The following is a 72,089-nucleotide window of genomic DNA, read 5'->3' as shown; positions in this document are numbered from 1 at the left end:
ACAGAAGGTGGGTTGGCACACAAGTGCGTTGTTTATGGCACGTTTGACGCGCTACTACGGCAAAGTGGGCTTGCACGTTCGGCATGTGCGTCTGGCATGCGCGTTTGGCACATTTGGCATGCCTTTGGCATGTTGGCGCGGTCTTTGGAAATCCAATTTTCCATTGTGACCACCTAACGTAATTTTGCTTCTTTTAATACTGTGACGGGTTTAGATCAACCCGATTGGTCAAGAAAAGAGGGGCCCGACCAAGCATGGGCGTGGCCACACTTCTGGTATGCGTAGCGGGTTTAAAGCGAACTGATTGGTCGACAGGGAATAAGGGCCGGTCGTGCAGCATGGGGTGTGGCCACTTGCAAGTGGCGCCTGGCTTACCTATGTCATGGACACACCTTCTTTTATTGCTGCTCTTACTCCGCGGCTCCTTTTATTCCTTGTGTTTCTGGTTTTGGGTAGGGATTTGCACCTACTAATCCACGACGGATCAATTGATTAGTTGCCTAGGATTAATTTCGACCAACAGTGTTTAATATACTGCGCAGGGCGCAAAACCCTAATTCTTACAAATTAGTCAGGTTTATGAATTTTGTGATCTATCACAAAATTGATTGAATTCTATGTGTACACACAAAATTATTTATTTCCAGAGAACCATATGATTTCTGATTGAGTACTTTATGCAAGGACCTTAACCTTGATACTTGGAAATTCGTGCTGTGAGTGAACACAAATTCGTCATGCCGTACCAATATTAAGGGTTCTGTCGGGTAATATATCACAAGAAAAGTACTCGGTGGGTCTTATATCACAAGAAAAGTACTCACAAGAAAAGTACTCGGGTAATATAGGCATTTTAGGAACTTTTTATTGAATCAACCCCTCCATGAAATTTTTAATTTCGTCCCCTTAATCCTTCCCTCATATTAACATGACATAAAAAGAATGGATTTCAGGAGGGAGAATTTTTTTAAAAGTTCCAGTCAATGTTCCGCTAAAATTTCTTTTCTTTCGAAGTACCAGATCCCTAATCATGTTTACCTTCTAACATCGTCAAAAGAAAATACCAAAATTAATTAATTTAAACATAATTCGAATTTTTCTTTCATTTTGTTAGTACATATTAGTTACTAATTTTGAGAACAAGAGGAACCCTTGCATGATGATAAGATTTCCATTCGTAAGTTCTCAGCATGTCAATAATATCAACAAATGCAATAATCTTCAGTCAAGAATTTTTTTGACTCCCTCCTATTTCTTTAATTCATATTTACGTTTCGCTCAGTGATTTCATAATATTAGTTGGTCCAAGCACGTGATTTAATTCATGAGGAAGTGCAAGAGAATATCATGATTTTTTATTTTGTTTTTGCTACAAAGAAATTTTTTGTTGAATCAAGATATGTCGTACATAATAGAGTTTAACAGAAAAGATGGTGATTCCGCTTCCCAACTATTAAAAATACCCTCTTTACGAGCATATTTAGATAGATCATCCGCACATTTATTAGCTAATCTATTAATGTGCTCACAAGAAAAATTATCAAAGTGTTTTAACAGACAACGAGTGCCTTCAATAATGCCACACAATTCCCAAGGGATATCAGACTCTTCCCCTCTAATAGCTTGTATGAGACTCTTGTAATCAAACTCTATTATGATCTTCTTAACGCCTAACTGCAGTCCCCATTGCACTCCTTCCAGAATTCCTAAGATTTCTAGATAATGAGCATCCAATTCCCCTATAAAACTGTTGCATTTCGAAGCTACATGTGTACCTACACAATTACGAAATATTAGAACATATCCACCTGTGTTAGTACGATCACAATAATATGCATCGGTGTTTAGTTTAATAAAATCATTATTAGGTGGTTGCCATTTAGGAACCGCTACACTCTTAGCAAGATCATTATTCTTTTTTGAAACTGAACCTGCACTGTAAAGGAATCATTCTATGGAATGAGTTAATTGTTGTGGAGTTTGAATTTTATTTTCAAACACCAGGCTGCATCTCTCTTTCCATATGAACCAACATATAGTAGCCATCTTGCTGATGATTGACGAATCATAACTAGAAAACCATGAGCTATCCAATCCTTTGGATTATTCCACTGATTTTCATCTTTCCTGTACCCAACACTAAACCAAACACTCTTGCATAAACACATTCAGATAAAATATGCATTGTAGATTCTGTTGCTGATTTACATATACTGAAGATCACATTCTCTTAAAAGATCCTTCTGCTCAATCTCTCCTTAGATGGAATATCTTTGATATATTTTCAGATAAAGAGTTTCATTCTTGGAATTACATCAATGTTCCATACTTTCCTCCAGATATTAGTTGGTGAAGGTTTATAAGTAGCCAGACAATTATGGTTCTTCAAATTATAGAGTGCATAATATGCTGACTTGACTGTAAAATTCTCATTTTTGGTCAAGGACCAACGAAGTTTGTCTTCAGTTAATTGTGGGATTCTCATGTGCAGGATCTGTTGAGCAATGTTTGGTTCAAAAATATTGTTAATTAAGTGGATCCTCCAACTTTTAGTGTCCTCATCAATTAATTACGAAACATATGTATATGAGAAAAGATTGCTTGCAGTGCAGGAAGGAATTGGTAGTGTATATTGATGCATAATCCGTTTATCCTGCCAAATGAGTATCTTCTTATCATTGCCAATTGAACATCAGTTGAATCTCTTAATAAATTCAAACTCAAAGCTAACAATCTTCCAAAACCAAGGGGCATGAGGAGGATGAAAGTTTTTGAAATATTTTTCTTTTAGAGAACGTACCATAAGTGTGTCATCTGTAGTACAAATTATCCAAGCTGCTTTTGCTAAGAGTGCATAACTGAAGCAACGCAGGTCCATGAAATCCAGACCACCGTCATCAATTGTCTTACACATGTTTGAGATAAAGTAAGAAATAAACCCTTTTTTCTGCTCTATTTCACCAGAATCTTAACTGAACCGAATCCATATTTTTTATAGTTTCCTCAGGTAACTTAAAAAAACTCATTTGATGTAACGGGATGGTACTTAGCACATTACGTACCATTATACCTCTACCTGCTTGTGACTGAGTTGTGCCTCTCCATTTTGACAATATTCTTTCCATGTTTACTACCAGATTATTAAAAGATACTATTTTCTTTTTGTTAAGGAATAACGGAATACCGAGGTACTTCTCTTCAGGGTCCATTTTCTTAACATTTAGTAGCCTTGTAATAGTAGTAACTGCCTCTTTACTGATATTCTTACTGAAACAAATACTTGATTTTTGATAGTTTATCACTTGACCTGAGCATGAACTAAAAGATTGCAGAATTTCTTGTAGACAGATGATATTATCAAGATTGGCCTTATCGAAGATAAGGCAATCATCATCGAATAACAAATGACTTATAAGAGGTGTCCTTCTATAAATTTTAATTCCACTTATGTTTTTTGAGAACTCAGCTTCCACCATTATTCTCGAGAAAGCCTCCATAGCTACTATAAAAAAATAAGGAGAGATAGGATATCCTCGAGTAGGTTTAAAAGAGATACAAGGAGAACCATTTATAAGTATTGAAATTTCAGTTGTTGAGATACACTGATAAATAAGAGAACACCATTCCGCACAAAAACCCATTCGCTTCATAACTTCTATGATAAAGTCCCACTCTAATTTGTCGAAGGCCTTCAACATATCCAGCTTAAGTGCAAGATAATTGTTACCCTTCTTCTTTCTTTTCAGTGTATGAATAATCTCATGTGCTAGAGATACATTATCTGAGATAAGCCTTCTAGGGACGTAAGTCGGTTGTAGAGGAGAAATTACTTTAGTGACAACTGCCTTCATTCTTCTCGCCATCAGCTTGGATATTAATTTGTATGAAGTATTACATAAAGCTATGGGACGATAATCGGCCGGAGAACTAGGTATCTTAACTTTTGGGACTAGCATGAGTCTTGTATGGTTTAATCTTTTGCAGATAATACCACTTCTGAAGAAATTTTGAATCATTTTAACCAAATCATCTTTAACTATATCCCACTGAGATAAGTAAAAACATGGAGGAAAACCGTCTCGTCCCGGTGCTTTCCATGGATCCATGCTTTTCATCCTCTGAAGGAATAACAATGAGTTTAGTATTATCTTGTACCGTAATAACTCTATATACATGCCGAAGAAAATTGTCATCTTGAACTGGTGATGAGGTCGAACTTATGTCTTGGAAGTGCTTTGTAAGAAGTATATATAGATACTCCTTGTCATTGCACCAATTCCCAGAAGTATCCCGAAGAGCATCAATCATATTTCTTGATCTACGTTTATTTGCATTAGCATGATGAAAACTTGAGTTATAATCCACTTCTTTGAAGAAAGTATCTTTGTTTTTCTGCATCAAGAATTCTTTTTTGATCTCTTCCCATTTGTCTGTCTCTTTTTCTATATTGAAGTTTCATCTGGCAAATAGAATGAGAACTAGAAAGAGTAATGTTATCCAGTATTGAATAAAGCTCTTTAATATTAGTGTCGATGTTGCCAAAAGCAGTTCTATTTCAAACAGTCTATAATCTTCTTGTGAGTTTCAACCGGTGGTTGATGTTTTAAGAAGCACTCCCATCTATACTTGAACTACAATCTTTTTTAATTTGATCTGTACATGAACTGTCTTTCAACCAAACACCAAAAAATTTCCAGTTTCTGCTAGTATGACTGTCAGGTTTATATAAATTTAGAAAAATAGGTGTATGATCAGAGGAAAGTTGTCTAAATGGATTAAATTCGAACCAGGAAAAGAAATAAGCCAATCATCATTGGTCAGGGATCTAATTAACCTACTATTAATTCTACAAGTACCATACTTATTATTCAACCAAGTGTAAGGAGTACCATTGTAACTTAAGTCTGTAAGACCATCTTCATCAATACTTTGAAGAACTGTTGGAGAGGTTGAACTAGACGAGTTTTTGCTTCTTACTCTGTCACTAGGATCAAGAATAACATTTAAATCCCCAATCATCACTCACGGATGATTAATTTCTAATCCTATTTCCTTAATGAAGTTCCATTGGTATTTTTTCATTAGGTTTACAAGATCCATAAACACATGAAAGAAGCCACTCTGGTTTGGATGGGTCATGAGTCACAAGGCAATAAATCATATTTTTTTAAGAATACACAATATCTAGAGTAAAACCTTCCTTCCAGAGAAGGAGAAGTCCACCTGAGAGACCAATTGAAGGTTCAAAGACCTTATTAGGGAAATCTAGACATTTAACAAGCTTAAGAATTTTGCCAGTGCTTATTTTTGTTTCTTGCAGGAAAATAATGTCTGGATTGTGGGTTTTTGAGGAATTTTTAATATGATTCCTAGTTTTAACATCATTAAAACCTTGGAAATAATTTTCATGGTGACTAATACGTAATGAGAAGAAGCAGAATTTAATGCTACGTAGAAAAAACAACAATGGACGAAATAAATGCAAGAACTGAATTTTGCGTATACCTGAGTCGTATCTCCGACACAGTCATTCATGGGATCAAGAATGGTTGCAGGTGAGTTTTCCATAACCAGCATTGATGATGTTTGTTGGACCATATTAGTAGCATCATTATTCAGATTGTTTGGTGGTTGGATATGAATGTTATGTGGGTTCATCGAAGGCTCTTGGTTGAAAGAAGAGTTTCTCATTCTTTTGACATTCCTGGGTTCCTCCATAGCAGTTACTACCACCATTTCTTCTTCCATAGCCGTGTTATCATCATTTTGGGGATGCACAACCTGATCTTCAGCAGCTGATTCTTTGATCCAAGTTTCATATTTCGAAGCAGATAGACTGTCTAAATAAAGGAGACCAGCAGTGTGTTCACATATATCATCATAATGATCAATAAAAAACATTTGGGACAAATATTTTTTGGTTGAAGTTCCCAGTAATATCGAATCCAAACATCATCACCCGAGATGGTCTTCCACCATCCTCCTCTATGAAGATACTTTTGAAGATCAATTTATATTCTTGCCTTGACTGTATTTCCTGCTCGAGGTCTGGAATTCCTTGTAGTAGTTGAGATCTTAGTCCCCATAAATCCTATGGCTTTATCAATAACGGCTACATTCATATGCTCCAACTTGAGATATTTAATATGCAGTGTGAAAATTTTGTTCTTGAAAGTGTAGTATGTAAGGGGAATATTTGAAAAATATTTTTGGACATGAAAGAGTACTCCATCGACTAACCAAGGGCCATCATCACGTTCTTCTTCACTGTTTAGTCCGACCAGCATAAGTTTATGGCCCATAACTCTTATTTGTTTGTTACGATATCTGCCTCATAGGGTATTAATCTCAGATCTAATGACTCTCATATTCATCTTTTCTTTCTTCATAACTTTCCCTAGAATACCGAACATCCACTGATCCACAGCTTGAATAATATTTTTTGAGGAACCGATAGTTCTTCTTGGGGTTGCAGATAGATCAATATTAGCTTGTATAATATGTCGAGACAGCATATTGATGCGATCACCCTGAGGAAAAGACATGTCTGTTTTGAACTTTGTAAAGATAGCACAGCTTGTTGAGAAAACACAAAGTTTTGGATGAATGAGGCTTCACAGTTCTTCTTGAAGTATATATACTGCTCAAGATTTTTTATAATAACCCTAGGTATAATATCTTTATAGGGTTTACCGCCGCGACTCTTTTTTTGTTTTAAGTACCGTCACGACTCTTTAGTGCTTTAAATCCACACCATTTCTTCATCCTCTACGTACACACTCTTCCAGATGCAATAGGGTCACGGGCAGGGATGGAGGCACCACTGGCACCCACCAAGATTTGAAATATGACGAAGACAAGCGAGTCATGCTAATAGGAGGGGAAAAACGGATTTGAGGAGAGAAGAATTAATGGAAGGAAGTTAATATCTTCAGGGAGTGATTGATTCAACTAAAAGTTCCTAAAATGTCTATAATATCCTTCTTCTTTTATTCCTAACGACCAGATTAACCAAGAATCAATTATTAAGCCTCCCGTTTTCTTATGAACCCTAGCAATTTAATCACCGTCGTCCTAAAAATATGAAGAGAAACTATTATTCAGAAGGTCGTAAAATCAACATCGGAACCGCAAACACACATGAGTACTTTTTATTTTTGTAGAAAATCTATTTGTGATCAATTTAAAATCATGACATCTGAACGAAGACTGATGGACATTCTCGCTCATGCGATTTTTTTGATTTATTATTGATCTTGATTTTGATTCATGTTATGATTTATGCTTTCAATTGTTTTAATCATTCGTATGCATTATTATGTTTAGCATCTTAAGAAGGTTGTGGTCTTCCTAGAATCTTTAAATTAAGCTTCATTTCTCTCTGAGTATTTTTTCCCATGGATTTTATCTGTCGTATAGCAAAATTTTTCTCATGAGTTTGTAATTCCTTGCAGATTTATGATTCATCATTCCGTGGATATCCAGTGGTGGTATTCAGATTTTTGGAAGAAAATATGAACGAATCGAACAAAGAAACAGGAAAAAAATAAAAATAAAATAAAAATATACTTACAGGAAATGCCCCAAAACGGTAGAATCTATCTCGTCCAAAAACACTGAGGGAGACGGTGGGAGAACATTGAGAGAGAAACGGTGGGTTTAAGAATTTATATAGGTGAGAGTGTGAGACCTAAATCTAACAGCTGAGAAATTACTCTTGACGTGGATATAGTCCCAAAGTTAGTGGTTTTGGATGCTTAGTCCACTCATCTAAAGCCCACTAATCCGTTAATTTCTCAGCCGTTAATTTAGGTTTCGCACTCTCACCTATATATATTCTTAAACCCATCGCCTCCGTATCACTGTTCTCCCACCTTCTCCGTCGGTGTTCTTGACGAGACTGTAAGTATCTTTTTTTTTCCCCAGTTTCTTTGTTCGATTCGTTCATATTTTGATATCCTATATGCTTGCGTTTAGTTTCGAAGGGTGGGATAAGAATTTTGGGGGCTTGAATCTGATCAACTGTAGCCATGTCAACAAGGTAAAATTCATCAGCATCATTATTTTTGAGTTTGTGATTGAAACCCTTTAGTAGTTATGTGATTTACTTTAAGGTAGTCTTGTTTGATGCCATGATACCTTGCCATCTAGCTGGTGCTAAAAATCACAGCTAATCAGGCTTCAATTTTGATTTCTGAAACATGGAATTTGCTTTAGAAAAAAGAAAAAAAAAAGGAATTTGCTTTAAATTCTCTAAATCAAAATGGGTAATAGTGTTTAGGTTTGACTCATCTGTTTGAGTGTGTCTTCATCGTCCCTCAAAGAACATATTAGACTTAAATTGATTTACATTTAAGGGTCAGACTGTTTTGATGGTGATGGGGTCGGACTCATTATCTCACACATCTCATATTAGAGTTAGATTGATTTACCTTTCAGCATGTCTTTTGGGTCAGATTGTTTTGATGTTGCTGGATCTAACTCATTTGAGTCTGTCCTTCCACTTGATCTTAGTCATCATCATCCCTCACATTAGAGTTAGATTGAAGAGTTTGGTTCAGATTCTTTGATTGAGACACTGGTTTAATTTGGTCGTCGTTGATTCTATTTTTAACCATGGGTTGTTATGGACTGCAGTTATTTAACCACAGCAAACGAGGATTTGAAAATCAATGATTTGCATACCTATGGCCCTGCTGCAACTGCCAATATCTCCATATGCCCGCCCAAATCTAAACAACAAATTCAAGAAGAAGAAGAAGTAGATGATGATTATGATAGCATCTCTGATAGCTCTCTATCTGATTATCACGCAGAGGAGTATCCTATTACCGCCACCTCTGAGTCCGAGGATAATGACTCTGAATCTGAAGACAGTGATTACAGAAGCAGAATTGAGTTGAAACAATCAAGCATAACAGCAACAATCCAGTCACTTTCTTATCCAAACAAGAGGAAGAAGGGTGAAAAAAATACCCGTTCAGTGAGTAGTACAAATGAATCATATTCACCTTTTCAATTTCATTCGTACTAACCCATGAAACTGTTTGTTATTATTTCTCATTCTAACTGTCTGTATTTCCAAATACGGAATGGCGATGATGTACTGACAACAAAGCTTTGCAGGAGGATAATATTGAGGCTAAGGATCGCTCCTGTAAAGCTAAGGAGCCTTCTAAGTTCCGGCCCAGGTCTAATTTGTTATCTAAGTATGTATCATGGTCGGGCAAGCCATCTGATTGTCAGTGTGACACCCTAGAAAAGGAGCGCTGGGTAGAATCTTGGTTTTTGAAAAGTGAGAAGGATCGAAAAGGGTATCACTATCTAAACATATATGGTTTTTACAAGAAGGTTACAGGAGTGGGGGGATATGGTGTTATTTTGCGTGACCCATGTGGAAAGCCAGTAGTTGCCTCTGCCTCTGTGCAACAAAATGGAAAATCTTATTTCTATCATGTGTTGGATGGGGTGAAGGCTGGCCTTGCACTTGCTTTGGAACATAATATATATGATCTTAAACTGCGGTGCAACTCTGAAACACTTGCAGGTTGCCTTCGCCAGATTTTTCAGCAAGCTGATGCTGGTTTGTTTAAGACTAGACGTACCCGTAATCGATTTGCTCGTTATCGATGTGGTGCTTGCAAAACTTGTTTGAGTGTCGCCATCCCTCTCGATGACGAGAGATTAGACATTTTGTTTCCCCTTCTCAAGGAGATAATAGATATGCACATTAAGATAATGTCCAAATCTCATTATTTCTTCCTTAATTATGCTAGCAGAGGTGTAAATAAAGCTGCATATCATCTGGCAAAACAGCTTTCGAAGGAAATGAAGACTGCAACGGAATCTAAGACTAATAAGACCATAAGACCGATTGACGTTGGGGAGGATCTTAAAATGATTCTTTTTGAAGATGCTTGTGTTGGTGCACGGTGGTACTCTCAACACCTGTGAAGAAAATGGTGAAGTAGACTGATGTGCTGCCTCTGTAAGGGCTTCATGTGGGTTCATCTTCATTGTTGAATGAATTATAATTTTACATTTTGTGTTCGTCTTTATATATGTCAGAACATCGGTAAAGATCTGCAAGACTTCATTGTCTGCATCTTTTCTTTTGACTTTTATCTCCTTCAGGGAAGGATCTTTGTATATTTATCTTTTGACTTTTATCTCCTTATGGGAAGGATCTTTATATATTTATGTTCAGATAGGCATGTTGCATTGTAGCCTTGTAGGGCTGGTACTTGGTCTTTTATGTTGGATATATGTTGATGAACTAAGTACAACAATGCATGTTTAGATCAAGGTCTTCTTAAATTCCTGTTTGTTTTTGAAGTTTGAATTACTGATAGCCTCTGCACTGGATAGAGCTCCATGCATAACTTGCAGTATCTGGTAATGTAATGTCAATTTTGGGCACTCACAAGATGACTTTTTAAGATCGATGGGGTAACCTCAAGAATGTGCTGACACTAAACATGCCTCGGGGCTGGATGACAAACATGATTCTTGAAACCCTTCTAGGGTGGTAAATTTCTGTGGTCGCTACATGCACATCTCAACTAATGATATATATCATCGATCAATTCTTTTCTAATAAAGGAGAATGCTTTCACCTGAAGATTCATTTTCAGAATACAGAAACAATAGAAGGTCACGTGAGATGCCAAGTCATACCCATATGTAGAGTCGGATTAGAATGAATAGATACGTCTCTTGGTGAATGAAAAGAATCAAGCAAATAAATGAGAAGATTATCTTACCCCACACGTTCTTAGGGTTTACCGCCGCGACTCTTTTTTTGTTTTCGTTACCGTCACGACTCTTTAGTGTTTTAAATACACACCATTTCTTCATCCTCTACGTACACACTCTTCCGGATGCAGTGGAGTCACGAGCAGGGATGGAGGGACCACTGGCACCTACCAAAATTTGAAATATAAGGAAGACAAGCGAGTCATGCTAATATGAGGGAAAGAACGGATTTGAGGAGAGAAGAATTAATGGGAGGAAGTTAATATCTTCATGGAGTGATTGTTCAATTTAAAGTTCCTAAAATGTCTATAATATCCTTCTTCTTTTATTCCTAACGACCAGATTAACCTAAAATCAATTATTAAGCCTCCCGTTTTCTTATGAACCCTAGCAATTTAATCACTGTCGTCCTAAAAATATGAAGAGAAACGATTATTCAGAAGGTCGTAAAATCAACATCGGAACCGCAAACACACATGAGTACTTTTTATTTTTGTAGAAAATCTATTTGTGATCGATTTAAAATCATGATATCTGAGCGAAGACTGATGGACATTCTCTCTCACGCGATTTTTTTTTTGATTTACTATTGATCTTGATTTTGATTCATTTTATGATGTATGCTTTCAATTCTTTTAATCATTCGTATGCATTATTATGTTTATCATCTTAAGAAGGTTGTGGAATTCTTCCTAAACTCTTTAAATTAATCTTCATTTCTCTCTGAGTTTTTTTTTCTTCATGGATTTTATGTGTCGTATAGATAAATTTTTCTCATGAGTTTGTAATTCCTTGCAGATTTCTGATTCATCATTCCGTGGGTATCCAGTGGTGGTATTCAGATTTTTGGAAAAAAATATGAACAAATCGAACAAAGAAATTGGAAAAAAAAATAAAGAAATACTTATATGAGATGCCCCAAAACGGCAGGATCTGTCTATCTCGTCCAAGAACACTGAGGGAGACGGTGGGAGAACACTGAGAGGGAGACGGTGGGTTTAATAATTTATATAGGTGAGAGTGTGAGACCTAAATCTAACGGCTGAGAAATTACTCTTGACGTGGATATAGTCCCAAAGTTAGTGGGCTTTGGACACTTAGTCCACTCATCTAAAGCCCAGTACTCTCTAGTCTAAAGAAAAACCGCGTCCAACAGTTTAGTCCACATATGGACGAGTTAGTCCAAAAGCAAAACGATTTCCGATTTTCTGTACTTTCAATATATCCTAATTACCCTTGAGTCGATTTCATATATTTAATCAGTGTTTTGAAATCGAATATTTTGGATCTCAAACATGAATTCAATACAGGGAGCAGGTCAGAGATGAATTTTGGAGGAGATTTAACAGTTTCAAAGAGAAATTGTTGTATTTAATCGTTTCTTCAACATAATTCAACTTCAGGTTACTTTGGAAGTGTTTTCAAATCGATTTTTTTGATCTCAACTTTGAATTCACAACAGATTGACAGATAGATTGATCAAGACATAAATTTCAGAGGTGATTTAACAGATTCATAGAGGTTGTGTTGGATTTGATCGTTTCTGCAGCAGAATTCAACTTCAGGTTAGTTTGGTCTCTTTTTATTTATAGTTTTATTTTGCATCATCGTTGAATTTTGTTTATGATATTTAGTTTTTTATTTTATTCTATGAGTTGATGATATGAATACGATCTGTTACATATTATTGTTTGTATGTTCTTGATTTGATTTTTGTTATATTTTAGCTTTTTATTTCGTTAAATGATTTTGATTACTGTTTTTTTATTTTGGTGTTATGATGCATGATTTGAAATCGAACTGATATTAGATTGTAGGCTTCTGGTTTATTCAATTATGTGTTCTAGTAAGATTCTGAAGCTTATATCTTCGATTAATCGATGAAGTATTTTATTTACGTTTACTGTTATTTGATTTTTGACTTTGATCAAATTTGTACTTTCCTGTATACTGTTAAAGTTTTAGGTTATTCAAATCTGAAATTGTGATATGAAGCGTCAAATGTTTATTATTATTTCTTTTGTAATATGTAGGGGTATCAAATATGTCTGAGAAGGTTATTCATGCTGCTTTGAATCATGGTGAGCATTCTGTTGCTTTTCGTGTTAATATTTCGACAACCGTAGATGAATTGAAGCATTTTGCATGTAAGCGGTGGAGGTCTTTGTCTCCTGCGAGTATACGTTTGAGCTATATGGATAATGATCAAGTAGTTTTTGTACAAGGTGATATACAACTGTAAGGTTTAATTGCTCTTGTTATTCTTATGAACAATGAAGAATTCTTTTTGCATGTTGACTTGATTCCGAAGCATACTTGTCATTATAATTCTGGTTGTAGCACTAGTTCTGGTTCTACTACTGCAAATTATTGTGTAAGTGAAAGTCCTAAGCTTGTAAGGGTGGTCGATCATGATGCAGACAAGGATAAGCCTTTGATTATTGATGAATGGGTTTATGTTTTTGACAAGATTGGTAGAGAACTTATGGGTGGTGTTAAAGCTAGTAGGCTTGCTGTTGATAAGTACAAGATGGCTACTGGTTACAAGATTGTTATTCTTAAAAATGACAAGACTCGTTTTACTGCAAAGTGCGAAGAAGATGGTTGTTGTTTTAGGATTCACTGTGGACCTGGGTATGGTTACATTTCTCAGTTTGTGCTGAAAGATTCCAATCTTATTCACAGGTTAGTGGTGTTCATATAAGTCCACATTACTAATTATTGTTTTTGTGATCCACGTTATTTATTTTTAGGATTTTATATGTAGACTTGTTTTAGTTGTACATTGTGGTGCACATTATTTGTTGTAGGCTTTTTAGGTGGCACATTGTGGTGCAAATTACATATTCTTGCTTGGTCTGGGTTTTGTTTTTGCATATGGGTTGTTGGTTTTGAGATCTTATTAGGTGTACATTGTGGTGCAAATTATTGATTCCAGTTTTTTTTTGCTTTGTTTTGTAGATGTGGTAGTTGTTTGAGGTTGGAGAATCATGCGGTGACAACCAAGTTAGTTAAGCATTTGATCGCTGACAATATACGGGGTGATCCTAGTTTAAAAGTCAGACAGATGATGTCGCTTTTTAAGAGGACTTATGGGTCCAATATTAAGTATCACCATATCTGTAGAGGGAATGAAGCCGTTTTTGAAGAACAGTTTGGTGATGACGAGAAGTCGTACAAAATCAGACCTCCCAGGACCGAATTTACATCACCAGAAACTTTATCGGTCTCAAAAGTGTCCAATCTTCTAAGTGAATGCTTATATTATCCAGGGATATGTGAACCATCTTATATGCCCATATGTTGTGAAGTTACTTTTTTTGGTTTATGCAACATCTATTTGATTGAAACTCCTGAAGAATTCTCCAAAGCACAAAAATGATCAAAGCAGGAGTTCGAGATAAAATTCTCGGTAAAAAAGGTCTCAATATGTTGGTTGAGCATTGTAGATGTAAGTCCATTAATTTCTTAAATCTTAAAGGTTTATATATGTTTAAATTGATAAGATAGCACGATTACAGTAATTCGATCTCTTACTTTTAAGATTGATCGGTTTATATCTAAATAAGGAAGATGTATCACTCTGTGGTTTGTACACAAAGATGTGCAAATGGTACATTAGCTGAAATATGCTATAGATACCTGATATTGGATTTGTAGTAAACATGTAATTCTGGCTCTACCCAGCACCAATATCGAGACATTGGTCCGACGAAAACTCCTTCATCTTCGTGGTACCATCAAGCTTTATCTTTTGCATGAAAGATCGCTGAATGTCTCTCACAGAGAAAAGTTAATCGGACTGTTTAAGTTTTGGTTTTTTTGGAAGGGTCATTAAAGCATCTAAATATGTTCCTAGCTAATAGTCTTATAAAAGAGGAACTTGTTTATTCTCCGAGAGATTATGATTGTTCAGACAAATCTAGTGGAGAATATATAAAAGGATGGCATAACCAGATGATCATTAAGAAATTGCACAGAGGAAAATCAGACTGATTTTATAAACTAACGGAAGCTAGAGCTGCTGATGACTTTAAAGAGTGGTTCGGAACTCTAAGCAGTACTACGAGGCATAATGATCAACCGAGAAGGCTTCTCATCAAGGGGAGTAAATTCATGGAATATTATAGATATGGGCACATTGGACATTACGTCGTGTACTCTTTTTCCTTAGTCAAGGTTTTGTACCATTGGGTTTTCCTTGTCAAGGTTTTAATGAGGCATACGAGCCCATTGGTATCCACAGTTAATTTGAAATGTTGTACTCGTTTTCCTTCGTCCTGGTTTTTGTCCCTCTGGGTTTTTCCAGATAAGGTTTTAACGAGGCATCATCTGCGGATCCACCACTGTTCTGGGTGCTCATGTTTTCCTACGTTCAGGTTTTGTCCATCTGGATTTTCTTGACGAGGTTTTTAATGAGATATCAACTTAGAACAGTGAGCTTCATCTAAAGAGATGAATATCCATAAAATTCTTTGCGGAATCATTGATCGGATTATCACACTTTACTCATAAGTCAGTTTTTTACCGCACATGGTTTTTCTTGATAAGTTCCACACGAAGGAAAACGAGCTACATCGGAAATATCAATTTTTATCCTAAATGGTTTTCCAGGCGCAGTTTTGACAAGGGAAAAAAATTATTGACGACCATCATCAATATTGGGTTTTATCCGGATTTTATTCCATTGGGTTTATCGGCAAGGTTTCATGAACACTTTTCTAGATCGGTGGTCAACCAAGGGGGAGTGTTATATATAGTCGGTGGTTTACCACCCGATAAGTGTGAAGAAGATACCTTGACTTAGTCAAGACATCAGTTGGAAAATATTTTTGTGACACGTTTTAGTAGACGTGACATGTATTCTCTTATGTACAAGGTCTATATATACCCACTTTGTAATGTCCAAACTTGAACTGTGAAACATTAGTAAGAAAGGAATACGAACAGTCCTTCTTCTCTCCTCTTATCTGTGTACTAATTTATAGCATTTAAAAACCGTGAACATTAAGACAACTAACTCTCACAGTGTCTGTCTCATTTCTTGATGATAGTCTTTGGTATTGGTATTCTTAGAAAGTAGTTGTCTTAAAGAAAGCAACCTAGTCCGCGACTCAGCCACAATAATTGTTCCAAAAATTTTAAGACGTTTATTCTGCAATGGAAATCAAAAGAAAAACGATTGCTAAAATGCGATAAGTATCAATGTTTTGTTTTGTTTCATAGAATTATAACCGGTGTAATTTTAATTTAGTGATTGAACATGATGCTTGAGATTTTAGGTAACCCAGTACCTAAAGTTAATTTTATATCTAATTTTGATGGACTAGGATTATATTACGGATGATATTTTTCATCACGAAAACCTAACATAGAAAAATGTTATTGATGATAAGCAAATATTTTTGAACATGTTTTTGAGCTTTATTTCTTATCTCCTAAAATGAATTGGGTCTAGAAATTTTTACTAGATATACTAAACATCATGAGGATAATCCACGTCGAAATTCAGAATTTTTAAAGCTCTAAAAGTATTTTTTAAGTATTTTAGAATACTAAACAACGTATCTGAAAAAAATTCAGTCGGGCAGAAATTTATTGCTAAATGAATTCATTTTTGCTAATCTTTGTGTAGATATTTTGAAATAGCGTAACATGAAGCTAATTGATCAGGAATTAATCTTCAAAATCCAATTTGAAGTTTTCCATTTGAATTTTTAAATAGAGAGATGTGGTAATTTCAAAATCGTTGTGTATGTCTATCTAAAATAGGGGACATGATACTTGAGATCGGAGAAATGTAATAAATTACATTAAAAATATGTTTGGATTTTTATTTCTTTATGTTATCATTTTGGTAATGAAAAGGAAGATTATTGTTAGAAATCAAACTAATGCACCATATGCGTTTGATAATATGCTTAGTAGAAAGTTATAATTATATGCACGATTTCATAACTAGATAACTTTGAATCTTTGTTTGAAATTTAAGAGAAACTTGAAGTGTTATGTTTCATTTGATTTTTAAGTAATTATGTGAGTGGATACCTTACTTATTTTTTGTTTCAAATGCTCACATGTACATGATTGTGACAGGTGAAAGTTCACTTATTTGAATAAGTTTTTATTTTCCAATGAAATAAAAATTGCGGGAGATTAATCGATGTGAGGAGCAATGAGGTTGCTGATTTATTTGTTGGTGTGCAAAGAATGGAAAATGGTTTATAACCAATTGAGCTTATAAGAAATTGAGGTATGTTTGATGAACTATTTGTAGTAATTGTAGTGATCAAATAATGGCATTCTAAATTGAATAAATTGATTGTTCAATCTTAGAATAAATTTTAGGGAAACAAGATATTGGGAATTATTGTGTATGACAATAAACATGTGACTCATATAAGTTTGGAACTTATGAGATGGAATTCTATACGAACCCAAAACCGAAATATTTTGAAACCTAGTCAAAATCAATGTGAATATCAACTCTCACAAGAAATGAACATAATATTGATTATGAATTTATTTGCTATTGTTGCACGGTATTGCAAGGATATCAAATGTTATTAATAACGCTTTTCAAGCTAAGTTAATGTGAATTGTAGATACGGTGAGAGGTTGGTATATATTGGTGTTTTACACCATGTTTGTTTTGATAGGTTATGGTTCGAAATTTGAACCATATTGTTTGAAAGAAAGTGGTGTTGAGATATACTCACATCACTAGGATTTTCGGTATTGGTGTGGTTTCAAAGTTTACTTCGGGAAGAACAATTTTATTAAAATGTTCATACTTCCGAAATGAGAAACAATCTTGCTTCCTCCTAGATTGAGATCATAAATTTGTTGAATTTGATCATTGCAATACTACAAATGATATGTTGTAGATAAAATGTTTGAGCATAATAGTGCAATTTTATCATAACATAAATTGAATTTTCAATATTTGAAATATGAGATTTTGTCATGCTTTTTAAGAAATCAATGAGTTAGTGATGAATATGAACATGTTATGTTTTCTTATAAACTTGATGAATTCTTTGATTACCTAACTCATAAAATCATGTACACTTTAAAATCTTACGTAACTTGCAATTGGATAAAATAAAATATTTGAGAATTTTATAAAACATGTTTGCTGCTTCGAATAGCTTGTTGATATCAAATATGATTGTTTGAGTAGTGAATTAGGAAATGTTGTCTTCAAGAAAATTGTTTGAATTTGTATCCTTTATATTGTGTAAAACATTTTGGATTTAGTTCATTAGTTTTCATAATTTTTGAACTTTGGATATTTTTTTGAAACTCTTGTTTGAGTCAAAAAATAGTGGGGGTTCCATACCTTGTGTTTTACCAACTTTGATTTAAATTAGAGAACCTAGAAAAATGAAGGTGATAAGGAATTCATTAAAAATGAACCTAGAAAAGCATATTTATAGTGAGACTAAAATTTAGTCATGAATATTTTGTTGCTTATAATTTGAAAGATAACTTCTCATAGAAAGTAACTTTGATCTTTAAAAATTTAATCTTTGAAAAACATAAACTTGTGAACCTATTATCTTTAGATAAGCAAATAAAAAATTGTTGACACTTGCATTCTTGTCTCTAAACTAACTTACATGCTTGTTTTGTTGATGTTGTTTCTACGATATATGATTTTTTATAGTCATAAGCAGAAATAGATACTTTTGTCTAAGTCAAAGATGATAATATATGTAAACCAAGCATGGAAAACGGTGTAGCTTCTACCATAAAAGAATGCATATAAGTTATATAATTTATCGTTTATATTCTGAAAAAAACTTTAAAACAATTTAAAAAAAGATTGTTTACTTGATTCATTCGGATGATTTCAGAATTGATGAAAGTGAAATGCACAATACTCTTTGTTTTGTATGCATAGGTGATTTGTTGAATTTTTGTTCTAACTTATAGGATGAAAATGAAATTGAGAACATGATTAGTTTACTATTTGACATGAAAGACTTGAATGAAGATGGTGTACGTTGTTAAAAATAAATTTTTTCTTTGGATCTATTTCATTTCAATGAAAATAGAATTTTAAAAGAGATAGAAATATATATAGTCTGAGCGTAAACTAGTTTTCACTCATTTGGTTTAGTGCTAATGCTTTTGAGATTGTGTGATTGCACTAGACATGAGTATGGTAGCTCAGTATGTTTCTTTGCTACGTGATTGACTATATATAAGTATTTTTATAGTGGGGGTTTATTTTATTACCTCCGTAGTGGGAGTTTTATTTTCATATTTACCAATCCTAGTATGGAAAATTGGTAGAATTTTGAGAAGGTTATGAGGTATTTCAAACACACCTTACACCTAGAAATACACTATCTAAATGTTTACCGCAATCCTTTAAGGATATTGCGAAGCTGATTCGACATACTTTCAGTTGAATCCTTTAAGTGATGGAGTGATTAGATCCTCTATAGTGGATAGAGGAAAAGACATATTAATCCAATGTGATAGTACCGCGGCTATTGCAAGAATTGAGAGTGTTATGACAACTACAAGAGTTGATGTTATGAGAATGGATTATATAGTATCTGGAAAGAGCTTTCATTAGTCCTTTGACGAAAGGATTGATAAGAAGATGTGAATCATCTTAGGGATGAGGTTGATGCCCATTGAGATTGAGTCATGTATGATGGATACCCAACCTAGAAATAGGTTCAAAGTGACTAGACGAAGTCACAAATGATATGGAGATGTGAGAATCATGCTTTTAAAGAATTCATCCCACGACATGACATCCTGAAGCGAGAAAAAGGTTGAGTTTAATTTAATTTTAAAATTATAAACTCTTAATGATGTTTATATCTCTATTTAGAGTGGTGTACTTTCAGGAGTACTCTTGATAAACTCACCTATATGAATGTGAAAGTGTAGCGCTTCTATGAGAATATGGGCAGTTCTCTAGATCATTCATTAAACTGGGATACAAGCACATGTCCATAATGTGCTGGCTTTAGACTTTACACTAGTATAGTCGTGTGTGTTAAGTTATTTTTTATCTCCTAGAGTTCAAGACTTATGTTCACTCTATGGTCAGATTTAAAAGAGACTATTAACACTACGTAAAGGTTCAAGTCGCAAGACACCTTTGCTTATGCACAATTCTATAGTTTCTTGCTTAATGTTTTGAAAAATATAAGTGGGGGATTGTTGAGATATATGTTTTAAAAACATTAATAAATTTCCAAATGTTATTCTCACAATTAAATGGTTTTAATGTGACCATTATTCCTTTCCATAAAGAATGAATTTATTTTGTTTAAATGCCAAAAACCATTTTCAAATTGAGTGGGTTAATGAAGCTAATTAACATCTTAATAATGTCATTCTTTTACTCATATTTATTTCCTTGGCTATTAAAATAGAATCAGAATTTTTTTATGAAAAATGTTAGAGGAGTTGTAGAACATTTTCTTATGAGAGAGTTTTTTCATTTATGTTTCGGTGCTAAAAAGAACTTGAAGAATTGTTGAAACATTTCTTAGTGAGAGAGTTTTCTTTTATGTCTCTTGGGTTCTCAAAGAAAAATGAATGGCTTGTGAGAAAGAAAAAACAAGTGTGTGATCATCCTTGGTTTTTCTAAAGAGTTTCTGAGCAAGAATGAAGTGTAGAAGTTTCACATCCTCTCACCGTGCAAGAGTGATTGTGAAAGAGATACTGATCTCGGCTGTTTTATCCTGGGGACGACGCGCCATTGAAGAACTGCTTGCACAATCTTGGGAAGAGACGTGAAACGTCTTAAAGAAAGCGACCTAGTCCGCGACTCAGCCATAACAATGTTTTGTTTGTTTTTTGTTTGATTATTTTGCAGGCATACTTCGACAATTGTTCCAACAGTTTTATCTTGATAAATTGTGTAGTATTTTGAACTGAAGTACTTCGATAATAATATGACATGAGTTTGATTGTTTAGATTTTGATTGTTCGGAAGAGATGGCGTTGGAGACTTTCTTGTTTACCTCTGAATCTGTTAACGAGGGATACCCTGACAAGCTGTGCGAACAGATATCCGATGAAGTTCTCGATGCCTGCCTTGAACAAGACCCTGACAGTAAGGTAGCCTGCGAAACTTGCACCAAAACCAACATGGTCATGGTTTTTGGAAAGATTACAACAAAAGATGATATCAACTATGAGAACATTGTTCAGGATACTTTTCGTAATATTGGATTTGTATCTAATGACGTCGGTCTTGATGTTGATAAATGTAAGGTTCTGGTTAACATTGAACAACAGAGTCCTGATATTGCTCAGGGTGTCCATGGTCATTTAACCAAACGCCCTGAGGATATTGGTGTTGGTGATCAAGGTCACATGTTCGGGTATATGCTACTGATGAGACCCCAGAGTTGATGCCCCTTAGCCACGTTCTTGCAACTAAGCTTGGAGCTCGTTTAACTGATGTTCGCAAAAATAGTACTTGTGCTTGGTTGAGACCTGACGGTAAGACCCAAGTCACCGTCGAATCCAAAACGACAAGGGTGCCATGGTTCATGTATGTACACCTTTCATCATCCACCACGTGTACAGAAAGAGACACGTGGAAGACATGCAAAAAAGGATATCAAAACATGATAGCAAGCATCTCATCAGAAGATGCCACCGGTCAGCAGATCCAACGGTCAGAGACCGAGGATCACAGAAGTATGATGGCTCAGAAGAGCACCAGATAATACCCCTTGGGTGTTAATGCACCCAATCCCGAGGAAGATCCCAGATCAACGGCCAAGAGGAAGTTTGGCTGACACAGATGTGACCATACAAAGAGACACTTGCCTGACACGAGCAGACATTCATCTACCCGCATTAAATACCAAAGATATATACACGTGTCGATCAGCTCGTGGAAGAGGCGAGGATAAGCCTTCGTGTTCAAGCTCAGGCCGCAGCATATGCCGAAGACCCCTGCGTAATGGGCACAAAGCACAAGAAGATAAGATATAACGGCACCTCATAAGTAGGACCCACGTTCCAACCCTATAAATACCCCTCTCCACTAAGAGAGAAGAGGTTGACCAGTTTTTAGCAATTAGAGAAGAACATAAGAGAGAGAAATAGGAAGAGTAAGTATGATTCCCCTTCCCCCATTTCCCCTTAACATCGTTGTTCACTTAAATTCATTTGAATACCTTTGTAATCCTTCAATAGATAGTGAAAACACCAACCCCGTGGATGTAGGCCTTAGTGCTGAACCACGTAAATCATCGTCTCATTTACATTTCAGCACTTTACATTCATCGTTTATACTTGATTCTCTGTTTATTCCTTCATACGAACATGATTTATGATAATACTCGACTAGACAATGACGAGCTCGAAGTATTTGAGTCGATGAATCGATATAATCATCCCCTTTATGTTTACGACGCACAATTCTAGAATCAGAACGTGTGCAAATATTGTTTGTGAACACGCAGATGGCTTCGTGATTTGTGTGTTCACAATTTGGCGCTAGAAACAGGGACTTTGTCCCGGTAAAAGATTTATTTTATCCTGTGATTTCACCTTAAACGCGCATTATGGTTGTATCCTATTCTGGGTTCAGCGTGCTTTCAAAACCTTTTTTATTCTAGGTTCATGGTCTTCATTTTCACAAACACCATTTCAAAACAGACAAATCCACGGCTATCTATTACAGATTTGCACGTGAGGCGTTTTTCTTTTAAAACTAAGACTTAATAATCCAGATTCGTGAGTTCTCGCTACGTATCTGCATTTTCAAGAGTTTTCCTTTTCAAAAGTAGTCTGAAAACAAGGTCCATGATTGTTTATTAGAGGACTTGTATTGCGAAAACTAGACCGACGGAGTCTTTATGTTTCTCTTTTATTAAGGCCCTTGGGCAGCTCATTTCCTTTTATTCCACAAATTCTATGGATACGAATGGCACTAACCCGATCCTCGTGGATATCTTTGGTTCTCTTTATTTATTCCCCTATGCAGAAAAAGGACTAAAAATGGAAAAGATACTAAGGGCAGGAAAAACCAAAGCATCATCAAAGGAGACACAGAGGATTACCCCGGTCATGACCCGAAGCAAGCAGAAAGGAGACAAAGCTAAAACAGCTACTCAAAGGCAGGATGCTACGGAAATCACCTCACCTATGAACGCTAACTCCATTGCAGCCGCGGCTCTCAAAGCAGCAGCCACAAAAAACAACGCAACTGTTGCGGCCCTCCAGGATACAAAAGCTAACAAGACTTGGTTTCAAACCAAATCCATCAACAAAGAGAAGGGGTGGCAGAATATATGACACATCATCCCGTACACCCACCAGTCTTCGGAATGACGTCAACCAACGATCAGAATCAAACCATACCAGTGGTTTCAGTACCGAGGGTGGAAGCTCAACCTAGGGGATCAAACGTGGAGATACCAACAATTGAAGTTGATCCTCTACCACCCTTAATACACACAGTAGACGAAGGGGGAACTATGGCCGTAGGAGTACAAGACGGAACTCCCAATCAGGGATCAAACCAATCCCACCGACTGATGGTAGAGCTCGAAGAATTGAAAAAGAGCCATCAGGTCTACGCAGATGCCGTAGCTTTTTTGGCCAAGGAGAACCAAGACTTTAAAGATAGGATTGCCCAAAGCACGAAGACTAGCCAACAACAGGACGAAGCAAATTCTAAGGCATCAGAGCCTAATCGAGACCGAAGAATCATCCAAGTAAACGCCGCTAGGAGAAGCAGTATTTCCGATCCAGAATATACCGCCAAAGACTCAGACTATTATGACAGTGAAGTTCGAACAAAGAAACGCTCAGCTGAGCATGAGAACGTGGGACATTACCGCGCAATGGAAGAGATGCGTGAAGAAATGATGGCTGAGATCAGGCAGTTAAAAGACAGACAAGGCGGAGGAATGCTTGAAGAGGTGATGAAAGAAGCTAACTCCACGCCCCTAACTCATCGCCTGGCAAATACCCCCATTCCATTAAAGTGCCCTGTCCCAACTTTTGAATGCTATGACGGATCCACTGATCCCGCGACACATATCCGGTATTATAATCATATCTTAGGCCGATGGAGTCAAAACGACGCCGTCCTCTGTAGGTATTTCCCATAAAGTCTGAAGGGATCGGCTTTGTCTTGGTTTGACAACCTGCCACCTGATTCCATCAACTCCTACGATCAACTCGCAGAGAAATTCTTGAAAACCTACATGTACAACAAAGTTGTCAACACCGGAATGGATAAACTTTTTTCTCTGGCAATTAGTTACAAGGAGAACACGAGGTAATACACCAACAGATGGCACAAGATCTGCCAAGCCATAGGGAGTGTGGATCCCGTGGTAAGCATCAACTGCTATAAGTGGGGATTAGACCGAATGAGTCCACAATTTGTTGAGATCCACGGAAGCGTACCTAAGACAGAAGGAGATCTTCGAATAATTATTGAGAAATATGCTCGTCTTGAAGAAATCCAGCGTGAGAACCCGAGGGCGCAAACGCAGAGGTTTCACCGTACCAATTCCGTAGAACAAACCAGCGGGGCCAAAAGAAGTAGCTCAGTGGAACGACCACACGAAGATAGGAAGGAACGAAGAGATGAACGACGAAAAGACGATCGATAATTCGAAGATCAGGTTTACACGAAGCTCAGTGCTAGCTACGCTCGGATCTTACGAGAGATCAAAGGAAGGGAAAATTTGGAGTGGCCGTGGTCTAAGGGAAAACAGCCCCCAAGGACCGAGAAGTCTTAAGATTATTGTGAGTATCATTACTTCAATGGGCACCAGACCGAGAAATGCAAAAACCTCAAAATAATGATCCAAAAATTGATTGATGCTGGCGAACTCAAGCAATACATACGAAAGGAAGTCACCGAGGACATATCCAAACGAACCAAGCAAGTCCAACTTCCAGAGGGAAACCGCACAATCAACACCATCTCGTGTTCCGAAGCCGCAGGGCCCTCACTTACAGCACAGATAGGAAAGAGGCTACGAAAGCAATTCGAAGACCACTGCGAATTATATAAGATTGATGGCGTAGAGGTGGACGAGCACGAAGAGTGGATGAACGCACCTATCATCTTCGATATTTAAGATGTTGAAGAAGATATGGAAGACCATAACGATCCCTTGGTCCTCACATAACGTCAAAAAGATCCTCATCGACGGGGGAAGCTCAGTGAACGTTCTATTCTACGACGCCTTCAAACGGATGAAACTCCATGATGAACAGCTGATGACCTCTTATTACACCATCTACGGGTTCAACGGAGCGCCCACAAAGCCATTGGGAGACATCGTGTTGCAGGTGAACGCCGGGCCCATGAAAGTAGAAACACGATTCAGTGTGGTAGACGCCCCATCCCCCTATAACGCCATTATTGGACGAAAGTGGGTACATAAACTCAAGGGAGTGGCAACAACTTACTACCAATATCTCAGGTTCCCTACACCCGAGGGAGTGATGGAAATCAAGGGAGATCGGGTCTCTGCAAAAGAGTGCCAAGCCACTCAGGATCGTATTAACAACGAACAGGAAGAATAGCGAAAAACCCGAAGAATCAAAAATAAAGAAGCTGCGAAAGAAAAGGCCATAGACCTGTTCCTCAAGAAAACCGCAGGGAAGCACTTGACAAAAGATGATAATGTCCTTAACACAGAGGCAAGTACTTCAGTAGCCAACGAGGGACAGACACATACCAAATAGCAATTAACGAGCGTCCCAGTCCTAGGGGACCCGAAGCCGGTGTTCACACCAGTGGAGCCCGTAAAAGAAATCAACATAGGAACGGAAGAAAACCCGAAGATGGTAAAAGTAGGGACCATAATGGACGAAAAAAGAGAAGATTACTTGACCAAATTACTTAAAGAATACGCGGATGTATTCGCCTGGAAGTTAGGTGACATGCCGGGGATTGATCCAAAAATAATCCAACACGAGCTGCGCATCAAACCAGGCATGACACCTTTCAGGCAGAAAATAAGAAAAGTTGCACCAGAGTATCATAAGGCAGTAGAAAAAGAACTCCGGAAACTACTAGAAGCAGGCTTCATCAAGGAAGTCAAGTACCCTACATGGATCTCCAACATGGTCGTCGTTCCTAAGAAAAATGGAGGGGTTAGGATATGCATCGACTTTACTAACCTCAACAAGGCATGTCCAAAAGACAGATAACCCCTACCGAGCATAGATCAACTGGTTGAAGCAGTGCAAGGGTACAAGAGCTGTCATTCATGGAAGGATATTCTGGTTATAACCAAGTAGCCCTGGCAGAAGAAGATCAACTACACACAGCATTCTACACCCCTCATGGCCTTTATTGCTACACTAGAATGCCCTTTGGGCTTCGAAACGCAAGCGCAACTTACCAAAGAATGGTCGATGCTATCTTCAGGCCATGGATTCATAGTACCCTAGAAGTCTACGTTGATGACATGCTCGTCAAAAGTAGGCTGTGCAAATATCACCACCAGGACCTGAGAGATATTTTCGAAGTAATGAGGAAACATCACATGAAAGTAACTCCAGAAAAATGCACTTTCGGTGTCACCTCAGGGAAATTCCTCGGATATCTGGTAACAAAAAGGGGTATTGAGGTAGACCCCGCGAAGATTCAGGCCATAGTGGAAATGCCATCTCCGAAGAATTTAAAAGAAGTGCATAAGCTCAATGGGTCCTTAGCAGCCTTGGGAAGATTTATTGCCCGATCCTCGGACAAATGCAGACATTTTTTCAATATTCTCAAAAAAGGGAGTAAGTTTGAATGGACCGCAGAATGCGAAGAAGTCTTCCAAAGAATCAAGGAACACCTGGCTTCAATTCCAATCCTGCAGAAGCCTGACCCTAATGAGGTTCTGGCATTATAAATAGCAGCGACAGAAGACGCAGTTAGCGCAGTGTTGGTCAAAACCAATACAAAGATAGAACAACCTATCTATTATGTCTGCAAGACCCTCAATTCTGCGGAAAGGAATTGCACGAAGATAGAACAACTCATCCTGGCATTAATATGGGCTACTCAAAAGCTGAGAACCTATTTCCTAACTCACTTCATCCGCGTCCCATGCAAAGCACCACTGGAAGCAGTCCTCAAAAGCGCGGGAAAAGTAGGTAGAATAGCCAAGTGGAACACTCACCTGGACTAATTCAACATCATTCATGAAATTCAACATTCCAAAAAATCCCAAGTTTTGGAGGATTTCTTAGCAGACCTCCACCTGGACAACGATGAAGAGATTAGGGGAGTACCAGAAGTCGACGAGGAAAGCAAGGATCCAGTTGATGTCCTCGAACCCGCGAGTCAAAAACAATGGGAAGTCTTCGTTGATGGTTCCAAAAATAAGGAAGGGGCAGGAATAGGCATTGTCATCACCACCCCAACTGGAGAAAGGATCGTACAGGCACTCAGGTTAGAATTCAAAGAGCATACTAACAACATCGTCGAATACGAGGCAGTCGTACATGCCCCCCGCTTAATAATAGAGATGGGGGTAACTGATGTAAGACTGACAAGTGATTCGAAGCTTGTCATACGGCAAATAGGGCTCGAATATAATGTGTACGACGACACCCTCTCAGCTTACATGGCCTTGGTCCAAACATTGGCATCACAAATTCCGAACATCAAGTTCCGGCACTTATGCAGAAGGGATCTCAGGAACGCGGATGCCCTAGCATATATATCATCCATGCTGAAGGACAAGAGTATCGAAGCTATCAAAATAACAAGAGTATACGAGCCTTCGATTTCATCACAATTTTCCTTCGCTACAAATCAAGATACAGTGGAAGAAAATATCGAAGATCAGGTGGGAGAAGACATCCATAACGATTTTGACGAAGAAGATATCATGTCAAGAGCAAATCAAGACGAAGATTTCAACAACGAAGATGATTGGAGAATAATGATCCATGCGTTTCTCAAGGATGGAACCTTACCCGCGGATCACAAACAAACCAGGAAAATACTCTCCAAAGTAGGAAGATATGATCTCCGGGATGGGATCCTGTACAAGAAATCTTTCCTCGGAACGTTACTACGTTGCTTATCCAGGAAAGAGGGGCATCGAATTCTAAACGACATCCATTATGGTGGCGCAGGGAATCATAGCGGCATGAGATCACTAGCCGACAAAGCAAAAATGCAAGGATATTACTGGCCCACAATGATACAAGATGCTGCAAGAATGTCCCGATGATGTGAAGAATGTCAGCGTTTCGCCAGAAAGATACACGCACCAGCAACAATGTTGAATTATGTGGATAGTCCGTGGCCATTTGCAAAATGGGGCATAGATATCGTTTGGCCTTTCATCGAAGGATCAAAGAAAAGACGATTTTTGATAGTATCCACGGACTACTTCAGTAAATGGGTGGAAGCCAAATCCTTAGCCAGGATCAGAGACGTGGACGTGTTTACTTTCATATTCCAAAACATTATTTGCAGGTTCGGCATACCAGCGGAAATCGTGTCCGATAATGGTAAACAATTACAGGGGAAAAACATAGACATGCTCTTCGACACTTTCAAAATAAGGAAAAACAAGTCCACCCCCATATACCCTCAAAGCAACGGACAAGCGGAAGCTACTAACAAGACCCTCGCCCTTATCCTCAAAAAGCAATTAGACGAACACAAGGGGCAATGGTGTGAACAGCTACACAATGTATTATGGGCATACAGGACAACACGAAGATCTGCCACTGGGGAGTCCCCATTTCTCCTCACTTATGGTGCTGAAGCAGTCATCCTAACAGAGATCCTCATGCCAACCACAAAGACCGAAGCATGGGAGAAAAATATCACAACAGACATGATATTAGAGAGACTGGACGACCTGAAAGAAAGGAGGGAAGCAGCATTGCAAAAGATGGAAAATTATCAACGGAGACTAGCGAGAGAGTACAAAAAAAAGGTTAAGTTTCGAAATTTTGTAGAAGGGCAGTATGTGCTAAGAACAATCCCGCAGTATCAACGAGAGAAGAAATGGGGAAAGTTAGCACCTACATGGGAAAGACCTTTTATAATACACGACATTGCGGGAAACGGTTCCTACCATCTTCGCAATCTGAAACGCGAGGTCCTCCGGCACCCTTGGAATGCTAAATGGCTCAAACCGTACTACCCATAGGAACAACGCGGCTTTGCATATGCGTGAAGAATACCAGAAGAAGAAGGCAGCGTAACCGCTTTACATGTTTCTATCTCTGGACGAGGAGTAGCAGGCCTCAACCTATCAATCAAACAAACTTTTTGAGAAATCTTCAAGCAAACGAAATGGTTAAAAGGCCCGCTAGGTGAACGCATGTACATTACATAATAAATTAACAATATTGGGGAAAGTAGTTAATCTACAATCTCTCAGGGCTCCCATATCAGTGTCTATGAATGTAAGACCAGGGGGAAGTGATGAGTGCCAAATATTGTATATATTTATCCCTTTTTGTTGGCATTTTAACTCATCTTTTGTGCATTAATTCTACATTTTATCCCATATTCTGTATTTTCATTGTTTTCAAGAATAAATATTTTTATTAATTAATTTTGCATTTTTAGGTAATAAATAAAGTTCGGATGAGTCGCGGAGCGAAAAGAGCAGAAAAGTAGTGAAAAGCCGGGAGAAATTACGCAAGGAAGCCGCGAAGAATGGTGCGCACAACCTCATTTTCTACACACAAAAGCGCCTCCGTTCTCAGCCATCAGATCATTTCTCAGAAGCATCCGACGGTCGCTCCTTCATAGAGCATCAAAATCTGAAGTCTCTGCCGAGCACCACAGCGCTGAAATTCCAAGCCTTCAGATTAGATGGTAGTTGAATCCAACGGTCGCTCCCTTGCTGTTCATCAAAGTTTGATATCTCCGCTTCACAGTACAGCACCTAACTCCATCTGGTGCCGTTAACTTCGTTGTACCTCAGAATCCGACGGTCGCTTCACACATCCTTCCATCTATCCGTTCGATTCCACTCAGATTTAATGATCCAACATCTAAGCTTCGCAAATATCGAACTTGAGGTCTCCGCCTCACACCATAGCAACACATACCCTATTCCCAGCCAAACAACCCCTAATCCTAATCCCATCGAGCTCTTCCTTCTCATCTTCCCAAAACCAGTTTCTCTCTTCCAGAACCACCATCGCCTGCAACTCCCTGCCACCACCAGACCTCGAGCTTCCTTCACCACCACCAGTTCCATCACTGCCACCACCATCTCCAACACCCGACAACACCCTAGCCTAGTTATTTTCTTCATCTCACAACCTCTGAAACCCTAGGTTTTGGGGTGAGTAAAATAACTAGAAATTAGGGGACAATAGGAGCAGGAAGAGCATCAGAGGGTCATCAAGAAGCATGGGTCGAGCAAATTTTGGGAGTTTGGAAGCTAAATTTTGGGTAATAAGTTAAACCCTAATTGTACTGTGTATTGAATATTTTTGGGGAAAATGGGTGTAAACCCTAATTTGATAATTTGGGTATAAAAGGGAAGTGATGTGAGATGTAAAAAAACTGTTCTTGGACTAGCCAAGTTTCCACCCAATTTGGGTTAGGTTAATTCCAATGTTAAATTGCACTGTTAGTTTTTAATGTGTGATGCTCCTGTTAACTTTCATTGCTCCTGTTAGTTGCATTTTCACTCTTAATTGCATTTGTTGTCATGTTAGTTTGCCATGTTATGTTAGTTTGCCATGTTACTCACTGTTACTCACTGTTATGCTCAATGTTAGTTTTCCATGTTACTCACTGTTACTCACTGTTATGCTGTTTGTCATGTTCTAAACTATCATGCTAGGGACTTGATAAATCACTAATATCTTATTGTGTAGTACATTGATTATATTGCTTTAGAAGGCTAAACAGGTTTAGGAAAAACTTGAACTTAGTTCATCATCACCTCACTTTCACAATGTATGCCAAGTATACTTTGTAGTTAGGTTCATGAGCTGTTGATAAGCTGCAACTCAAGCTGAATTCATAATCCCTTGACTAGTTGTGCTGTAGAAAGACAATTAGTGCTTTGGAAAGAATACCATAGTTGTGTTTAACTTTCTATAGGAGAATACATAGTAAAAGTTAGAGTGAATTCAACCCCTAGTTCCCATCCATAATCTACTTCATTCTCATCCACAATTCCATCTTCAACTGTTTAGCTTTGTTTTGTATTGCTTTTGCCTTGATTGTTTCTTCCATGCCCTGCAACTCTGTTGCTTTTCTGCATTTTCTTCACTGCTTGAGCAGCTGCAGCTGCTGCTGCAGCTCTGTTGCTACTGCACTGCTGTGCATTTTCTATTGCTGCATTGCCACTTCTTCTGTTGCTGCTGCCACTTCTTCTGTTGTGCTGCTACTGGTGCCTGCTGCTCTGCCAAGTTGCTGCTGCCAATCCACTTCTGTGGCTCTTGCACTGCTGCTGCTTGCTTTGCTCTCCAAGGCTCACTTCACTCCTGAGCCCAAGTCCACTTCAGTGAAACCAAAGGCTAAAGGCCCAACCAACTGAGCCCAAAGCAAAGCTCACTTCCAAAAGCCCAGAGCACAATTTGAGCTCAACTGTAAGACCAAAACCAAAGCCCAGTTCATTAAGGCCCCAAGTCAAATTCATTGTTAAGGCCCAGCCCAATTCATAAGTGAACAACTGAGCACAAGACTCAGTTCACTGTAAGGCCAAAGCCTAGTAAACTGTTAATCCCAATTCATAGTTGAACTGTTGAGCCCAAAGCTCAAATCAGTTCACTGAAACCAAAGCCCATATTCCACATTTCTGAGCCCAAGCTCAGTTCAATCCATTTCAAAATCATTCAAAGACCAACTGAGCCCAAGCTCAGTTCATTTTATTGTGAACAAACCCATTAATACTCAAAGCCCAATTTAAGCCAAAAGGCTTCTAAGCCCAAAGCAAATCTAGGAACCCAAATAGCTAAAACACTTCCGAAACACACCCGATCTCTGTGGATCGACCCGTACTTGCACGAGCTACAACCGACGACCGTGCACTTGCGGTATTACTGTAGGCCCGTTTTTCATCGCATCATTTTTATACAACATCTCCGGACCTGCCAGGAAGGCACCCAGCAAAAAGAGATACCCAACCAATTTTAAGTTAACAATATTGGGGAAAGTAGTTAATCTAATATTTCTCAGGGCTCCCCTATCAGTGTCTATGAGTGTAAGACCAGGGGGAAGGCACCCAGCAGAAAGAGATACCCAACCAATTTTAAGACAGCGGGTCGACGGAATGGGTGCATGTAAATATTTCAAATAAGCATTCCATATCCTAGAACGCTGCATCGGCCCCCACCGTTTGGGAATCCTCTGGCCCAGGATTCACCAGCGGGGTGACAGGTCTCAAGACGATCACGAAGGTATTTACCTTCGGTGTCGCACCCAAACACAACTTTTTACAAAGCAAGTTATTTCTAGTTTTACACTTCACAATACTTAAAATAAAGATGAATTGATAATATAGGTATGCCAAAAGGATGATCCATTTTATAAAGAGTTGATTACAAGATTCAGCAAATAAGATAAAGCAGTAAACACATCAAAAAATGATCCGAAATTATATAATCAACAAGGATCAACTTTCTATGACTAATAAAAAAAATCTACTTGGGAGATACAGCTCCATCAACAGGGTTGTCTCTGCGAGATGAAGGTACGCTACCACCTGAAGAAGGCCCAGAAGAACCAGGAAAGGGCGCGGGAAGAGGACGACGCGGATAGTTCTTGACAAGACCATGTTCGACTTTAAGATCAAGTTCAATCTTATATAGGACTTTGTTGGTCTCTTCAACCAACTGACATCGAGCTTTATAAGTGATAACAGCGGTCCGCTGGTTGGCCTGAGACAACAATGCAGATAGGCGTTCCGCCTCTTTGGAGGCAATCTCCGCTGATTCCTCACGAGATGCGGCCAACCCTTTGAAATAGTTGGCTTGTCCTTCCTGCTGCACTAAGGCAGACTGAGTTTTTTTAAGATCATCATTCGCTGCGTGAAGCTGTCCCTCGAGTGTTGAAAACAAGAAATACCAAGGGGTTAAAACGAAGAAATAACATAATCACACTCGATAAAACGAGGTTATACCTTCGACATTAGCCGAAGCCTCTTCATACTCATTAACAACTGCGTCCCGAGCTTCATCAAGAAAGTCATATTCGTCGGATAGTTTCTTATAATTTTTTTGAAGGTTAGTAAGAGCAAATTGACTTGCGTCTAAGTCTACCTGCTTCATTGAATCCAATTGGCTAAGATGGTTGACTTCGTCACTTATCTCCCCCATCCTTTTATGGAGTCGATACACATTCATTTCAAGATCTCTTTCAGATTCCACTTGGAGAGCAACATCAGCTCGAGACGCTGCTAGGGCTTTACTAAGAGCACCAACCTCAGCCCTAGCATTATCTCTTTCCTCGGAAAGACGCAGCATACTATCCCTAACCCCGGGGCCTAAGAAAGAACGATCCTGTTCTAACTCTCCTTCCAAAAAGCGCACTCTAGCCTTTAAGTCCGAAGCATGTCCTCGAGCATCACGCAGGTTGTCACGCGTCCATAGCAGCGTGCCATTAAACAGACAACGGTCATGATTGTACTTATTTTGCATATCAACCATCAGTGTTCTCTTTTCACGCCACTCATCTGCTAAGACGTTGTGCTCATCAACACGAGCATTCCACTTTACGGCTTCGGTTTTCAACTTACCCACCAACTCTGCAATGCGGGATTTCTGTCGTTCCCTTTCTTTCCGAAGCCATATGAGCTCGGGGACTCCACCCACTGAAGATAGGGTGGGGAGACTGAGACAGAACACCAAAGTACAAATAGGGAATCACGAGGAGAAAAACACCAATAAAAAATACGAACCTGTGAGGGACGATACATTTCTGCGAGCTTGCTACAATTCGTTGCGGACTATAGCAAGTTCCGAACGAAGACTCTCCTCGGCATTACCCAGCCGGTCTTTTTCCTTCAGGCGACCCTTCAGTTCACTTATTTCCACCTCGGCCGCAGATAGTTCTTCTTCTCTATGACGAAGCTTAGCCTCCAACTTTAAAGACTTTGCTTTAAAGAATTGGTATAGAACATGGTTACAATGTTCGCTTCTCATCACCTATGTCACAAACGAAAAACATTATTATACCCAAGGGATCGAATATCGCGAAGAATACAATGTTCGTACATCATGAGGGAATCAGTACAAGGATTTACCTCTAAGACACGCTGCTGGGGAAAACCGTATTGGTACCCATCAGCTATGGCCATCATATCAGCAACAGAGGAGGGAGGGTCAACCACTAGGTTAGCTTATGAAGTTCTCAGATTCTTCTCCCTCATCTCAGCAACGCGAACTTCAGAAGACACTTGCATCATCTGACGAGTATAAACGTCAGAATTCTTCTCACCGGGGACCACTGGGGCAGGGTTGGAAACGAACATCAGATTTTTCTTCTTAAGCCAAGCCAAAATGACATCTTCGCCTTCAGGCATTAGCGAGTAAGAGAAATCCTCTGAAGGAGATTCAACCGCAGACTTCCCTTTGGATGCTCTCCCCTCACTCGCGCAAGTCTCGACATCACCAGCCTCAATATGACCACCGACGATTTCAGCTTGCTGACCGGTGGAATCTTCTTTACCAGTATCCCCAAGCACATCCCAATCATCATTTGGGGAAAGCAATGAGAAGTATTCGGCAAGACCCATGGCGACATTCACATCAAAGGATTCCCCCGCAGAATATGTCCTACCGAAAGAAAATTCAGGGGAAATAACGGGCAGAGTACCCACACCAACAATATTATCGCCAACAGGGGCAGATCCACCCCTGCCAGTACCACCAACCGTAATATTACCCTCAGACTCACCATCACCACCCGCGGAAATTCCTTCTTCACCATCACCACCCGCGACAATTTCTTCTTCACCATTACCACCTTCGTCATCAGGGTGAGAAGTGTCGGTACGCTCTTCTTCATCAGACATTTCTTCATCCTCAGCATACCCTTTGTTTACAGGACTCGTAACCTCCTCATAAACCTCAGCCTCACCGGCAACCACAGTAGAAGATTGTTTGGGTCCAAGTTTCTTCTTCTTCGACACCTGCAAATCAGTACACATCCCCACAAAGGCTCACTTTTTTCCCTCACTTCAAAAATGAAAATTATTTCAAGCAAAGAAAAAGGGGCAAATAGAATAGAGAATATAAGAAGAAACTATACCTTGGCAGCAGCATCACTCTTCGTTGGATGGGTAGCACCAGAACCCTCCTCCTCATCTCCATCAATGACATCAAGAGCGTAAAGAAAATTCATGCCCGCGAAATTCGGACGCCAAGGACAGAAATCTCCATAACGTGCAGGAGGAGTTTCACGAGGCTTGCTGTTTTCAGAAGGACGCCAACCGCGCGGACCCGGGATCCAACCATAAGCCCAAGGACCAACTACCTCAATAACAGTAGCATGCCATTCATAATCATGGTCACGCTTAATCCTTTCACGAGCAGGAAAGAGTTTCTGTTTAGCAGATCCCTCAGTACCAGGAACATACTTCAGCTTGGCATCACTCACCTCACTCAAAAGACGAATTTCACCACGGGGAGCAGCAATGTTATGAAGACTAACAATCCACGGCTTACGGTTTCTACTGTTGACATAATCCCTAAAAGAACTGTTAAAATTATGAGGAGTGTACCACTCTCTCTCAACAGGATTTGGAACATAGCAGGTCATCATAGTCTCTCCATTGCTTCGCAGGTAACATTCCTTCAGTGAACGAAGATAATTCCCAGATAGTTGTGACACATAACAATTATGAGTGTTCGTGGAAGAGCCTTCGCGACTAGCCAACACGTCATAATAAAAGGAGTCACCCGACTTATATAGGGGCAATATGAGACCGCCTCGAAGGCTCCAACCGTAGTCAACAGATGAAACTCATCAAACTGTTACTTAGCAAGGAGCTCGTAAGTGATATCATCGTCAGGGGCATAGAAGCGAACCTCAAAAGCTTGAAGTTCATGTTTTTCCTTGAACATCTCAAGATCAATATGCTTGAAAGTGACTTTCTTCTTACCAACTGAAATGCTGCGTATCACGGGGACAGTTTCTTCTTCGACCTCGGAATCAGAAGTAGGACTCATTTCCGAAGCTTTCCTTTTAGAAGGAAGATTTTTAGACGGATCATCTTTCGACATAGAACCCTTGGAGTACTTCCCTTTGAAAAAAACCGCGGGAGGAGGCGGAAAAGATTTCTGCGGAGGCACTGAAGGAGGAGCCATTGAACGAAGGGGCGGAACATCCACTGTTTCAGTACGAGGAGGAGAAGCCCGCTTACTCCTAGAGTCATCACGAGGACGAGAAGGGGTGCGGTTAACAGCATACCTAGATCCAGAAGGACCCTTCAACACATCCCCTTTCTTAGTAGGAACAACCTTCGCGCCGGAGGAAGATGAAACCCTATGACCCCGAGGATCCGATTGCGAAGACTTGTAAGGACCTTCCCCAAGTGGAGATCTGTCAGAATCTTGACGCGGAGGGGATCTTGGCGGACTAGACGGCGAGGTTTGGTAAGGAACCCGCGGACGATCAGACATATCTATATGGAAACACAAACAATTTAGAGAAGAATATGAGGAGATCACTAAAGATCAAAAAACCCATAATTGATGGTCCATCCGGATAAACATTAAAAACCCTAAAAACTAAAAATAACCAGAAATACTCCATCCAACTCCAGGGATAATACTTAGATACAAACTCACAGAATTTGTAACAACAGGGGCAAGCATATATGCTTCGACATGTGTGTTCTTCATCACAAAGCCAACAATACAGCAGCAGGAAACAAACGGGGAGATACATAGATAATTCAATGATGATCATCTAGTGAAAAACCCCATACCTGTGTAGAAGAGGACAACAAGCACCAACCACAGTCGAAGAAAGGAAGATCAGAGATATCAAAAGAGACAGTTGTCTGCGATACAGGGGCAACAACATTCGAAAGAGAAAGAGACAGAAAATTGAATGCTGTTATCTTCATCAAAAGAATAACGACATTCTCTTTCCTATTTATGAAGCTAGAGAAGACGATAACTGTTCCTCGTACCAAGGAGCAGTTATGGGGAAAGTTAATGCAAAGTGGGAAACGTGTAGAACGACCTTTTTTCTTCTAAATTGAAAAATACGCCCAAGTCAGAAGAAGAGGGGCAAATTGTATGTACACCTTTCATCATCCACCACGTGTACAGAAAGAGACACGTGGAAGACATGCAAAACAAGATATCAAAACATGATAGCAAGCATCTCATCAGAAGATGCCACCGGTCAGCAGATCCGACGGTCAGAGACCGAGGATCACATAAGTATGATGGCTCAGAAGAGCACCGGATAATACCCCTTGGGTGTTAATGCACGCAATCCCGAGGAAGATCCAAGATCAACGGCCGAGAGGAAGTTTGGCTGACACAGATGTGACCAGACAAAGAGACACTTGCCTGACACGAGCAGACATTCATCTACCCGCATTAAATACCAAAGAGATATACACGTGTCGATCAACTCGTGGAAGAGGTGAGGATAACCCTTCGTGTTCAAGCTCAGGCCGCAACATATGCCGAAGACCCCTGCGTAATGGGCACAAAACACAAGAAGATAAGATATAACGGCACCTCAGAAGTAGGACCCACGTTCCAACCCTATAAATACCCCTCTTTACTAAGAGAGAAGAGGTCGACCAGTTTTTAACAATTAGAGAAGAACATAGGAGAGAGAAATAGGAAGAGTAAGTATGATTCCCCTTCCCCCATTTACCCTTAACATCGTTGTTCACTTAAAGTCATTTGACTACCTTTGTAATCCTTCAATACATAGTGAAAACACCAACCCCGTGGATGTAGGCCTTAGTGCTGAACCACGTAAATCATCGTCTCATTTACATTTCAGCACTTTACATTCATCGTTTATACTTGATTCTCTGTTTATTCCTTCATACGAACATGATTTATGATAATACTCGACTAGACAATGACGAGCTCGAAGGATTTGAGTCGATGAATCGATAGTCATCCCCTTTACATTTACGACGCACAATTCTAAAATTAGAACGTGTGCAAATATTGTTTGTGAACAAGCAGATGGCTTCGTGATTTGTGTGTTCACAGTTCACATCCATGTCCACACCCTTTTGATTTCCACGCAACACGATGAAACCATCACAAATGACGAAATTGCTGCTGATCTTAAGGAGCACGTCATCAATCCAGTCATTCCCGAGAAGTACCTAGATGATAGAACTATTTTCCACTTGAACCCATCAGGTCGTTTTGTTATTGGTGGCCCACATGGTGATGCTGGTCTTACTGGACGCAAGATCATTATTGACACGTATGGCGGTTGGGGAGATCACGGTGGTGGTGCCTTCTCCGGTAAAGATCCCACCAAGGTAGACAGAAGTGGGGCGTACATTGTAAGACAGGCAGCAAAGACCATTGTCGCTAGTGGTTTAGATAGACGATGCATTGTCCAAGTTTCATATGTTGGAACAATATTTATTAATTATTGTTTTAAGGTTTTTAACTAAATTAAATTAATATATTGTTTTATTTGTGAATGAAAAACTTATTAGTCCCACATTGTGGAGTTTCCACTTTTTGGTTGTTTTAAGAGATTATATAAGCTTTTTAGTCCCACATCGCGGAATTCCTCTTCTTAAATTGTTTTATTTCATTATACAAAGAAATTCACTATTTTTGTAAAATCTATGGGAAAGGGGTTGCTCTATATTTTAGAGGGACCCCTATGGGAAAATATTTTACAGCGTTTCCTAAGCGTTCGCGATTTTCCTTAACGGTTTTTTCGGAGTTGCCAAGCTCAAGTTGAGCATCTACTACATATGATAGTAGTAGGTGTAGTATGGTGTTTTATCCTGGAGATATCCGTCCTGTGAGGGCTATAACATCACTCTTGAGTGTAGCTGGGCGCTAATGTCTTAAGGGCAGCGTGTTGAACACGTGACTCACTCTGTTTTTCCAAAGTTTTTCCTTGTTGCTATTGTGGAGATATGGGAAGCTCGTTCGCTTCGTCAATTGATCACTTCCATTGTAAAGGAGATAAGCACTAACTTTTGCTTATTCGATTTTTTCTTTGTTTTTGATTATTGCACCCAACAATCTTAAGACATTAGTATTTGTAATAATCGAAAACGATTGATTGGTTTGTGAATCATGGATTTTAATTGTGGAGTGAAAAACAAAAACGAATTTTTGGTCAGCTGTAGAGTTTCAATTTTATCTTTTAATCTAGAAGGAATTTCGATGAACCCTTTTGACCTAATGTAGTAGACATCCTTGGTAGTTACCCATATAAAATTCGGAATTTTTGGAGTTGTAACAGTAGTTTTTTGATATTTTACAAAACAAAGAAACGCTCCTGAAAAATTCTGACGAGCAGAAATTTGTTGTTAACTAAAGTAGTTTTTATGGGGTAACCATGAGTTTTTTTTTGATATGGTGATTCAAACGAAGTTTGTAGATCTAGATGTTATCTTCAAAAACTCATACTTTATTTTCCGATTCGGAACTAAGGTTTGTGAGATGTGGTGTATTCGGTGATTGAGAAATTTCCATGTCTGTTGTCAAAGTATAAACGGAGATTATGACATGAAGTTTGAAAGGGACATGGATACTAGGAGCCTGTGGATGAACACAAGTCTTCCAAATCTGACAAAGGCGAGAACATCAAACAACTCTAATCGTAGTCTTGAGAAGAAAGGTATGTTTCGTAAAACCGAATCCGGCATTACTTTAATTAAGGGTGATTTTTATGTTTGTAAAATTCCTGGCCACGCGGCAGAAAATTGTAGATAACATAAAAACCTTAATAAATAGAAAGTTAATGCTAATTTAGTTGAAACAAACTAGAACGAGTTTATTGGCATGATGTCGAAAGTTATTTTAATAACCAATGTGAGAGACCAGTAGGTGGACTCTGGAGCCACCAAGAATGTTTATTGAAACAGAGACCTGTCACCTCCTATTATAGGATAGGGGATGTCGAGAAACTCTTATTGAGTAACTCATATGCAATAGAGGTTGCATAAAAGGAAAGGTCGGGCAGAAGCTCATATCTGTAATATTCTCACATTGAATGAAGTTTCCATGTTCCGAGCATATGCGAAAATCTTGTATCTTGTTCAGTTGTAGATGGAAAAAGATTTAAGATCTTAATTGAATCTGGAAAACTTGTTGTAACTAGGCAGTGATTTTTTAAGCATGAGTTATAGGACTTTGGGTCTATATAAGCTTAACGGAAAAACTGATGAGTGAACATAATTGATTCTTGTGCTTTCTTTGTGTGATTGATTGTTTTACGTGGTAGACTTGGAACTGTAAACTTATAAGTCAATGCTTAACTGGCTAGCATAGGCTGCGTACCCAAATTTAGTTTGGATTTTGAACACAAAAGTGAAATTTGTGAAGAATCAAAATATGCTATAAAACCTTTTAGCAAAAATGTTCATAGTAATTCTAAGCCTTTAGAATTAATTCAGTTAGGCCTAGTTGACATGAGTTCAACCCAAAACCACTATGGTAAAAGATGGTTTATAACTTCCGTAAATGATTGTACGAGGTAATATCTAGTATACTTGCTTAGGGATAAGGATGACGCCTTTGAAGCCTTAAGATGTATAAACTTGAAGTTGGAAATCAATTAGAAGCCTTGAACATAAAAACTATATCCTTAAGGAGATGATAATTTCCATGTTGATTAGTTCAGGTTACCTACGGCCTTGTGGGGGGAGGAAATCCTCTTAACTAGTATATCCTGAATAAAGTACCCTTTTAAGCATCAGATGAAACTCCATATGATTTATGGAAAGGTAGATGACCTTCTTATGAATGCGTCGAAGTGTGGGGGTGTTTGACTAAGATTGTAATTCCTCTTCCTAAAAGAACTAGTTTGAAACCAAAAATGTTGATTGTGTTTTCATATAGGGTATGCTGAGTATACTTCTACAAATAGATTTTTGGTTGTGTGTTCTGATTTTTCTGACTTTGGTGTGAATATTATTACGGAATCTAGGGATGCTGAGTTCTTTGAACATGTTTATTCTAAACATGTACCTCATTAGAGATGTGTTGTTGATCCCCTAGATTTATTTTCAAATAGTCAGAATTTATTTTAAAGGAAGAAGTTGATGTTGAGCCTAAGAGAAGTAAAATAATTAGACTTGAGACTTCTTATGAAACCGACTTCATAACATGCGTAGCTTAATCTGAGCCCCAGACTTGTAAACAAGCCTTGATATTTACTGAAACCCCATTCTGGTAAGAAGCTTTATTTAGTAAAATGGACTCAGTCCGTCAGAACCAGTCTTGGGAGCTTGCTAGTTTACCTCCATGGAGTAATACCATGGGATGCAAATGAGTCTTTAAGAGGAAATGATAGGTAGATGGAACTGTGGAAAAATATTAAGCTAAGTTGGTAGATGAAGGATATAAACTAAAATAAGGTGTAGATTTCCTTGATTCTAATTCACCTGTGATGAGAATTACTTCCGGTGAGATGCTAATTGTTATTGCTGCCATAAAGATCTTAGAGATACATCAGATGGATGTTAAGGCAGCTTTTCTAAACCCGTGAATTAGATAAAGAAATTTACATAGATCAACCTGAAGACTTTGTAGTGAAATATTGTGAATACAAAGTTTATAAGTTGAACAAATATTTGTATTTTTTTCAAATAAGAACGTAAACAGTGACATGATAATTTGATCATGTGCTAATGAGTAGTGGATTTAAGGTAATGAATCTGACAAGTATATTTGCAAGTAACTTGTTAAGGATGCCTGTGTGATTGTATGCTTGTATGTTGATGATATGCTTATACTTGATACAAACTTAGATGTAATTAATTCCACTAAAACATACGCTGAATGAGAACGTTGACTTGAAAGACTTAGGCCTTGTTGATGTAATTATAAGAATGAGGATTAGAAGATAATCTAACATTTATAGTCTTAGTCGTTCTCATTATGTTGAATTTGTGCTTAAGAGATACAATCAATCTGATTGTAAGCCTGCTTGTACCCCGTATGATTCTTCTTGTAGACTCAAGAAAAATAAGGGTAATGAAGTATCTTAACTTGAATACTCAAGAGTTATAGGATGTCTGGTGAATTTAATGAACTGTAAGAGTCCAGACATTGCCTATATTGTGAGTAAGTTAAGTAGATATAATTGTAGTCCAGAGCAAGAGAATTCAGATGCACTGAGTAGAGTATTATGGTACCTAAAATACTCTTTTGATTTATGAAAGGTATTTTGTTGTCCTTGGGACTTTATGATGCAAAATGGATAGTTGACTCAGAGGAGTCTAAGTCTATGAGTGGATATGGTTTCAGTCTAGCATGAGGGTTTGTTTTTGGAAGATTTCCAAACAAACATATCGCTCAATTCATTATGGAATCTGAGAGTATTACATTAGATAAAGCACGAGAGGGGGCCGAGCGCCTAAGATGCTTTTTAGAAGACATTCCTCTCGGGCATAGGCCCGTGCTAGCTATATCTATACATTGTGTTAGCCAAGCTATAATAATTAAATCTAAGAAATAATTAATCTCAATCGATGTTATTTCCATTAATTGGATAAAGTCCAAGGAGGATATCGCGCAACCTTTGACGAAAGGTTTGTACAAAGAGATAGTTAAAAATGCATCGACGGGGTTGGGGCTTAAGATCATATATTAAACTTGCCATGAAGGATACTCAACCTTGCTGACTGGAGATTCCATGATCAAGGTTTCGAATGAGACAACTAATTTGTGGTGGGTAAAGGTAAACACTATCAGAGATTTTCATTCTCTGTCCCTTCTCCTATGGTGTAGACGTGATAGTGTGACTGCATGTGGAGGATGACTTTTTAATAAGTCTTAATGAGTTCTATAGTTTCAATTTAAGATTGAAGTGGGGTGTAGCAGTAACACTCTTTATGGAAACTCACCTATCTGAATGAGGAAGTGGGTCGCTTCCTATGAGAATATGAGCTGATTCTTTAGAGCATTCTGAGAAACAGGACACGTCCAGGGCCAAAACGGACAAAACGTCACGAGCTTGGAAGCAACCTTGGAGATATCATCCGTGGTTGTTATCGCGAATTACATACGCTAGAAGTTCAAGACATAATTCACTGTCTCTAGCAAGTAATTCCGGTAATATCCCACTAAGCAAAGGTTCAAGACCTCATGGACACCTCTGCATAAAATGGTATTTCCTGCGTTTTTTATATGATTTTTTCTTTTGATGGTTTTGGTATTACTGGAACTTAGTACCTAAGGGTCACTAAGGGTTCACTGGTTCATTCTTTTTCACTTTCTTGAAAGGAACCTTTAGTCTCACTTGTGAGGAGCTAAAGATGAAAGCTCTCTATACTATATGATTTTTGCAATCCATAGTATGACCCTGGGGTCAACACATTTTTGTGTAAAGGAGAGGACATTGAAATGACTAGTATGATTTCAACACACAGAGGGTACATATGTCTGTTCGATCAGGACGGATCGTGGAGATTGGATGTTGACTTACCAAGATTTATCTGTGTTTTTCATGTTTTATTGAGGTTTTCATTCATGTGGGGGATTGTTGGAACAATATTTATTAATTATTGTTTTAAGTTTTTTAACTAAATAAAATTAATATATCGTTTTGTTTGTGAATGAAAAACTTATTAGTCCCACATTGTGGAGTTTCCACTTTTTCAGTTGTTTTAAGAGACTATATAAGCTTTTTAGTCCCACTTCGGGGAATTCCTCTTCATAAATTATTTTATTCCATTATATAAAGAAATTCACTACTTTTGTAAAATCTATGGGAAAGGGGTTGCTCTATATTTTAGAGGGACCTCTATGGGAAAATATTTTACAGCGTTTCCTAAGCGTTCGCGATTTTCCTTAACGGTTTTTTCGGAGTTGCCAAGCTCAAGTTGAGCATCTACTACATATGATAGTAGTAGGTGTAGTATGGTGTTTTATCGTGGAGATATCCGTCCTGTGAGGGCTATAACATCACTCTTGAGTGTAGCTGGGCGCTAATGTCTTAAGGGCAGCGTGTTGAACACGTGACTCACTCTGTTTTTCCAAAGTTTTGCCTTGTTGCTATTGTGGAGATATGGGAAGATCGTCCGTTTCGTCAATCGATCACTTCCATTGTAAAGGAGATAAGTATCACTAACTTTTTCTTATTCGATTTTTTCTTTGTTTTTGATTATTGCACCCAACATCATATGTTATTGGTGTTTCAGAGCTTTTGTCCGTTTTTGTTGATTCTTATGGAACAGGAATGATATCAGACAAGGATATTATACAGATTGTGAAGGAAAGTTTTGATTTCCGACCAGGAATGATCTCAATCAACCTTGATCTTAAGAGGGCAGGAAACATCAGGTTATTGAAGACTGCAGCTTACGGTCACTTTGGTAGGGATGACCCTGACTTCACATGGGAAGTGGTGAAGCCACTCAAGAAGGCTTAAGTTAAAGTTTGTTTGCAGAGGTCCGCCTTTATCTTTCTCCGGTGGTTGTTTACTAATAGAAATCTATGTTTTGTTTGTCTAACTTCAAGTTAGATCACGAGTGTTTGTTTCTTTCTTGTATGCTTTCTGGGATTCGTCTCCTTTCAAATAATGTTAATGGAATTTTTTGAATTTATGATTTCAAGTGAAAGAAGAAAATTTCCGTCTCCTTTCGGCATCATTCTAAAAGTATATTTATTTTATTTTTCTGTGCGGCAACTACAAAAACAATTTGGTTTGACTTCAAAGCCATAAAACAGTAATGATTAAATCAAAAGCTAACCACAGATTCTCAAAGACTGCAACAAAACCACAAAGGAAATTGAAAAACTGGATGTTTCTAAGCCAGAAATAATGTGCCAGTGCTCTCCCGAACTGCTGAAATTTGGGTTCGTATGGAATCTGGCCGTCAAGCCCAGGGGTTGTTTATCCTCAAACTTGTCTAAGATTTGTAAGATTCACAATTCCCTCTGATAAAATTCCTGATAAATTCTCACTAGGAAATCCTCTGCAACAAAATAAAACCCATCAAAAACCATATCCCAGGTTTCACATTCTATAGAGATTTCAAAAAACCTAGAGAGAAAAAGTGAGAGACTTTACAGTCCAATGGCAAGATTTTCATAAGGGTAGTACACCTTAGAAGTTCTAGACGTGATGACAGTTCTTTTTGTCCTATATTTAAAGGTGCAACACAGACTACAATCAAATGTACCCATGCTCCCTCACAAACTATGTGACCTTCTCTCTAATTCGCACAAGCTGTAAAGCTGCATGGAAATGACAATCGATGAAAATGAATAAAAAGTTGGAGTATAGTCTTTGTATCAAAGAAACAAAAGAGCCTAACCTACAACGGTGACCCAACTCATATTGTTGGTAGGATGGTCAAGGACTAGATTAGGAAATCTAGTTGGTTTGGGAAACCAATTACTAGTGTCCTAAATATAGCAACTTAAGAGGTTTGTATCTTAGAGTTAAGTTAGGAAACCCTATATTTTTAGGAAATTAATCCTTATTAAGGAATGTGTCCAGACCTATTGATATGTATAAATAGCCATAGAGATAACTAGAGAAAACACACTAGAACTAAGTAAAAAGTTCTCTTCTTCTCTGCTTAGGCTTTGTATATTTCCACCTATACGGTGATATATAAAATTGTTTATTCCTTCCCGAGGATTCAACCTCGTTAAATACTTTTTCTCCTTGTGTGTGTGATTGTGTTCTTGGTAATATTGAGATACCTTGTAGTAGTGCAAACCTAACGCTTCTGCATACTTTGGTGCAACAATTGTTATCAGAGCAATCCAATTGTCCCAACAATTGATATCGGAGAAAGGACACGCTATTGGATACGGGTACTCAGATTGAAATTGAAGTGAAGGTATTTTTTTCTGAAGATTGCTTGAGGTAATACTAATCTCAAAGGTTTTGCTTTTATCTATATTTGGTTGTTTAAGAACAATGGTTGATGGGGATAAACCAGTTGATCTGAAAGATCTTTTAGGAGAACGTTCGGAGTCCACAAGTAAAGATAAAGAAACAAAAGAAGAAATACTTCATTCACATAGATCACAACTCAAGGTAGAAAAGTTTACAGGACCAATAACTTTGGTTTATGGAGAACGAACATAATGGATGCTCTTGTTTATCTTGACCTAGAAGAAGCTCTATAAGATCATCCAGCTGAGATGTCTGATAAGCAGTGGAACAAGATGAATAAATTATGTCTTGCTTCGATACGAGGGTGTTTAGCAACTGCAGTAAGAGTTAATTATCAACACGAGACTTCAGCTAAGGATCTCTGGGAATAACTAGAGAAAGAATACGTTGTGAATAACATGGCCAATAGGATACATATTAAAAGTAATTTGTATCGCTATAACATGAAGAAAGGTGCAACCCTAACTGAGCACCTAGATTTATATAATAAGCTTCTTGCTGAGTTGGTTAACTACGATGAGAAGATCAACGACGAGGAACAAGCTTTGTGTCTGATAAATTCTCTTCCTGAAAAGTATGACCCCGTGATTAAAGCATTAATGCACAGAAATGATAAGATAATATACTCTGAGGTCACTACAACATTTCGTAGTGAGGAGTTCAGGAATATGGACCGTGAAGACCTTGGAAGTGAAGATAATAATGATGTGCTTCTTGCAAGAGGTCGTTCAACAGACCGGAGAAAGAAGACTGGTGGTTATGGTAAAGGTATAGGGCGTTCTAAGAGTAGAACACGTCTGCGTAAAGATGAGTGTGCTTGGTGCCATGATTTAGGTCATTGGGCTAAGGATTGTACCAAGTGTAAGTCAAGATAAGGAGATAATAATAACGAGGTGAACATTGCTAAAGGTAATGAAGAATCAGATGATGCTTTTGATTTCTCGCTGACTGTGACACCATCAACTTATGTTATTACAGATGGTACATGGGTATTTGATATTGGAGAAACGTATCATATATGTCCATATCGGGACTCAAGTTTTTGAGAGCTTGATGGATAAGTACGTACGGGAAACAATCATACCTGCAGGGTGATTGGAATTGGTAATGTTCGTATCAAGATGCATGATAGTATGTTCGTATCAATCAGAAGAATCTGATTTCACTCAGAACTTTGAAAGCTAAGGGCTATAAGATAGTCGTTGAAAATGATGTTCTAAAGGTAATCTCTGTACCATTGGTAATCATGAAGGGAACACGTCATCAAAACTTGTATTACTTGAATGAGAGTACAACAACAGGGGATGTGTCTATTTCTAAACACATCGAGAGTGCAGATACCGCGAAGAGACGAAGCTATGGCACATGAGACTTGCACATCCAAGTGCGTTGCATATGTTTATTCAATAAGACTTGTTGAAAGGTGTTATTGCCTGCAAGTTAGCGTTTTTGGAACATTGTGTTAAGGGCAATAAAACAAGAACAATCTTTGGCACATCTATCCACAATACTAGTGGAGTTCTTGACTATGTTTACTCAGATGTTTGGGGTCCTTCCAAGAATGCATCATTGGGAGGGAAACATTGGTTTGCGTCGTTCATTGATGATTATTCTAGGCGCGTATGGGTGTACAACATGAGGCATAAGGATGAAGTCCTAGATATCTTTGTGAGATGGAAAAAGGAAAATGAGACTCAAACTGGTAGAAAAATCAAAGTACTATGTTCGGACAATGGTAGAGAGTACAAGAGTAATCCGTTCTTGCAAGTATGTCAGGATGAGGGGATAAAGAGGCACTTCACAGTTAAGAAGACACCGCAACAAAATGGGGTAACTGAACGCATGAATCGTACTTTGCTGGAGAAGGTACGATGTATGTTATCTAATGCTGGATTAGTTAATGCGTTTTCGGCTGAGGCAGTTACGTATGCGTGCTTCCTCATTAATAGGTTGCCATCAGCTGCATTAGAAGGTAAAACTCCTATGGATAAGTGGTTTGGTAAACCAGCTTATGATTATGATTCAATTCATATCTTTGATTGTCCTGCGTGGTATCATGTTAGTGAAAACAAGCTTGATAGTCGTGATGTAAAAGGAATCTTTGTGTGTATGGAGGGTTCAAGATTTGGGATCCAGTTGAGAAGAAGATATTCGTGAGTAGAGATGTCACATTTGATGAGATGTCTATGGTAAAGTGTTGGGGTTCTCGACAGGTGGATAAAAAAAGCACCTGTACTAATGAGCCTTTGCAGCAGGTGGATATTGATGCAACTCCACCAATTCTAGTTAAGTATGTATCTGTTCATAATACTTCAGAAGACATTGGGTCTGCAAGAGAGGGAACTACTGAAGTTCCAAATTATAGTGACACTGTTGAGGAAGAGGAACAAGAGTCAGTAGAAGATACATAAGCTACGGTCACAGAGACCATATATAGCAACCAGAAAACCGAGAAGATCAACTAGGAAGCCTGGTTGGATGAATGATTACATTGATTACGCATTACCAGTTGCAGAAGATGGTACTCCTACTTCCTAAAGTTGTACGTAGTGCAGAGTGTAAAGAATAAGGAAGGTGCAATGCAGGACGAGATGGAGTCTCTTTACAAGAATGACACATGGATTCTTATGAAGCTTCCGAACGGTAAGAGGTCCATAGGGTGCAAGTGGGTATATGCTAAGAAATAAGGATCTTCGGTGAATCAAGTACGCTACAAGGAAAGGTTAGTTGCAAAAGGTTATGCCCAAAGACCAGGGATTGAATAAAATGATGTGTTCTCTCCGGTGGTAAAGCACTCATCAATCCGTATTTTATTGGCCTTGGTAGCACAATATGATTTAGACCTAGTTCAGTTAGATGTTAAGAAATCATTCTCACATGGTGATTTAGAAGAGGAAATCTATATGACTCAGCCGAGTGGGTTTAAGGTTGCTGGAAAAGAAGATTGTGTATGTAAACTGAAGAGATCGTTGTATGGGCTGAAGCAATGGTACAAGCGATTTGACAAGTTTATGATAGCCCAAACATACACAAGAAGTCACTATGACCATTGTGTATACTTTAAGAAGCTACGTGATGGGTCTTTCATATATTTTCTCTTGTATGTCGATGATATGATGATAGCATCGAATAACAAAAAAGAGATTTATAATTTGAAGCACAAGTTGTCATCTGAGTTTGAGATGAAAGATCTGGGAGAAGCTAAGAAGATTCTTTGTATGGATATTCAACGTAACAGAGAGATGGGTAAGGTTTGTTTGTCTCAAAAGGCATATTTGAAGAAAGTGTTACAGAAGTTTGGTGTCTACGAAGGAACTAAATCTGTAAGTAGTCCCCTTGATGCTCATTTTAAGTTGATGCACATATGTCTCTCACTACTGAAGAAGAACGAAAGTATATGGTCCAAGTCCCATATGATAAGGATGTTGGTCGCTTGATGTATACGATGGCATGTACAAGGCCGTACATTTCACATGTTGTTAGTATGGTCAGCCGTTATATGCATTGTCCTGGAAAGGAACATTGGCAAGCTGTGAAATGGATTTTGAGGTATCTTTATGGTACGGTTGATGTTGGCTTAGAGTTTGTGAAGGATAGAAGTAACAATCAGTTGTGTGTTGGGTATGTGGATTCTGACTATGCTGGTGATTTGGACAAGAGACGTTCAACTACAGGGTATGTATTTAGCGTAGCAGGGGCACCAGTAAGTTGGAGATCAGTCTTGCAGTCTAATGTGGCGCTTTCAACTACGGAGGAGGAGTATATGACAGTGACTGAGGCATTTAAGGAGGCTATGTGGTTACAAGGTTTGTTAGATGACTTAGGAGTTGTGCAAGACCAACTTCCTGTGCATTGTGATAGTCTAAGTGCAATTTATTTGGCTAAGAATAAAGTTATCATGCTAGAACCAAACCTATATACGTACGATTACACTTTGTTAGATAAATTCTTGAATAAGAAGACATTCTACTTGTGAAGATCGATACCAAAGACAATCCAGCTGATATGTTGACTAAAGTAGTATCTGAGATCAAGTTTCGACATTGTTCGAAATTTATCCAGATCCTTACGGTTTGGCAAAAGGCCCTTTGGGGGTAGAGGTTCTTAGGAACCTGGTGGAGGTCTTCTAGCAAGGACATTTGTGAGAACTACGGTCGAGGTTGATTCCTATTGAGGATACGTAGGCAGCCAGTGATGGTTCAATCGACGTTGGAATATGGAGATGATTTTGTCTATTGATTGTCTGATGCATGAATGCATGATCAGAGGCGGAGAATTGTTGGTAGGATGATCAAGGACTAGATTAGCAAATCTAGTTGGTTTGGGAAACCAATTACTAGTGTCCTAAGTATAGCGACTTAAGAGGTTTGTCTCTTAGAGTTAATTTAGGAAACCCTATACTTGTAGGAAAGTAATCCTTATTAAGTAATGTGTCCAGCCCTATTGATATGTATAAATAGCCATAGAGAGAACTAGAGAAAACACACCAGAACTAAGTAAAAAGTTATTTTCTTCTCTGCTTAGGATTTGTATATTCCAACTTACATGGTGATATATAAAATTGCTTATTCCTTCCCGAGGATTCAACCTCGTTAAATAGTTGTTCTCCTTGTGTGTGTGATTGTGTTCTTGGAAATATTGAGATACCTCGTAATAGTGCAAACCTAACGCTTCTGCAGGCTTTGGCGCAACAATATTGTACATCTGCATCACCCATGTCTGCAGTTTCTGCTAGTAGAGGAGCTCCACTGTAAAAATGAGTAATTAGAAAAGACCCAGAAAAGAAATTCATATCTAATTCACTTGATCATTTTTTTTTTCGAAGATTTGCGGTATAGAGAAAGAAAATAAAAACCCTTAGGGTTACTTACATGGTTTTATTACATGTTTTAGGTGCCTGGCATCTTAGATGTAGCCTAGCCAACAAGTACTTGCTTGGGTTTATCAATTATCCACTCCCAGAGGCAAATTCAAAATTTACCTTTGCAGTCTGATATATACAAGTTTAAGCAACAGTGATAGTGCATAATACCGATTAAACCTAATAAAAACCCAAATTTGATGTATAAAAGAAAAGAAAAGTTTTTTTCCCTTAGTCTGAATAAAGGATGGGGACGCGGGGTTTATAGGTTTACTAGAATCAATGACTCTATCAGTTTCATGCAAAGCATTTCACCCTTTGGCTATTAACTCCATACGTTTTTTATTCCTATTATATATTTCCCTCTGATGAATTCAATTGTAGAAGAAGTCTTGCTTGTTTCTGAGTTGCCCCAACTAACAAATGTCTCCACATTATGAGTAACTCAATTAGTGAAATACGACTTCCGAATGCGTGGAATAGGCTATCAGTGATCATTGATTACTGGCAGACCTTCCCTAAGTACCAAAATGACAAAGAGAGAGGTGATGGATGTATTCAACAAAATCCTGCCGGGGGACGGTTCACCTTGATTTCCTTCATATACCTAAAGCTGTATCAGTGTATCTTGAATCTTACATTGACCTTACACGGTTCTGTTGATAAGATTGTGCATCACTTTTCCTTGTTTGTGTCCCTCTTTTAGGGAAATATGGAGTTGTTATGGTTCCAACTCCTCAGACCCTGCTTGACATTCATCAGAGATTTAGAATGTCTAGATGCATGAGAGACTTGTATAGCATGAGACCACTAATTATAAATAACATCCCCACTCTTATCACTCTAAGCAGACACTCATTGAATCTGAATGGCTTCCTAATAGAATTAATGTTTTTAGCACCAGTGAGCAGTATAGGTGCATGGTCACTACCAAAAGTAGTTAAATGGTAAACCAAAACCAGTGGGTAGACCTCAAATCATCCATTGTTGGCCAGTGCCCTATCCAGCCTTTCCACGATTAGCTCCAAACCATTTTTTCTATTAGACTCAGTATATGGGTTGGTGGTTACCAGAATGAAGAACATTAGATGGACCAGGTAACCAACAAGGTTCATAAATTCATCAACTTCACTTGGTGAAGGAATGACCACTCTTTTCATCTTGATCAAACTAAACTCTTGACTTGACGATATTCAGCCGAATAAGTTATACAGCTCTATAAGACTACAAAACCAAAATGAGACAAGACTACTGAGAAAATGTATGACCAAAGATGATTTATGGAAATCAGGCATTCTAGTTTATCCACATTCTTTCCTGAAACCAACTCCTACTGCATCGGCAGTGCGCAGGTGACAACATGCCATATTATCAATTAAGAAATTCATCATCAATTATTTGATAGAGATATGATGATTCCAAAATAGCAGGGGTTAAGTTTTAGTCGTTGCGTGATTCACACTCATGCAATTACATGTTAGTCTAAGCAAAATCAACAATGTGCTTGAGGTGCTTATGTTAAGAATTTTGTGTATATTATTTCATGTCTCTTCAAAACTGATTACAAGGATATATATATGTGTGACCACATAATAGAGTCCTAACTGAAATACATTCCATATCAGTCTCGGTTTCCTAGAATAAGTCTTTCCTAGACTTTCCTAGTATAAACACATTCCATATCAGTCTCAGACTTTCCTAGTTTATGTTCTAAGAGACGTGTACATCTGAGACCTTCCTAATTAGTCTCAGACACATTCTCAATACCCCCCTCAAGACGGAGCATGCAGGTCACAAATGCCCATCTTGGACAATAGACCATGAAACTGAGCTTTCCCCAACGACTTTGTGAATATATCCGCCAACTGTATTGTGGTAGGAGTATAAGAAGGTGAAATAATCTTCCTTATTATCGCATCCCTGACTAGATGACAGTCCACTTCAATGTGTTTCGTTCTTTCATGAAACACAGGGTTCTTCGCAATATATAACGCTGATTGACTATCACAAAGAAGACTCATTTCTTGTGTATGGTGAACTCCCAAATCTCGGAGTAATTGTTTCAACCATTTTAATTCACATGTAGCCGCCGCCATGGAACGATATTCTGCTTCAGCCGAGCTACGAGACACAGTTTGTTGCTTCTTAGTCTTCCAAGATACTGGTGAATCACCAAAAAGAACAAACCAACCCGTCAGTGAGCGTCTAGTTATAGGACAACTTGCCCAATCCGAATCACACCAACCTCTCAATTTGAAACTACTATCAGAGCGCAACAGAATTCCTTGTCCAGGATTCTTTTTCAAATATCTAACCACACGAAGTGCTGCTTCCCAATGCTCCAGTCTAGGTCGCTGCATAAACTGAGATAATATATGCACTGAGTAAGCAAGATCTGGTCTGGTGACGGATAAATATATTAAACGCCCAACCAATCTTCTATATTTCTCTACATCACTAAGCAAATCTCCTGTTGCTAAGGCAAGACGATGATTTGTCTCCATAGGAAATTCTGCAGGTTTCGCACCCAATAAACCTGTTTCCATTATAATATCCAACGCATATTTTCTTTGGCATATGTAGAAACCCTTTTTACTACGTGCCACTTCCAATCCTAGGAAGTATTTCAACCTTCCTAAATCTTTCATCTTAAAACATTGACCCAAGTATGCTTTAAATTGTGTAAGCTCAACCAGATCATTTCCTGCAATAATCAAATCATCAACATACACCAGCACATTAAGTTGCATCTTTCCCTTTAGCATAGTAAAGAGAGAATAATCTGAGTACGATTGCCGAAACCCATAATTCTTCAATGCAGTGGACAGCTTCGCAAACCAACACCGCGGTGCTTGTTTTAGTCTATACAATGATTTCTTCATTTTACACACCATATTAGGATTACCCTTAGCAAATACAGGTGGTATTTTCATATATACTTCCTCTTCCAAATCTCCATGTAGGAATGCATTATGCACATCCATCTGATGCACATCCCATTGCTTAGCCGCAGCAACAGCCAAAAACATACGAACAGTTGTCATCTTTGCCACTGGTGCAAACGTCTCATTGTAATCCAAACCTTCAACTTGATGATTTCCAAAAATCACAAGTCTTGCTTTTAAACGTACCAAAGTACCATTTTCATCATATTTTTACGTATATATCCACTTACTTCCTAGAGCCTTCTTACCAGGTGGCAATTCGGTGATATCCCATGTGCCTTGTTCTTCTAACGCCCGTATTTATTCCGCCATTGCTTTCCTCCAACCTGGATGTGTCATTGCCTCTCTGAAATTTTTCGGCTCAGACTTTGCCGACAATGCAGCTATATAATTTTTATGCATGTCATAAAACCTGTCACAACTAACATAATATGTCAAATGATAAGGTGTACCTGAGGATGATGACTGTGATGATTGAGAGTGAGATGGACTATTTTCTCGAATGGTGTGCGTCACAAAACCTTTCAGCCTACTTGATGGGATCTTCTGACGCTTGCCCTTACCCAAATCGTTGTTCACAGCAACGGTATTTGTGGGTTGTCCATCACCATTTACATCTGCCTTAATTTCTGATGCCGTAGACTTGTGCTTAACAGCGTTATCTTCAGCATACGTCGCAGTCTGTTCTGCTGCAGTTTCTGCAGATGTCGCAGTCTGTTCTGCTGCAGTTTCTGCAGATGTCGCAGTCTGGACTGCAACATTTCCACCAGGCGCTGCAGTCTGTACAACGACATCTGCATCTGTCTGTCGTTGTATTTCTGCACCTTCTTCTCCGCCAGCTATTACTGAATCTTCATCACTATCATCACTCCATTCTTCACCAACACGATCTGTCTCATGTGTAGTGCCAGCGACATCAGTTGTTATATGAGTTCTAGTTCCATCCAACTCGGTCTTATATGGAAATTGTTTCTCATATAATTTTACATCTCTAGACACTATAAACCTTCTTGTGTCGAGATCGTACACTTGCCATGCCTTCTTACCGAATGGATATCCTAGAAACACACACCTTCTTCCTCGACTGGCAAACTTATCTCCTTTGCTACTTTGATCATATACATAACACAAACATCCAAAGACCTTTAACTGTTTATATAGAGGTGGTTTTCCAAACAATACTTCATATGGTGTTTTATTATTTAGGATAGGTGTAGGAGTATGATTGATCAAGTACGCCGCTGTCGATGCACACTCTCCCCAAAACCGTTTCGGAAAGCTTGCTTGAAATCTCAAAGCCCGTGCCACATTCATTATATGTTGATGTTTTCTCTCAACTCTTCCATTCTGTTGTGGAGTACCTACACAAGACGTCTCAAAGACTATTCCACTAGTCTTAAAATACCCACGTAATGCATTAAATTCCGTTCCATTATCACTTCTAACAATTTTTATATCCTTGTTAAATTGACGCTTCACAAGAGCAACAAATTCACGAAATATTGATTCAACTTCTGTTTTATTCCGAATTAAATAAATCCAAACACCTCTTGAAAAATCATCAACTATTGTTAGAAAATATTGTGCTCCACATGATGAATGGATCTTATAAGGACCCCATAAATCTATATGAACTAAATCAAAAATACAATTCGATTTACTCAAACTACTAGCAAAACTGCTTCTACGATGCTTTGCCCGGGGACAAATATCACAAGCATCATTATTCTTCTTAATTAATCTACTCACACCTTGCAATTTCTGCAAAACTTTTTCTAAAGGATGTCCCATACGCTGATGCCACAACTCATATGAATCTTCATGCACAGCCATAACTTCAACATGCGGCACACCACAGAAAATATATAGTCCACCTTGTCTCTCAGCCACTCCAATCATCCTCCTCGTAGACCGGTCTTGTATAAGACATAATTTGTTAGTACATTGAATAATACAACTCATCTCATCAATAAGTTGTGTGACTGAAATTAGGTTACAGGTTATCTGTGGTACATAAAGCACGTTTTCAAGTTTCAATCCACCAGGGAGAATCACGGTTCCAATTTTCTCAGAGTATGCATATTTTCCATTAGGCAATCCAACTGAACATGCCCTAATATCTCGTACACTCCTCATGTTAAGAAGTTCATACGTAACATGGTTTGTTGCACCTGTGTCAACAATCCAGGATGTTTTATTCTTTTTACCTTGTAGATGAGAACCAGACTTTCCTGAGTTTAAAAACTCCATCACCTCTTGAACTTGTGCTGATGTAACTCCTACTAGACCCGTTCCATCAGCTGATGACGTACCAGCACCAGCACTCTCCTTTGCTGCCGAAATATGCAGGTTATGAGCACGAACAGGATTTCCTCCTTGTCCTCTACCTCCTCTTCCAGTACGTCCTCTTCCTCCAGTTCTTCCTCCTCTTCCATTATTTGGTCTGTCTCCCCACCATTCTGGATATCCAATAATCTTAAAACACCCATCATCAAAGTGTCCTTGTCTGCTGCAAGTTTTGCAGTACTTGTTGGGATCATAAGCACTATTAAGTAAGCGTTGATCAGATTGCACCTTAAAAGCCATAACATTCTCTTGCATCTCTGTAGTCACAACTCCATCTCCAATTTTCAGGCGTTCTGAGTTCACAATTGTTTGATATGCAATATCCACAGACGGCAATGGTTCTCTTGCAAGAAATTGTTCACGCAAAGAGCTGTATACAGAATCTAACCCAATCAGAAAATAATGCAATAAATCTTCTTCTCTCAACAAACTTACCTGAGATGCAATATTACAGGTGCACTTTCCACACTTGCATTGGGGTATCTTCATATAAGTCACCATCTCATCCCATATTTTGTTCAATCTTCCAAAATATATAGCAACTTCTTCCGTTTTCTTCTGTTTGCAGTCACTTAAGGATGCTTTTAGTTGGCATATTCTTATTCCACTAACAACGCAAAATCTTCTCTTCAAGTGTGCCCATAATAGACTTGCATCCTCATAATCTCCCAGAGTTGATCTCACTGATAACTCCAGCGTGTTACTGATCCATGAGACCAGCATTGATTGCACTGCTATCCATTCTTCCAACTGATCCGGATCTTCAGGTCTTGTAACTGTTCCATCAATAAAACCAAATTTTCTTTTGGCTATTAACGATCTTCTTATGGCTCTAGCCCATTCATCATAATTATTTCCTCTCAAAGTTATTGGCGTGATGATATTTCCTGATCCATCACTCGAACCTAGGTAATATACAGGGTTCTTCTTTTGTACATCATATTCCACCGTCTTTCCTTTGGATGATTCAATTTCGTTAACCATCTTTAGTTTTTTTTTTTTTTTAGGTTTCGAAACTGGCTCTTGATGCCATGTTAAGAATTTTGTGTATATTATTTCATGTCTCTTCAAAACTGATTACAAGGATATATATATGTGTGACCAAATAATAGAGTCCTAACTGAAATACATTCCATATCAGTCTCGGTTTCCTAGAATAAGTCTTTCCTAGACTTTCCTAGTATAAACACATTCCATATCAGTCTCAGACTTTCCTAGTTTATGTTCTAAGAGACGTGTACATCTGAGACCTTCCTAATTAGTCTCAGACACATTCTCAATAGCTTATTTTAGAGTTGTCAGATAAAAATTAATATTTATGTCCCAAGCACCCAACCACAATTATGATTTTGAGAAGCTTGTCTAAGGAAATTTTCCCTAATTGACTTTCTATCCAATTTCCTTATTAACCACTAAAACAAGTATTTTTTTTACCCAAACCCACATCAAGATTTAACAAAATAAATTCATGAAATTAAAAAGAAAAATACCTCAATAACTAGTGGTGTCTGCCATCGATGGTGATGAAACCACATGAAAACAGCCTCCTCACGTGGAGGTGGGCTAAACCCAGTTGGAGTTAGCAGGGTTCATTTCTGGGCTCCACCATTTAAAGAAACAAAAAAATCTTAACAAACCATCTCCAAAATCACCCAAAACCGGTAAGACACCTTTGGCCCTTGCTAATTCCCTTAGGCCGAGTCCCACTCATCCCTCTCACATGGCAGTTTTTGGAGATTTGGAGTAGTTTTTGGGGAGGTTTGCCCGAAAATACTGTTAAAGAAATGTGAGGAGCCGGGTTCTATATAGATTTTTTCAATGATTCATTAAAAATTTTGTTTAATTTAATACAAATTCCAAAAAAATAAATAAAAGATGGTTAAATATTGACTTTGACGGTCAACTAGGTAGTGACTAAATATAACCCTTACTAAAAATAAATACAACCCTGCTAAAATATCAACAACCCTACTTGACGTGGTGAAAAAACATTATCTTCTTCATCTTCCCCGCAATGTTTGCAGGCATAATATGTTTCATACCTTTTTGTTTTGCATTTTCTTCTTTTCTAATGGGTTATGTTTCTTCTTCTTTCGTTCTTCACAACAACTCAAACAACATACATGGGTTTACTTTTAAATATATGGCAAAAGCCTAATTAAATACAAAATGAATAAAATGTTTTCTCGGATTAGAGAGCTTCCCAAATGCACTATAAACCCTTGGACGCTTAAGGCTTTAGAAAAATTCTTACATATTTTGTTTAGTTTCCTCCTGCAATCATGCAATCAGTTGTTATTTCAAAATTTCTTTGATTATTCACTATAATTTAAACATTATACATCTATAATTTCTTTGATTATTCACTATGAATTCTAATAATTAAGATCTATGTTATCTAATCAAGTCACTAACAATTAATTTATCTCTTGACTGGTCTGATAGCGTTGACGAACTTGAGGGTCGTTACAATCCTACGATCTAGGAAGTAGACCCACTAATTCAAAACACCACTAAATCCTATTTACCTGGACTTTTAACTGAACACGTCCACCCTAGTTGAACGAGTAGACACCCTACATATACTCTAAATTTACTGGCATAACAAGTGAAATTATAACATTTAAACAAACCAAAACAATAACCATAACAATGATTTGTAAAAAGATTTATTGTGAAGGAAAAGAAAATCACGGAAATACTGTGATGAAAGAATATAAATATGTTTTTATTTTTTTACCTTAGAAACGATTCAGGAAGTATAAATATGTTTTTTTACATGTTTCCTCAGGTTTCTTGGATTTTAATCTTAAATGGTCGAAATTAATTTAGTAGTTTTCTTATTTTTTATTTTTGTCATAAGTGTCTGTAATTAATATAGTATTCTTTTAGGAAAATTACATGGTCATTATTTTAAAAAATCATGTAAACTTGTACGTAATAATTTTAGGAAGTCGAATCAAAGATCTTGGCCATCTAGTGTTTAGACATATCAAATAATACAGATCGTTCGTCTAGTGTATACCAACCACCCACCCAATCTACACCGCACGTTGTTAAATCAATACACCATATTTCACGAAATTTCATTCGACTAATAGAAATAGTTTTTCTCCGAGCCAATAAGAGCGCGCAGTTATGCTCACCAGCCAATATGATGGAGGGTAAGCTCCACCAGTGCTACTTTTTATTCTGGAGTGAGAAATGAGATTGAGTTTTTAGGTTGTTGATGTTAATAAAATGAGTTAAAGAATTGGGCTCTAAGCCCAAGGACACAAGGGTAAGAAGGAGTTGGAAGAGGGACAAACACTTAATTCTCACCGGATCCAATGTAGGAAGTAGACCCACTGATTGAAAGATTTTTGTTAAAAGGAGAGCAAAAAGTGATTTGAAGAAAGAGAAAATATTAGTTGACTCGTTAAATGGGTCGATTTGGACATCGAGTCAATTTCCAAACTTTTTTCCCCAAAACTCTAACCACGCTAATTAATGTAACCTATTAAGTTAACCTAAGGTATATTTTGGAAACAAAAAATTCTTTGAAATAAAATCAAAATCATATATTGTTATTATCACTAAAACCCAAAACAATGTTAAACTCTAATTCTTAAGTCATGACTTATCTTAATAATTTATTATACTAATTCGGTTGTTTATTCATTTGATTAAGAATTTTCTTTTGCTTGTTTTGGGTCATTTTCTGTATAAATTATGGTTAGGTAAATGGAATAACCATTGAGGTTCAAGAAATCATGGCAGAAGCACCTTTTACCTTTTGTAACAACTAATAATGGTCACAGTTCAGTATAACATGGTTATCGCAAAATGTGGATTTGCTATTTGCACAAACGTGAATATAGAAATACCCGTGAACACTAAGAATCCTGATCACTTATAGGCACATCACGATTGTGGTGAAATATATATTTCCACTGTTAGGGATTGAAAATAGAAGATAACACGAAAGAATCAATTTACCGAGAACTTGATTTTGTAAGTTTAGTTTGGTCGGTAAGCATGTGACCGGCGTGTGAAGGGAAAATTTATCCGAGTCAAAATTCATTTTAAGAATCGGCCCGGTTAGTGAATCGACTAGGATTTTAACTTTCCTCAGATCACTTTTTGCTCTTCTTTTAACAAAAATCAATTGAAAACACAACCTAATTCCTGTTTACATGGACTTTTAATTGAACACGTGTACCCTAGTTGAACGAGTAAACACCTTACATATACTCTAAATTTGCTGACATAACAAGTGAAATTCTAACATTTAAACAAACCAAAACAATAACCATAACATTGATTTGTAAAAAGAGTTATTGTGAAGGAAAAATAAATCATGGAAATACTAAAAGCGGTTCCTATGGAAAAAAACAAACTTGGAGTTTGTTCATTTTTCTCCTACTATGGAATGAACAAACATGAAAAATGACGGACAAACCAGCGCGCGCCTGTACTAAGGAAGGGCGTGCTTGCTACCAAATTTGGCATCCGAAGCGTTTGTATGTCCAACGCACGGCTTGACTTAAAGCGCCAGCGTCCTTAATAAAAACGCCAGCGTCTGACCCAATAGCGCCAACAACTCAATTTGAACGGCTGAAAAAACTTTTGATCCAACGGATACATTTTTAGAACTCTATAAATACTCCTCATTTCAACTCCAAGTTCACACATTCTATACATTCTTCACTCTCAAATCATCTACAAAAATTTCTCCCAGGGTTCTTGCTGTTAGATTCACTAAACAAGAGGATTTAGCCATTTGTAGAGCCTTTGTTTTTCACACACAAGATGCTGTCATGTGTAATGTAGCCGATTCGACGTTGACTTTCTGGGAGAAATATACAGATGTTCACCGTTGAAACTGGGAACATCCATGGGCATGATTCCCATGGATTGCAGCATCGTTTTAGTGTAATTAGTATGAATGTATTGGAGTTCATGGCTTTACTAATGTAGAATCATAAAAATAAGCTCAACGGTGAAGCCGAACATGAAGTGGAACCCAGAACTCTAGCGATGTGGCCAGTAACTCACTGTGGTCGTCCTTTCGACTTCCATGCTTGTTCCAACATTCTTAGGGTGCTCAACAGATACAATCCCCTACTCTAAGAATTCCACCATCCGCCGAGAATTGACGCCTATGTAGTAGTTGTTTTAATCTAATGTATTTCTTTTATTTATAGTGATAATATTGATGGTGCAATTTTTAATCCAGGAAAAATTTAAATTACTAACGTGAAAATGTGAAGATTAATCGTAATAACATAATTAATACCATAGTGAATCAATATGTCATACAACGTCAATCATCCCACTCCACCAAAAAACACCTCGGACATTCCCAGAAATGCCTTCCATATGTGTCTTCATCAGAAGAAGTCCTCAAATGCATAAAAGTCTTGCAACCGGGCTTTGAGCATGCACTGATTCTCTGTGGACAATATTTGTATTCGTGATCTCCATATCCATAATGCTTGCAGTGTAATAGATCATTCTTCAATTTGGCTTTAAGTTTGAAGTTTTTGTAGAGTGTTGCAATCTTTTCTTCTTCTTATTTTTAAATCTTGATAGCATCATCTAGCATATGTGGTTCCTCTGGACCATTGGGATCTTGACAATGCAAATACCTGATCTTTTACGTTTGTGATTCAATCACTATTCTGATACGTGAATAACCTTCCCGCGGACACTTTGAATACATCCAAGGACATTTCATAAGACTATAGTTATCCATGAAACATAATGGACAAATCTCTTTTGCTTCGACACATAATATTTGCTTCGCTTTGCCTTTAGAAAACATGGTGGATGTTGAGAAAGAAATCGGTTGGTTTGGTTTAGAATAAAACCTAGTGATGTATTTATAATAGAAAATAGGCGTTGGTAATTCAAACGGGCAGTTTTAATAAAGTCTTCAGCGCTTTTACTTCAAACGCTAACGGAAAAATTTCCAACGACTCCCTTTTCTTTCTAGACCTATAAATTTCATTCCTCCCTTTTATTTCTCGACCTATAAGAAACAGTAAGATCCTAAAACTAAGAATTGCATTCATCACTAAGGAAGTCAAACATTATACAGAAGTATTGTGGATGGTTCGTCGAAGCAATTCTGGATTATCCAACGAAGAAATGGTGAGTATCTTAACTTTTTTCTCATGGGCTCAACTACATCATAAAAATATCTGAATTTGTTATTTATCTGTTTTACAAAAAACCATCGCTCAGACCAAGTTTTCCGAAGAAAGCGGAAGAGAGTTTAGGCATTTTGAATGCTATGAACTTTATAGAGAGCATGTCGCTGGATTTTATGTAGTTTGATGTTTTTGTTGTGGTTTATTAAAATGTAGTTTGATGTTATTTGCAAGTTTAAATTGTAATAAATTTCACTTAATATGAAGTGGAAATCTATTTTAAAATATAAACATTTTCATTCATTGATAATACTGCCAATTCTTTTACAAGATATAAACTTAGACAATAATAAAAACTTCAATAAAAATCAAGTACAAGTTTTGGCCGCCTGTTTATCTTCATTTGACGTATTTTTCATTCAACGGGCTCTTTGACAGTTTCACCTTTGTTTTTGAATTTTATGTTGTTAACTTTCAAAACTGGAGCTCTTCTTTGCCTTTTAACAGAACATTTTCTTGGAGCAACTTCTAAAACTTGCACTTCCCTTTTACAATTTTCAATATTTTAAAACTCCCACATATCTTAGAAACAGCAGCTTCAAGTTTTGCATCGCAAAAAAGTGTGATCGCCTTTTCAGCCATTTTACAATAGAAAATTCAAGTAAATTTTTGTGTGAGTGAATTATTTGAAGATGGTGGTAATTTATAGAGGTAAAAAGTGAATTTCGAATTTTAAAAAACTACTCGTTGGCGTTTGTAGCAAAAACGCCGGCGTTGTATCTTAGGACACCGCGTTGGTTCTTATGACGCCAGCGTTTTCCCTTCCAACACCAGCATTGGATCTACCGACGCTAGCGTTTTTACCTGGATCGCGCGTCTATTGATCTAACGCCCAATGTTTTACCATAGTGGAAAACCTAGTTTGGCCATCCACCTGTCTCAACAAACGAATGAGTTTGTTCATTCCCGTAGGAATTGCTCTAAGGTGAAATCGCTGAATGAACGCATTTTCAGATGGTTTGACAGTACTTTATTAATTTCAGATGAGTTCTCTTCAGAATGGCAGGCCTCGTATAAGACATCCTTAGAATTTAGGGAACATTATCTATATACCCCTACTATGAGGCCCCTTGCAAATATACCCTTTTGAACTTTACAAATACCCCTAAGCTTAATACATTACTAAAATACCCTCTTTTATATATTGTATATAGCAAAAAGGGCTAACCATTATTAAAAAAACAAAAAAAAACTACTTCTACTACCCGCCACCATTGTCCACCGCCAACCACCACTGTCCACCGCCGCCAACCACCACCGGCGACCACCACAACCACCGCCGCCGGCCACCAATCACATCGCCGCCGTAAATAACCGTCACCCACCGCCGCCGCTAACCACCACCGCCGTCAACCACTACCACCGCCGCCGACGATCACCACTACCATGTGGAGTCAACTAGCAAAAGTTGTTTCCATATCAGAGGCAACTAGCTCAAGTTGTCTCCAATAAATAGTGTCCATACCAGAACTAACTAACTCAAGTTGTTTCCGAATATGACGCAACTAGTTCAAGTTGTCTTCAAAAGTGAAGGCAACTAGCACAAAATTTTCTTCAAAAGTGAAAGCAACTAGCGCAAGTTGTCTTCATATATGGAGGCAACTATCACAAGTTATCTCCAAAAAATAAAAACTGTACACAACAAAGTGAACCTAGTATGAGTCGAACACACATCTTCTGACATATAGTCAGTTGTGCTACCATTGCAAGTTCTGCTTCCAACTCTCACTCAAGACTATGAGTTGCTACGCATTCATAATTCACTGGATTCAGTTGTTCTAGTTTTTGTAATTGTTGTAGTTGAACCTGGTCGATGTCCAACACCTTTTTCTGTCTTTTGTTGTTGTCTGAATTCTCAAGTAAACCTATTCTCAGTCCTATGAGAACCCCACAAAATGTTCCATTGCAGGTACCACTATACACCACCACATGCACTAATTTCCATCTTCATTCTCGTTGTAGAATTCAGCGGTCACAACATACTTTCTCATATACCAAGGTTAAAAAATCCTATGAATTAAGACCATTTACCACCAACTAAACAATCAATTAGAAGATCTTACTGATCGGAACCAGCTATACACATTCAACCTCAGCAAACACCTTTACAATCTCCTGTCTATGAATTATATCACCAGTTGATTGAATACAATTCATCTCTGTTACTTTAAACACCAGCTAAAATCCATAAATTTCATCTCCACTTGTATCGGAATGTCCATCTTCTGTCCATTTAGACACCAAAAACTCCCAAACGAACTCAATCAACACAAGGACCCTAGTGGTGTTCCACTGCATTGTACCATCAATTCAGCCAAAAAAATACAGTGTATCTCTAAATTCTAATTGCATTCTCTCCATTAGTAACCCTTGCGACTGATTCAAACATATAGTCTATCTCTGGTATTCAACATATAGCGTATCTCTGGCATCACTACTGCTAAATCTACTTCACCTAAATCATCAAGCAACCACCGCAGTACAATAACATCACCACAATGAGTTCATCCATATTCCCTGTAAGCTCTAAACATCACTTAAATTGGTACTTCATCTCAGTTTATCCTCCACCATCTGCTTCAATTGAACTAAACGACCAACAACAACTTCATCTCAAAAGCCAAAAACAACTCAATCCCGTATGTTGTCATCAACTCAACCCATTACATATTTTATTTGCACTTATGTCTCACTAGAACATACAACTCTAGGAAGCTTCAAAATCGAAATCACGAAATTGAAAAATCTAGGAACATGAACGAGATCAATTATCAAATTTTGCTGCTCCTGCTGGTGATTTCAGAATTCATCGAAAAAGTGTTGATGATTTCAATCAAATCATTCAATCACTCAAATCTCTCTCTCGAATCGCACTGGAAAATAAAAAGAAGAAGAAACAAGTACAAGGAATCCATACCTGAAACAAGCACCTCAATTCCAATTTCCACAGTTTAATTCAATTCTCTTCTCGACATAAGTATTCAACCCTAGATATTAATAAATTCGATTTTCATTTCTAACAGCACTACAAAAACATGTCTTATTTGTGAGGGTTTTTTATAAAGGGGCGTCAGTTATTGTGAGGGTTTATGACCAACCGCCGCAAATACTTAAATTAGTGAAAGTTCTGTCAGTTTCAAGGGTCCGACAAACCGAAATTTTCAGCCTCAATATCTTTTTCTCTCTTATATTCTTACAAAACTTTTAGATAGATCTGGTTTCCTCTTCTCTTACCTTCTGTTCTTCACTATTGAAGAAGTTTGCTTCTCTTGCCTTCTCTCCATCTCGTCTGTAACCATCACTATTGACGTGCGTTGGTTTGTATAAGCAAGTAATAAGCCACTACACCATCACCACCACCGTAACCAGCTCCACCAATTCAATTCCCCAATCTGAATTTATGTTGAATTTTTTCTTAAATATTTTACTGATGCAGAAAACCCACAACAACTTAACCATATCAAGGCGAAACAACAACATCGACGAGGTGATGTTGTTATCTGAACATGAGTTTAATTTGTTTGCAGTAGTGTTGGATAATGGGATTCTACAAGTTACAATATCAAATCCTGGAGGAACATTAACGGGAACACGATACAACGGTGTTGGTAACTTACTCGAAACGAAAAAACGAGAACCTAATTATCAATTGGCAGGGTATGTACATTGGTTTCGAATCCTAGTTTCAACCACCACCTTTAGTTGTTTTTGAGAAGTTGACATAAGTACCAGTACTCCCTCGACAATAAAGATAACAAGGTTCGCGGTTGGATAGTTCTGCACTGGCGGACCTGTTAAGCAGGACCTTATTTCCCATGTTGGACCCTCGCGATAAATATATCTACCATTACATAGCTTTGCAACTCTAATGAGAATGGTGTAATATGTTATCCAAATTAATCAACTTGTTTTCTGTTCAGATCTTCTAGAGTAATCATTACGCAGGGAAAGCTCTGGATACAAAATTGAAACATGGAGAGCTGTGGAAAAAAGTTTTCGGGCCTGTTTTTATCCATCTCAATTTAGTGCCCGACAGCAAAGATACGCTCTTTTACAGAATGCAAGGTAATCTAGCTATCAAAGCCTATTAAGTTTCAACTGGGCGTTCTGCTTATAAACGTATGCTTTACTAATTTTAACTTCAGGGTTGGACCACAACTGATAAGCATGGGCGTTTCTCGGTGTCTAATATACGATCACCCCAAAATGTATGGTTGTTGGTTTTATTGGAGATTATAAATGTGATACTGATATTACCATGTCTTCGATGAGCTCAAACAACAACTCAAACCCCGGTTTTGATTTCCATTACAGAATCGACAACATGAAATCGAAACCTAAAAAAATAAATCAATTTATTAATCTAGTTTAGAAATCAGTTGAAATGGAACACAAATCATGATAGATCTGTTGATATTAGTAGAGAACGTGACAAAGGTGGTGGTGTTAGCTGTGGTGCGGTGGTGGTGGGAGCGATGGAGGTAATGGTGGTGGGAGGGATGAGATTTTTTCTCTGTTATCAGAAGTGAAGAAGAACCTTGAACCCAAGTGAACGAGAAAGGCTAAATATGGAATTATCATTATTATTTTTTTAAAGCAAATATCAATTATGGCATTAGGGGTAAACATATAAATGGATAGTAGGGGCATAAATAACATCCCACTAGAGTTTATATTTTTATCATTAATTATTATTTTAGGTAACTATTTATTTTTAGAATAATTCTAACTAGAAATTCCATGGTTTCTTATAAAAGATAAAAGCCCAGCACAACATTATTATTGAGTGAATACATGATTTGGTATATGCCACTGTAATAAAAAGAGTATTCCTAAAAATTTCCATTACCAATCCACGTGTCTGCATAACGTACACGTGGTCAATCTAAAACATAACCTTATCATTCCTATTCTCCCACCAGGACGGAGTTCTCTGGTTCCTTCTCTCAAGGATTGAAGTTTTATTAGCGAGTGGAAGATATGGAGAAGAAAATCACGGAACTTGAAGAGAAAGCTGGCAGGTATGTCATGGATTTTTATTTCTTTTGTTTATGAAGACTATTTCCTATCTTAATTAGTTTGTCAGTCTGTCTTCTACTATTTAAATTTAGCATGACTGATTCAGACGTTGGTTGAGAATATCAAATTTTCTTTTTTTCAGGCTTGAAATGGAACATGTAATTAATAAGTGGGGATCTACTGGGTCAGCCTTGAAAGTGATGGTTATTGATACATATCTCAAATTTGTAAGTGCTGTATTATCTGATTACATTAAGGCTTTAAATGGAGTGGTTGACAAAAAATGGTGTCCTAGAAAAGATTTTTTAAGTGCTGTTCTGGAGACTCTTAAAGAACTCGATTCAAAGCTCTCCCACGAATGGCACGACTCTGATGACCTTCTTAAGGAAACCTATCTTAAGAAAAAACTGGCATATTTGAATTTGTTCCAAATGAAATTTACTCATTTGGGATATATTAGATGTCCGTGGTTATATTTCTAAATCTCATATTGAGTGGATGGAAGAGTGTGTATCCGACTTTGGATGCCGAGATGAAATTGAAGACTATATATTCGATACAAAGAGGTCCTGGTATCCTTTTTTCGAAAAGAAAGAAGAGGAAGAGCCTCAAAGGAAGAGGAGGAGGTCCTCTGCCTTCAACCTTCAAGACTACACCTTACTGAGGAGAAAGAGAGACAAGAAAAAGTACATCCAAAAAATAAGAGAAGAATATTTGGTGCGTAGCCTCTTTTGTATTGTCTTTGTTGCAGTATATACGTATTCGCTTTTAATACAGAACAATTGGGTTTGTTTGTTTGTTTTTCAGGTCTTGGATGAGAAATGCAAGCGCGAAGCAAGCCGAGTTATGCAGTTTTCCGATTATTTGAACATCAGAAGCACCAAGCTTGATATCCCCCGATATCGATTGAAATTGGCTACCCTCATCAGTCGCCTGTCTTCTCTCATCAGAATCCACCCCCAGGTATGTTTTAGTTGTTCAACTATTAATTGTTATGTATGTATTTTTGAATGAACAACTATTAATCATTTATCGCAGCAAAGATAACACTTTGATCTAGGGTCATATCTAGCTGACACACTTATAATCTTTGAGAACATTGATTTAGAGTCTTTTGAGTAACACATATCTCCCGTATTAAATAGTACTTTTCTAATGAAGCATTTCAAAGATTTCTATGTACAGAATCAAGCGGTCGGTGGTCCAACTATCTCCAAGGTTTAACTACGTGTGTGATGGGACAAATGCGGTCAAGAGGGCAGGTGATCCAGATTAAGCTTCAAGTATTTTGGAAGTGTCTGATTGGGCCAAGAGGGAAGGTGATCCAGATTAGGGTCCAAGTATTTTGGAAGTGTGATCAGAAAGGAGCTGTTCACAATGGTGGTGACGTTTTCAATGGCTTCCTATTTTGCCTAGGGTGATGGTACCTAGTTGACCCAAGCGGTTAAGTTTTTGGATGTATCCGTCTGATGATGAAGATTGTGGAAAGATCCGTGTATATTTTTCAGTTTTTAGGTTTCTTTGACTCTATGGTTTCAGTTTGTGGATTAGAGTATATAAACCCTAATCCAGTTTGTGGATTAGGGTGTATATATGAAAGTAGTAGTCTTTGTAATGAAATCAGATATTTTAGTTTTTGAAAATGAATCAATTGAACCCATTCTGAAAGTTTTAATCTAGCTAAATCTGAATTGCATAGCTTATACGGGAAGTCGCCCAGTTACTCATTCTAAATTTAAATTGGAAGCTCCCTGTTCATTTAGCTTAGGGAGCTTATTACTCTAATTATGTGGCTGTGGCTTATTCTTATGCCAACTTCCAACTTTAGAGAATCTGCAGCATCCAGGTACAACTATAAGGGGAATACTGGAATACGGTCATAACCCGCAAGGCTTGGCGTAGAGTGTTGAGTAATGCAATGTTCTACTGTTGGCAAACGGATTCCAAAAGGTTTGCAAACGGATTGCAGGAATAGTGAAACAATGTAATTGTAGCGTAAGTTTATATTTAGTTGTGTGTTGACTAAATGAGTGGATGTAAGACATCCACACGTTTTCTCTTGTAAGGTCTTTTATAGACCAAGTAGAAGGTTTTCTCTTGTAAGGTCTTTTATAGACCAAGTAGAAGGAAGAGAGAGTAAGGTGATTGTCGTAGAATTGTAAGTTGTTGTAAGAGAAGAAGTTAATGAGAAAAAGAGGGTGAGAAGAACTAAGAGTTCCCACTTCTTTATGGCCCAAAATAAGTCCCGAACACCTATATCTAATCACCCAAATTATCAACAATTGGTATCAGAGCATAGATCAAAAGAATCTGATCCTAGTGAGCCAAAAATTTCAGCAAAAAGAAGAAGTTTTAGCCCCAAAATCAAAGAAACAAAAATTCGGTTTTGAACCGAAACAATGGCAAGTTCTAGTAACTCAAACCTATACATACAACAACCATCAATACCACTCTTTCATGGTGAAAACTATGATTTTTGGTCTATTAAAATGAAGACTTTGTTCATGTCTCAAGATGTGTGGAAGATTGTACAAAGTGGGTATGATGAAATTGAAGATACATCAACTCTAGATCAAGACCAAAAGAATTTACTTAAAGAGAGTAGGAAGAAGAATGCTAAATCATCCATGTACATCCAACAAGGAGTTGGAGGCACTATTCTACCAAGAGTAATTCATTTTCCTAAAGCTAAAGAAGTTTGGGATATTCTTCAAAAGGAGTATGGTGGAAATAAGAAGGTAAGATAGTTGAAACTTCAATCATACATAAGAGATTTTGAAAATCTTAAAATGAAAGATAATGAAAAATTAAATGAGTTTTCTTCTAGAGTTGTTGATATTGTTAATCAAATATTGATGTGTGGTGAAAAGCTAGAAGAAAAAAGAATTTGTGAGAACATTTTAAATTGCTTACCGAAAAAATTTGAACCCATTGTGGCTGTTTTGGAAGCAACAAAAGATCTCTTTACATTGGAGTCACAAGAGTTATGGGTCAATTAAAATTGTATGAAGAAAGGGTATCTCGACATGCCGAGAATTAGATTGAGAGTTTTCTTCAATCGAAAATGAACTTGGACTATAAGAATTCAGCAACGAAGAGAAACGGGTACAAGGGTAACTCTTCATCAAACTACAACTGAAAGGGAAAATACAATAGAGGAGGAGAAAGTTCTAACAACTAAAAAAAGGGGGAACCACCGACGTGCAATTTTTGCAAAAGGATTGGTCACTTGGAGAAGAATTGTTGGAGGAAAGGAAAACCTCAATGTCGACATTGCAAGAGTATGGAAATTTGGAGAAGGATTGTAGAAACAAAGATGATGAAGAACAAACCGGTAGAGCGGAAGAAAAGGAAGATAAAGAAAATTTGTTTTATTCTTGTCAAAGTGCTATGGAGACTTCCAAGAGTGAAGTATAGTTTGTAGATAGTGGTTGTACGACTCATATGTCCGGTGTGAAAAGCTTGTTTGTGGATATGGATACATCCATAAATTCTCTAGTGAAGATGGGGAATGGAAGAACGGTTTAAGCTAACGGAAGAGGTACAATTTGCGTGCAAACTATCAATGGAGAAAAATATATTAGAGATGTGTTATATGTTCCGGATTTGGCACAAAATATCCTTAGTGTTGGGCAACTTGTGGAGCTTGGGTACGCAGTTCATTTTGAAGATGGATATTGCACCATTTATGATAAGAAACACAAGAATTAATTGAAATTCATAGTCTACCCAAAAAATATTGAGGAAAGACCATCTTCACCAAAGTGATCGGCCACCGTGGCCTAGTGGTCAGCCACCGTGGCCGGCCACCTTTCGTAATGAAGAAGGGGAGAATAAACGAATAAAAATCAATCAAATAAATGATTTTTTCACACTATTTTGTAGAGAATTGAAATTCAGAGTCAACCCAAAAAAGATTGAGGAAAGACCATCTTTGCCAAAGTGGCCTAGTTGCCGGCCACCTTTCGTAATGAAGAAGGAGAGAATAAACGAATAAAAATGAATAAAATAAATGATTTCTACTCACCTATTTTTAGAGATTTGAAATTCAGAATCAATGCAAAAATATTGAGGTCATTCTGATGTCGTCTGAAGAAGCTACAAGCAAAACGGTTAGTACACCATGATTGGGCTTTTTATTGGTATTTGGCCAGGCCGAGTTTGAAATATAGATGTGATTGGTTTACTAAATCAATAAAACGTTTTCAAATAGACTTCCAAACTCTATCAGTAGAGTATATTTGAGGAGACACAATCTTTGCCAAAGTGGCCGTCCACCGTGGTCTAGTGGCAGGCCACCTTTCGTAATGAAGAAGGGGAGAATAAACAAATAAAAATCAATCAAATAAATGATTTTTTCTCACTATTTTATAGAGAATTTAAATTCATAGTCAACCCAAAAAAGATTAAGGAAAGACCATCTTTGCCAAAGTGGCCGGCCACCGTGGCCTAATGGTCAGCCACCGTGGCCTAGTTGCCGGCCACCTTTCGTAATGAATAAGGGGAGAATAAACGAATAAAAATGAATCAAATAAATGAATTCTACTCACCTTTTTCTAGAGATTTGAAATTCAGAATCAACGCAATAAGATTGAGGTCATTCCGATGTCGTCTTAAGAAGCTACGAGCAAAACGGTTAGTACATCATGATTGGGCTTTTTATTGGTATTTGGCCAGGGCGAGTTTGAAATATAGATGCGATTTGGTTTACTAAATCAAGAAAACGTTTTCAAATAGGCTTCCAAACTCTATCAGTAGAGTATATTTGAGGAAACACAATCTTTGCCATAGTGGCCGGCCACTAATGAAAAGGTGAGAGTGAACGAATAAAACTCAATCAAATAAATGATTTTTTATCACTTTATAGAGAATTGAAATTCATAGTCAACCCAAAAAATATTGAGGAAAGACCATCTTTGCCAAAGTGGCCGGTCACCTTTCATAATGAAGAAGGGGAGAATAAACGATTA

General features: G+C 37.9%; 2 protein-coding genes and 1 pseudogene across 3 annotated transcripts; all 3 read left to right on the top strand.

Annotated features, from left to right (window-relative positions):
• Nucleotides 1-7,806: 7,806 nt before the first annotated feature.
• Nucleotides 7,807-10,228, top strand: LOC113355118. Its single transcript, XM_026597898.1, has 4 exons — nucleotides 7,807-7,902; nucleotides 7,978-8,041; nucleotides 8,638-8,983; nucleotides 9,127-10,228. Exons 2-4 carry the CDS (start codon nucleotides 8,031-8,033, stop codon nucleotides 9,952-9,954), a joined length of 1,185 nt encoding a protein of 394 aa, XP_026453683.1. The 5' UTR covers nucleotides 7,807-7,902; nucleotides 7,978-8,030; the 3' UTR covers nucleotides 9,955-10,228.
• A 10,499-nt stretch (nucleotides 10,229-20,727) lies between these two features.
• LOC113358895 lies at nucleotides 20,728-44,272 on the top strand (annotated as a pseudogene).
• A 21,977-nt stretch (nucleotides 44,273-66,249) lies between these two features.
• Nucleotides 66,250-68,786, top strand: LOC113360833. Of its 2 annotated transcripts, none has more exons than XM_026604282.1 (5): nucleotides 66,250-66,308; nucleotides 67,023-67,121; nucleotides 67,262-67,836; nucleotides 67,927-68,082; nucleotides 68,291-68,786. In XM_026604282.1, exons 3-5 carry the CDS (start codon nucleotides 67,618-67,620, stop codon nucleotides 68,393-68,395), a joined length of 480 nt encoding a protein of 159 aa, XP_026460067.1. In that variant the 5' UTR covers nucleotides 66,250-66,308; nucleotides 67,023-67,121; nucleotides 67,262-67,617; the 3' UTR covers nucleotides 68,396-68,786. The 2 variants fall into 2 exon arrangements, with proteins under 2 accessions (XP_026460067.1, XP_026460068.1); XM_026604283.1 differs by having other exon boundaries at nucleotides 66,261-66,308; nucleotides 68,305-68,786.
• The last annotated feature ends 3,303 nt before the right edge of the window (nucleotides 68,787-72,089 follow it).

The sequence above is a fragment of the Papaver somniferum genome, chromosome 3 (assembly GCF_003573695.1).
Source record: "Papaver somniferum cultivar HN1 chromosome 3, ASM357369v1, whole genome shotgun sequence".
NCBI lineage: Eukaryota > Viridiplantae > Streptophyta > Magnoliopsida > Ranunculales > Papaveraceae > Papaver > Papaver somniferum.
The sequence above is the reverse complement of the archived record's forward strand: the minus strand, read 5'-3'. Positions and strand labels throughout refer to the sequence as shown.

Excerpts from the sequence above, each read along its gene's own strand:
- LOC113355118 (XM_026597898.1), top strand. Across the intron at positions 8,984-9,126 it reads GTGAAAAAAATACCCGTTCA|GAGGATAATATTGAGGCTAA; the intron begins GTGAGTAGTACA and ends AAAGCTTTGCAG.
- LOC113360833 (XM_026604282.1), top strand. The coding sequence starts at position 67,618 with ATGGAAGAGTGTGTATCCGACTTTGGATGCCGAGATGAAATTGAAGAC. Across the intron at positions 67,837-67,926 it reads AAATAAGAGAAGAATATTTG|GTCTTGGATGAGAAATGCAA; the intron begins GTGCGTAGCCTC and ends TTTGTTTTTCAG. Across the intron at positions 68,083-68,290 it reads TCATCAGAATCCACCCCCAG|ATTTCTATGTACAGAATCAA; the intron begins GTATGTTTTAGT and ends AGCATTTCAAAG.